Raw genomic sequence first — 72,089 nt, forward strand, 5'->3', positions numbered from 1 at the left:
GTTGCGGTGATGGTAGCGGCTGCTGCGGCTGCTGTTGTGGTGATGGTAGCGGCTGCTGCGGCTGCTGTTGCGGTGATGGTAGCGGCTGCTGCGGCTGCTGTTGTGGTGATGGTAGCGGCTGCTGCGGCTGCTGTTGTGGTGATGGTAGCGGCTGCTGCGGCTGCTGTTGCGGTGATGGTAGCGGCTGCTGCGGCTGCTGTTGTGGTGATGGTAGCGGCTGCTGCGGCTGCTGTTGTGGTGATGGTAGCGGCTGCTGCGGCTGCTGTTGCGGTGATGGTAGCGGCTGCTGCGGCTGCTGTTGCGGTGATGGTAGCGGCTGCTGCGGCTGCTGTTGTGGTGATGGTAGCGGCTGCTGCGGCTGCTGTTGTGGTGATGGTAGCGGCTGCTGCGGCTGCTGTTGCGGTGATGGTAGCGGCTGCTGCGGCTGCTGTTGCGGTGATGGTAGCGGCTGCTGCGGCTGCTGTTGTGGTGATGGTAGCGGCTGCTGCTGATGCTGCTGCTGTTGCCGTTGAGGCTGTTGCTGCTGTGGCGGCGGCGGTGGCGACGGCTGCTGTTGCGGTGATGGTGGCTGCTGCTGATGCTGCTGCTGTTGCCGTTGCGGCTGCGATGGCTGCTGCTACTGCTACTGCTGTTGCCGCCGTTGCGGCTGTTGCTGCTGTGGCGGCGGCTGCGATGGCTGCTGCTTCGGTGACGGTGGCTGCTGCTGCGGCTGCTGCTGCCGTTGCGGCTGTTGCTGCTGTGGCGGTGGCGGTGGCGATGGCGGCTGCTGCGGCTGCTGCTGCCGTTGCGGCTGCTGCGGCTGCTGCTGCCGTTGCGGCTGTTGCTGCTGTGGCGGCGGCGGTGGCGACGGCTGCTGTTGCGGTGATGGTAGCGGCTGCTGCGGCTGCTGCTGATGCTGCTGCTGTTGCCGTTGCGGCTGCGGCTGCTGCGGCTGCGGCTGCTGCGGCGGCGGCGGCGGCAGCGACGGCTGCTGCTGCTGGCAGCACCGCTACGGCTGCTGGCTGCGGGCGGCGGCGGCGGCAGCAGCTGGTGCTGCTGTCTGCTGCTGGCAGCACCGCTGCGGCTGCTGGCTGCGATATTAACATATCGGTCGGCCTCACATAATCTCCGGACCTGCTGGCTGCTGGCGCTGCTGCTGGCTGCTGCTGGCGCTTGCTGTTACAGGAACTCTAAATATAGGTCGTGTAGATTTTTCAACTGGACCTTTTTCGGTCCAGCTGGCTCCTGGCTTGCACTGGGGACACTTGCACTGGGGAGGGGGGGGGGGGGGGTCATACTTACAGAGTTTGGGTTTGACCCGGGACAACACTTTGACCATACGCTCTTTGATCAGAAGCTGGAGGGTCTGCCGGGTGTAGCAAAGAGCGCTGTGGCCACGCCCATGACTCTTAAGGGGGAGGCGTCTTGTAGCTGTAGTACGGCAAATCCCTGATTTTCCTAGTGGTTAGGATTGGGGGGGGGGCGGATTCCAGGTATGACATCAGCTTGAGACAAGCAACATAATGACAACAAAACAGCTCCAGCTTCAACAACAGCTCAATTTAATTTGCATTTTATTTCACACTGCTGCTAATGAAAAGTGGTACAATTTGGGAATCTACATAGCCGTAAATGTGCTGATTCCAGCCTGGTTAAAAAAACGTACTCAAAAACATACTTACAGGCCTTGGGGGTGCAGGCTGAGTTGCTTTCTTGAAGCGGACGACCTTTTTTGCACTGGAGACAATCTATTTGGAACAGATGTTTGTTTGACTACCATACGTGTTTTATCGAGTAAGCTATGACTTTTACTTCGATAGATATAGGCTATTGGTGTATAAAAGGTTTAATAGTGTTAAAGATATTGATATAAATCAAACATCAGCATTTACCTCCTGTGGGGTTGTGCGTTTCATGTTGCATGCAAAGTAAAACCAACCTGCAGACTGAAATTCAATCAAGACTGATTAGACTGATCATCTGCAGTCTCTGCACGCACACGTGTGACGTCACGCACGCACACTCCTGTGCATCTCGCCGGGGCGAAACGTGGAGAGCACTCGCTGCGAATACGAGACCGGTGCTGGTCCCAGCTACAGTGCTGGTCCCGGTGCGGTCCTGTTTTGCAAAAAATGACACAAATCACCAACGGAATGTCCAATCCACCCCAAATTTCATTCACATGTCGAGGGTGGTTTAATCAACGGAGAGCAATTCCATTTATCCATAGGGGGTGCCACAATGTGCTGTTGCAGTTACTGGAGTGGTTTGTTCAGACTCTACATGTACAGGTCGTGTAGATTTTTTGAACTGGACCTTTTTGGGTCCAGCTGGCTCCTGGCTTGCACTGGGGAGGGGGAGGGGGGGGGGGGGGGGTACAGGTCATACTTACAGGCCTTGGGGGTACAGGTCGTGTAGATTTTTCAACTGGACCTTTTTGGGTCCAGCTTGCACTGGGGACGCTTGCACTGGGGAGGGCGGGGGGGGGGGGGGGTACAGGTCATACTTACAGAGTTTGGGTTTGACCCGGGACAACACTTTGACCATACGCTCTTTGATCAGACGCCGGAGGGTCTGCCGGGTGTAGCAAAGAGCTCTGTGGCCACGCCCATGACTCTTAAGGGGGAGGCGTCTTGTAGCTGCAGTACGGCTTGTAGCTGCAGTACGACCACTAGGAAAATCCCTGATTTTCCTAGTGGTTAGAATTGGGGGGGGGGGGGGGGGATTCCAGGTATGACATCAGCTTGAGACAAGCAACATAATGACAACAAAACAGCTCCAGCTTCAACAACAGCTCAATTTAATTTAATTTTATTTCACTTTTCATTAGCAGCAGCGGCTGCTAATGAAAAGTGGTACAATTTGGGAATCTACATAGCCGTAAATGTGCTGATTCCAGCCTGGTTAAAAAAAACGTACTCAAAAACATACTTACAGGCCTTGGGGGTGCAGGCTGAGTTGCTTTCTTGAAGCGGACGACCTTTTTTGCACTGGAGACAATCTATTTGGAACAGATGACTACCAGTTTGACTACCATATGTGTTTTATCGAGTAAGCTATGACTTTTACTTCGATAGATATAGGCTATTGGTGTATAAAAGGTTTAATAGTGTTAAAGATATTGATATAAAATAAATCAAACATCAGCATTTACCTCCTGTGGGGTTGTGCGTTTCATGTTGCATGCAAAGTAAAACCAACCTGCAGACTGAAATTCAATCAAGACTGATTAGACTGATCATCTGCAGTCTCTGCACGCACACGTGTGACGTCACGCACGCACACTCCTGTGCATCAATGACGCACACTCCTGTGCATCAATGACCACCGTGCCGTCAGTCAAATTAAATTATAAATACATACAGATGCAATGACAGTTACTGACAGATATCCATCTATCTATGACTATCTATCTTATATAATATTAATTGTTGTGCCCAAGTTCAACCCAACTTCCCAAAATCATCCGTTAACAATTCCCTCCCAATCAATGTGATCTATTATCGCATTACCCACACTGTACATAATTTCCAGTTAATATATTGGAACAGGTCTAGTCTATATAATACTACAATAATATATTGTGTAATACTTGTGGTATAATCTATATAATACTACAATAATATATTGTGTAATACTTGTGGTATAATCTATATAATACTACAATAATATATTGTATAATAGTGGTATAATCTATATAATTTTCAATGAGATCTATATTATCTACATCGTCAGCCAGCTCACTCCACAGTGACACTCCGCAAGAGGAAACACATGAATTTGAGGGTAGTTTGGACCAGCGGCTGCCCGAAGTCCAATGAGTTTCTTAGGTTATAGTAGCTCTCTTTATCTGGAAATCTCTTTTGTACATTGGATGGAAGTTATATTTTGCTCTGTTCATGATTTGGGCTGTTTTGAATTTGACTAGATCTGGGAACATTAGGATGCGGGAATTATAGAAGAGAATGTTCGCATGTTCACGGTACCCAGTATTGTGTCTGACTCGTACGGCTCTTTTTTTTGTAGGATGGAAAGTGAGTGAATTTCTGTCTTGTATACATTTCCCCATACTAATACACCAGGGGTGCCCAAAAGGTAGATCATGATCTACCAGTAGATCACATGATGCCCCTAAAAATATATAATTTAACTAGAATTGCAGTGCAAGTAGGCAACTGTAGTGCCTACTTGCTTGTTGCACACACTAGTGCGCAAGCAGAGCGTGCAACTACTGTAGACCGCTACAAACTTTCAAATCTCAGCCTCTCTGTGAAGGAACGTTTGCAATATTGAATTACTAGGTTTAGCTATTTGCTACGTACCTTGCTTTTGGAGGAGAAAAAGTAGTATTTTGAAGTATGGTAATGATTACTTATGCCTGTTATGGCAGTGGTGTCAGATTACATACATGTATACATAGGGGCATTACCTTTAGTCCACCCGACACTGAAACATGTCATCGTTACGTCACCATCGATAACCAATTATACCCTGGCATTGGTACATATATTCATCACGTCATATGCTATGTATATGTCATTTCTGAGTTGATTAGTGGTATAATGTGGTTACTCGGGTGGTTTGATGCATATGTCCCTTTTTTTTTTTAAATCCACCCGACACTGAAACATATCATTACGTCACCATCGTAAACCAATTATACCCTGGCATTGGTACATATCTTCATCACGTCATGGGACATACGCGGAAAACATACCTGCACGGTCTGCTTCCGTATGTCCCGTGCCAGCATTTGACGTCATATTTTGCTGCTAAGGGACATTGGTACATATCTTCATCACATCATGGGACATACGCTTCGTAGCATGACGTAAAACATACCGGCACGGTCTTCTTTGTGCCAGCATATGACGTCATATCATATGCTGCTAAGGGACATACGCATCGTAGCACCTGACTGATAACATTACTTGCACGCTCTGCTTGCGCAAGTAATTATAAAAAGGCATCTGCCACTTGAATTAAGGCGATTTGACTTGATTGATTGACATAAAAAAGTACTGTTTTGGTTGAATTTTTCCTTATGATCCCATTTAATATATTCTATAGTCCTTTGGTGTTCTTTTTTTCTAGGATGATGTTAGTTATTTTTACTGGCTCATAATAGTTATTAACTTTTTGTATCATTTATAAAAAATGTCAGTATTTATAGTCCTATTGTTTTTGAGTATTTGAGTATTTAAGAATGTGTTGTGTGCTTTTTTACGACCCTTTCATTCAGTACACTGCTCCAATTCTGCCTAGCGAGATCCCTTCTGAGGGCTTTGATGGAGTTTTCAGTGATTAAGCGTTTGAATGTGCATGTTTTTGTGTCTGTCCTCTCTCAATGTTGCCTTAAATATTATTTGTAATATTAAATGCCAATTAAGGTCACTGTTCCTTGTTATTCTACTAGGTTTGGATATTAAACGGAATAAATTCATACTATACATTCTATTTATGAAGTCATCTGTTTATTTGAGTTTGTGTGGATTCAAAAGATCTTGGTTGAAGTCGCCACAAATGCATATCATCATCATATACTACTTATAAATATAGTTTCCCTGGTAGCGGAGTACAAATCCAGCTTGCAGCATGCTACAGCTACATACTTTAAAGGAGAATTCCATACTAAAAGGCTTTCTTACCTTTCTTTGTAGTTGTTACATCCCCACCAAAGAGGTCCAGGTGTTATTTTGTGCAAAAGCTCCTTGCCTATTTCCCCTACCATAAGCACTAAATGAATTGCATTGAATTGAATGGGGCTATGGGGTGTTGTGCTAATTTGCTTATTTCGTAAGCTCAAAATTATTTTTTTGTATATATCCTCTCTTCATAATGTAAATAATATCTCAAGCGGCACACTTTACTACTTATTTCGATGGAAATAAGCGAATTAGCACAACGCCCCATTCAATACAATTCATTGAGGGCTTATGTTAGGAGAAATGGCCAATAAGGAGTTTTTGCACAAAACACCTGGACCTCTTTGGTGGGGACGTAAAGACTACAAAGAAAGCTAAGAAAGGTAAGAAAGCCTTCTAGCATGGAATTCTCCTTTAATCTCTCACACTCTCATAATGGCAAATTGATTAGCAGGTGAAAAGAAGAGTCACCTTCACGACAAACTGTACATTTTTGTCGACTAAGTTTTTTGATATTTTGTCGACTAGACTATAAGACAATCATTTCAGAAGACTAAAGACTAAATGTGTGTTCAAAAGACTTGAGTTTTTTGAGTATTGTTGGTTGAATTACTTGAACATAAGTACAGTTCATTGAAACTAGGGGTGCACGATTATGAAATTATGACCGATATCGAAAAGCGTAGCTACGTTATCCAGGGGTTTATATTCTTTAATCCATGTTTTGATCCGATCTCATCTTTAGCCACAGTTAATTAGCAAAACAGTCAAAGTGGGACAGTGGCCATGGCCATTTTGAAAATGCGCGCGCATCATTAGTCTAGATGGAACGGGGGGTTCATGCACATAGGGTGGATTTTAACAAGAAACAATATTGTCCCAAGGGGTTAATTTTTAACCCTTTCGTACACATACCCTACCTAAATGAAGAGACAAGAGAAAACGGCATAACTATTGACAAACAACCTACAGGGACAAATGAACACATGTTTCCATACAATTAGGACCCAAGGAATGGGAAAATGGTTATTATGAAGATTCACACATCTTGACTATTTCAGGGCAAAAACTGCACAAACATAGCTGAAAATGTTAGGATCACATCTATATTTCTGTTTACTAAATTCTTAGGTGGATTTTTATGTTCCAACAGTTATTTTCTCAATCCTTGAAGGGTGTATTTTAAGATTCTGAAAAAAACAGAAAACAGTAACTTTTGAAGGAAACAACCTACTGAGACAAATTAACCAACTTTTCTATACAGTTTGGACCAAAGGAATCCATTAAACTGCAAAAATATTGCTGAAAACGTTCAGATCAGATCTACACTTCTCTTTTCACTAACTTTTTGGAGTGGACTTTTTTGACATAACCTGTTTTTTCTTAATACTTGAAGGGTGTATTTTAAGATTCTGCCAGGTAACGGGCTAAAAAAAGGTCCCATGGGGTTCATTTTTAACCCTTTGTTACACAATCCTACCCAAATCCGAAAATGGAGAAAACAGCATCTATTGAAATGAACAACCTACAGGGACAAATTAACACATGTGTCGATACAATTAGGATCCAAGGAATACATATAAATGGTTATTATTAAGATTCAAGCACATCTTGCCTCTATTACAGGACAAAAACTGCCAAAAGATTAGCTGAAAACGTTCAGATCACATCTATACTGTTTTTCCTTATTCTGCCGTGAACCCCTTTTGGTGTTTTACCCCTTCAGGCCGGGAACCCATTTTGGGGTTCTGTACGGTATGTACAGTATATTTTTCAGAAAACTTAGATTTAGAGGCGATTTTAGAATCGGCCTCAGGCCTAAATGGGTTAAGTGTGTATTTTAAAATTCTGCCAGGTACCAATCTGAAATAATGTCCCATGGGGTTCCTTTTTAACCATTTCTTACATTGTTACCCAGTCTCTGGAACAGTGGAGGTAGTCACTGTGAAGGCTTTCGGTCACCTCAGTTTTTTAGGCTGGTCATTGGCACAACCAGCAGCAACTGATTGGCTATAGCCTGGAATTCACCTATGCTTTTTATGGCATAGGCAGCTCCCGGCAGGATCCGCCGGGAGAAACTATGCGCAGCTGCGTGACATGAGACTAATTACTTAGAGCGACAGAGAGGTGTGTGTGTGTGTGTGTGTGTGTGTGTGTGTGTGTGTGTGTGTGTGTGTGTGTGTGTGTGTGTGTGTGTGTGTGTGTGTGTGTGTGTGTGTGTGTGTGTGTGTGTGTGTGTGTGTGTGTGTGTGTGTGTGTGTGTGTGTGTGTGTGTGTGTGTGTGTGTGTGTGTGTGTGTGTGTGTGTGTGTGTGTGTGTGTGTGTGTGTGTGTGTGTGTGTGTGTGTGTGTGTGTGTGTGTGTGTGTGTGTGTGTGTCAATTTAACAAAGGTGCAGACGATCAGAAATCAGCAGAGAGTGAGCGATGTTTACGCTACTCTATGCCGAATTGAAGTGGACTCGGACCCAGACTTTTTTTTCCTCCCTGGAAATAAAAACGTCTGGGTTTCCGAGGCTACTGATCGGCTGACCTCAGGGCTCTGCATGGAATGTGGATATATACAAGTTTTGAAAGGGACAGGGGGCCGGTGTACTGCATCTATAGACTACTGTCTGTATTACATCTATAGACTACTGTCTGTACTACATCTAAAGACCACTGTACTGTATCTAGCTCTGTACGAGACCACTGTACTACATCTAAAGACCACTGTACTGTATCTAGCTCTGTACGAGACCACTGTACTACATCTAAAGACCACTGTACTGTATCTAGCTCTGTACGAGACCACTGTACTACATCTAAAGACCACTGTACTGTATCTATACAGACCACTGCACTGTGTCTATAGACCACTGTAAATGGTGCATTTATATAGCGCCTTTATCCAAGGTGCTATACATAGATTGTGCATTACATTCACACATTCACACACACACATTCACACACATTCACACACCGATGGCGGAGGAAACCATGCAAGGCAGCAACCAGCACATCAGGAGCAATTAGGGGTTCAGAGTCTTGCTGAAGGACACTTTGACACTAACTCTGGGGGAGCCCGGGTTCGAACTGGCAACCATGGTTACCATCCGGCCACTCTACCCCTGAGCCACCACCGCCCCACTGTAGAGCATCTGTGTGCATGGACCCCTTGGATGAACTTTGTTCATTGTCACGCTAATGCCAGGCTCTGGTGCCACATGTGCCGGGCCGGTGATTCACTGCACTTATTGGTAGACATTGCCTCACCCAACTCTTTTGTTTCTGATGGTATAAACCGATGTGACACCCAGTCCCATTCAGGTATGTGGTTAGGCGCAAGCTTGGCTCAGGGAGGAGGACGCCCCTGCCATGCAGAGTCCAAGGCACTTTGGATAATAACATCATATCCTCTGTTTGTAAAACAGAGTTAAAGATTTATCTGGGGACCATCTGGAACCCCCTCAAGGACCACTGTTGTAACCACTGTTGTACTGGTACTAATGCAATTTTTCCTATTTGTCTCCACCAGGCCGAAGGCATGGGGAGAGAGTAGTGACCACTGACCACTACGTGACACTGAAGACCATTTCCATTACTTTTTTGCTGGACTTTGAAACTAACCATGACTCTATGACACTGAACTTTTTTTTTCTTCTAGTATTGAAGTAGCGTTTTATATATATTTTATTATTTTTTGTTCAACTTCTTTTTTTTAAAGTGGCGTCTGTATATATTAACTTGAAATAAATTGTTACATTCCTACAGTTGATCTGTTGTAGTAACGACCCAGCACAATCAAATAAAAGGGGCTGATGACCCCCCCTTGGGCCCCCTCCACTCACTATAGCTAGACTCTTTACCTTCTCTCTGTCTAGCCCCCAAAAGTACAGGTAAAAATCTCTCTCTCTCTCTGTTTAAAAGTAGGCTACAGGTAAAAATCTCTCGCTCTCTCTCTGTTTAAAAGTACAGGAAAAATGTTACCTCGAATACAACGGTTTTACGGGCCGACTTGTCTGGACTTTTGGGGGCGACTTCGCCGGAGATTTTTAGCGTGGTCGGGGTGACCGTTCTTCGCGGTTTGGGGCAAGCAGTTTTGTATTCGTATGTAAAACTGGGAGAATGCAAAACAAATCTTCAAAACATCACGTGTGGACTGGAGTACCGCAGGGATCAATTCTGGGACCGAAACTATTGATCATGTACAGTATATCAATGACCTGTGTACAGTATCAAATATAACGATGTACTTTTTGCAGATGACAAACACCTTCTGTACAGCAGCATGTGCAAACCATGACAACAGAATTAATTAAATATAAACACTGCTTCGACAACAATAAACTATCTTTAAACTTAACAAAAACAAAGTGCATGGTCTTTGGCAACCTTGCAATCACCACATAACTCAAGCTTAACATTGACATGGAGCGTGTTTACGAAGGGAAAAAAGTAGGTGTTGTCTTGGACCACAAAATCTGCTGGAGACCTCGCATGTTGCAACATATATGGCTTCTTGGTTTACTGTATGTGCTTCGGACAGTTGGCCAACTTGCCCTACTACTCTTCAACCAGTAGGTGTCCTACCCGGCCGTCACCACAATGTCTCAGTGGATGATCAAGGGAGAGTAGTCAGCTCCGTGATCACCACCACCATGGCATGATGCCAGCGGCAGCCACTACTTTTACTTTACCATGACTGCCGATGCGCTGCTAGACTAGTTATATTATTATATTAACATATAAGTACGCTACAAAGCTTTAATGGACAGGATTTGTATAAGCCCCAATATGTTCCCTCAGTCCCTACGCTCATTATGTAGATGATCGAGCGTAGGAACTAGGAACATATTGGGGCTAGATTTGTATGAACAGAACGGCATGAACATTGAACAGTCAGTGGAGACTACTGGTCACTGCGTGGAGAGTACTAGACCTGCAGGCATGTTGCCACAATGCCACACCTGGACAGGTCCGTACGAAGAACTAAACATGCCTGGCTGGATGGATTTGCATCAACTCCACCCACCCACTGTCTGCGCCTCCTCCGTTCGTTCGTTCGTTCGTTGTTGACTGAGAAACTCCTGAGATTCCCCACGGATCGGATTCGGTCTGCTGCCCGTTCCTCCGCTTCCTTCCACGCAGATCGGAACGAAAGAGCGTCTTTTGTTAGTTTTGTAAGTATATTCAAGGAAATCTACATCGGCTGTTATGTATTATATCGTTTTGTTGTTATTTGCAACATTTCGGCAACGTTGATTTATGGATACGCGCTATTACGCATGGAATATAGCCTATTGTAAAAGCCAGTAAGCCTATGATTATCTCTAGCACAGCATTTGCTAGTGGCTGAAAAAGCTGTTTGATTGTTTGTTCGTACTTCGTAAGTTCGTAGGCCTAATATATGTTTGTTTGTTTGTATCTTATCATGTGTGAATCTTGTGTGAATGAAAGTGAGTCAACCACTGTTTTCTTTACTAAAAAATGTTTAAAAGCTATTGGGGGAGCGGAGCCCGCTGGCCAAGTGGTTGTGGTCCATGCGTCATGCTCTGGCCAGACAGCGCGTCCCGTGTTCGAGTCCCGTTCATGCTCCGTCCGTCCTTTATGTCTCTCCCCTTCTCTCTCTCCCACTTTCCTGTCTGTCAACTATCAATAAAGGCCAAATGACAAAAACAAATCTTTAAAAAAAAGCTAATTGCATGTTTAATAATTTTATACTAATTTCTTAGTTTTTTGAGGAGATATGTAACATAACTGCAATGCATGTATCCAGTCCTATCTAACATTACTTACCCATTTATTTCTTGTCTTAGCTTTATTAAACACAAGAGGTTTGACTGTCAGGTTAATAAATTGTTACTGTATTCCATCTGTCTTCCAGAAGAGGGAAGGCAGTCTAGTCTGTGAGTCCAGCTCACCACCATGAACTGGGCATTCCTCCAGGGCCTCCTCAGTGGGGTGAACAAGTACTCCACGGCCTTCGGACGCGTGTGGCTCTCCATAGTGTTCCTCTTCAGGGTGATGGTGTTCGTGGTGGCCGCGGAGAAGGTCTGGGGTGACGAGCAGAAGGACTTCAAGTGCAACACGGCTCAGCCGGGCTGCCACAACGTCTGCTACGACCACTTCTTCCCCGTGTCTCACGTGCGGCTGTGGGCCCTGCAGCTCATCTTCGTCACCTGTCCCTCGTTCCTGGTGGTGATGCACGTGGCCTACCGGGAGGACCGCGAGCGCAAGAACCGCCTCAAGCACGGCGAGAACTGTCGCCGCCTCTACAAGAACACGGGGAAGAAGCGCGGTGGCCTATGGTGGACCTACGTTCTCACCCTGGTCTTCAAAATCGTAGTGGACGTCACCTTCGTCTACCTGCTGTACCGCATCTACGAGGGCTACGACTTCCCCTCGCTCATCAAGTGCAGTGAGAAGCCGTGTCCCAACCAGGTGGACTGCTTCATCGCCCGGCCCACCGAGAAGAGGATCTTCACCATCTTCATGGTGGTCACCAGCCTGGTGTGCGTCCTGCTCTCCTGCATCGAGATCATCTACCTTGTCGGCAAGCGCTGCCACGAGTGCTTCACCAACATCCACCACTCGCGACACGTCATGGCGACGGCCAGCGGGCAGACTGGAAGCCTCGTGGAGGCCAACACACTCAGGCTGACGGGGAAAGGTACCCCCGAAACACCGGCCCCTTCGTACAGCGTGGCCATCGCTTAATACCACCCCCCGACGGTGGGCAAAGACTTTACGAAACTTCATGAGGAGCGAAAGGGAAGGCCGTGTTGATCGGCCTATGGAGATGACAGACATCATCTTTCTCCAACCTCACGGGCACTTCTCTTTGAGACTTGTCAGACATACTGTACAGTATAGTGTGTCTGTTCAAAGACTAATGAATAGATTTGCTATAATCACTATTGCTTTATAATAGTGTTTATTGCCACATGGTTTAACCAAATGAACCCTACCGTCCCTATTCTGGGGCAACCATTTGGCAAAAATAGCAGATCTACAAGCTCACGTTGCGTTGTGAGCTTGTAGATCAGCTTGTTTTTGCCCAATAGATATGGTAGAGGCTGGGATATTGTGGGGACTACCGGATCAAGTATAGAGCCCTGTGGAACCTCGTTTATAGGGTTTAAGTTCTCAGTTCAGCCCATTAAAAAAGAAAAGCAAGTAGATGTGATGCATTGAGTGTGAGAACACCTCAAACTGTGTCACTGTGTTTTGTAAATTATTTGTTCAACTTTGACCATGGCTTGAAACTCGCAGGACTTTGGACTTGTTGCTATTTTTGAACATTTTGGAAAAATCTTGAAAGTTTGAATAATTTTGAAATAATTTAGAAGGCGTTTGTAGAATTAGCCTCAGGTCTTAATGGGTTAAAGGTTAACATCATACATTGTCCATCAGATGTCCACAATTGAACCATTATTAGGCCTATTCATAGTCATGTTGTCAGTGAAGAGGTGACCACCAAAACGGTGGTTAGTAAAAACAGACGTGTTGTGTGAGCGGTGACCACCGCAGCATGACGTCATGTTGTAGTTTTCGGTGGTCACCTCTTCACAGAAAAATGGAATATGAATAGGCCTTAAGACCTGAGGACCTGTTTCTACAAATGTCTAACAGTTTTCTGAAAAACCTATGTCAGTGGTTCTCAAACGTTTTCATGTTAAGGACCCGCAGAATTATGTGAATTTGGCCGCGGTCCGCATCTGAAAATGTTGTTCCAGGGACCCCCAGAAGCAAAGATTTGACATAAAAATGTTTGCTGTGAAAGAATATGATTTGTGACACATCTTCACAATCTTTCACAAACAGAAGATCTACATGCTCATATCAGCTTGTATATCTGCTATTTTTCAACAGCTTAAGTTTAAAATAATGGTTAAAGAGGCTTTATATGATATGAGAATGATCTCATGTGACTGTGTGTGCCTCATGTCTCAGGTCTGAGGAGCTGGTGAGACTCCTGTAAACACCTGTGTTTATGTATATCAGGATGTGTATGTTTTATGAATGTAAACCGTAAGGAGCAGCGTTGCTGCACATGTTTTTTTAACAGCAAGTTTTCATTAAAATATAATATTTAAAATTGTTTTGTAAAGCTGTTTCTATTTGACAAGACAGGCGAACAGGCAAAATCTGGGGCCATAATTGTATTTATTCGCCTGATGGACTCCAATCTGTCCATGGACAAAGGTTTACAGTATAATCCAGTGTTATTTGTACACTGTACTAGACCTTTTTAAATATAAGTACATAACCAGTCCATTGAGACAAACTTTAACTTTTTCATGATTTATCAATTCACAAACAACAATTCCAGATGCTCATGATGCTGCTGTAAGATCAATCACACACACTGTAATTGGTTTAGTTTGGTTTTTATTTTATTTTTTTAAGAGCCGAGGTGGGGTCACCAACCACCGTGATACATTGATTTGTCATTGCTGACGGTGAGACCCACCCAGTGGAGGCATTTGACCTGTGTCACTACTGTAGTGTTAGTGATTCTTCTGTTTTCATGGAGATATGCACTACGATAAGAGACATTAGTGTGAAGTAAAGGGTGAACGCGATGGTGTTCGAGGCTTTAGATATAAAGGTTTGTGTTGAATCAGTGTGTATAAAACGAGATGAGTTCTTGTTCCACTTCAGGGTTGGCCTTTCTTTTTTCAATCTCAGAGTTAAGTTAACACTGCGGTTTTGGGACAAGTGGATCAGACCTTGGTATACAATGAATAGCAAAAATAGCTAATCTACAAGCAGCAGATAGGCAATTTTATTTCTATTTTATATTTCTTTATTTAAGAATAGGACCAGCACACTATCAGGACTTGGCCAAAACAGTGACGCCAGGTTGAATGTGGTTAATGCCCAGGGCTCCATCAGAGAATGTTAAGCAGTGCTCACCATTCCACTCTTACAAAAATGTCACTTTTTTACTTCAGACTGGCTGGTTTGATCTGTGAATGTCGACTAATAAGACCTGCCTGGGGTATCTTCAGTACATGATTTCCAGTCTACTTGAGTCATGTGCAGACAGCAAAAAACATTGTCTCTTTCCTGTGCTGTGCTTGGATCTGCGTGCTGAAACACGCCGCTCAGCGGGGCTGAGTCATGGGGTGCATTCCTTCAGGTGCGCTCCGGCAAACTGCCTGGACCAGTTCTTCATTTTGGAGCTATAAGGAGGAACTTTCCACCCTTTCACTGTGTTTTTCTAAGCGAGTTTAAACTCCAGTTTGTGTTGCCAAGGAAGGAATATATTGTTTACATGTGCATGACGAGCCTCATAGAACCTTTCCTGAAAACCAAAAGTGCAGTTGGTAGGCTAATCCCAGACAATGTATGTGGGGAAACCGTAAAGTTGGTAACAACATATTGGAAATGTTACATTCATATGGGTTTACTGATCTGGCTCCCACAGCACTAGAAGGGTGTAGTAGACAACAGAAAACATCCCAAGGGTCAGAACTTGGGCTTCTAACATGCTGAGATAATGTGAAAATGTTCAACATAAGGTGGTGTCCTTATTTTTCGCAAAAAAATAAATCAATCAATCAACTAAATTAAGTTTCCTCAAATCTGTATGCAAATGACATCCTGCACATTATATTAATTCAAACTCTGAACTCTGACTGGGGAGGGAGTCTGGGAGATAGATGTGTTATTGCTCTTGGGTCTAATGATCATTACATCCTGATGTGAAAGAACATAATTATTTCAGAAGGAGAAAATCAGTTGGAAATATAACATTTTGATGTGGTTCATAATTAAACTTCATGTTGACCATCACACGGACTATCAAGAAAATAGAAACATGGCACTTCATGTCAAAAAGGTTGCCGACCCCTGGCCTATACTATAGTAAAATATATAGGGTTTAAGTGGTTCACAGTCTGAGGACTGAGTTTCAACAGATCACACCCCTGTACTTAGTAGTTATTTCAAAGAGTGCCATTATACGCCATATTATGTACTCTTTTCATCCCTGTTACATAAGGTCCTTGGTGCTTTGTTTGTGTGTGAATAGAAAAGACAACTGTACTGAGCTGGCATGTTCTGGCATGGAATTATAAACGAGCAGATGTTTTAATGTTCCCTCCACTGAAGAATGTTATGGTTGTAGCAAACACAGGTCACCACAAAAAGAAGTTACTGCTGCTCTAGGCCTACATGTGCAGAGCTGAAGCGCAGATACTGCAAACACAGTTTTATTGTGAAAACCTCGTGGGAAAAAACTTATCTTCCACGTGTGAAAGAAAGTTTGGTTGTAAAAGTGGGTGGGATCGATGGATGCTGGATAATTGAGATTGTATAGGTGCAGATAACTGTTATACACTGGGGTAAAACACTGTTGTTTACTGCTTTAAAGTGAGTCATTTGCAAAAGACACATTCAATGATACTTCTATATGTTGTTTCCCGCAGCCGTCTTGTCAGTCAGTATAGCCTCAGCTATACACCAAAATGTCAAAAAAGAATCGACAAAAGCACAAACATATAAAAGATGAGCGTATTATAAACAATTGAATAGCTTCTACTACTGGTCTGGAAGAACAGGTAACAGGATAAGGAGTTTAGCCTCGATGAAAGGCTCTGTTAAATGATCCTCTCCACCCATCATGGCACTTGGCACCCTTGGGCCTCCCCCCCCCCCCCCCCCCCCCCCCTCTCCATAACAACACAGATGTTATCTATACTCAGAGAGAGATACACTCACTCTGGAGCTCATCTCCACACAGTCAGCAAGAGTGACGAAATGAACAAATGCAAAATGTTTGCCCACGTCCAGGGTGTGTCTGCCCGCCTCTCTGTCTGACGTGCATGAACGTTTTCCAGATCAGAAGAAAGACACGTTGAAACAAGTAAAGTAAAGAAAGAAGAGAGCTTTTGTAGTGGAGCCATGAGGGGGAGGGGGGATTAGGAATGTACACAAAAAACAGGCCCAAGCTTTCCCACAAAATGTTTGAGCTTTATTTTACCTTCTATGAACTCAAGTTCTATAGCCCAGTGGTTCCAAAAGTGGGGGTCTGGGGACCCCCAGGGGTCCTTGAGGGAGTTCCAGGGGGTCCCCAGCTAAATTATAGTTTGGAACCAAATGGACCCTTATGGGTCTGTAACTCTGAGAGTGTACAGTAACATTGATTTTACTATATAAATTGGGGGTCCCAGAGATAGAAATGCCATTAAATTGGGGGTCCGTAGACTAATGCATGTCAAACTGGGGGGTCCTTGAAATTAAATGGGTTGAGAATCACTGCTAGAGCTGTAAAGATCTTCTCTTATGGGGGTCCCTGGCATATATCTTCAAATGGGGGTCTGTGGAGCTAATTCGTGTCAATTTGGGGGTCCTTGACAGGAAAAAGTTTGGGCACCAGTGCTATAGCCTATTTGTACTTTTGCAGGGATCATCACAAAAGCCAAATGCACAGGATCAGTGTTCAATGAATGCATGTAACTTTGACATTGCACAAATAGGCTATGCAAACATTTTTGGTGAACTCTGAATTAGGTGGATTATATACTGTCATTGCGCACACATGTCCAGGGTCCTTGGTCGCAATGTTCTCAATTTGACTGATTGATTGAATAGTTTATTGAACATAAATGTAAAAAAACAGCAACAGAGTGGGCCTACAGTCAAACACTCGGTTCAAAAGGGATAGCACAAAAAAAGTCCTTGCGGACTTGTTTCCACTTAGGCGTTAGGCCCTAAGCAATCAATTCATAGACAGTTATTAAAAAGTCAGTTAACTTATTTCCATAATGTATTATTGAGCGAGAGAGAGAGAGAGAGAGAGAGAGAGAGAGAGATGGGGAGGGTATAACATCTGGGCGTTTTAAAACACCATTCTTCTTTAAACCACACCCATAGGCGAACCTCACGGCGCGTCTATCTCGGGCAGTGTTCTACCTGTAGACTGGAGGTGGACATGTTCGCAAAAGGAAGGAACTAAACTCGATTGTTATTAACGAGTCATTAAAACAACCCTTTCCGTGTCCGCGAACTGACGATGGAATGATACTACTTTGGTAAGTGGGAAGATCAACTTGTTTTGAACTGCATGGGCAATGGAAATGGGAGTTGAAATGCGCAAAGTTGTGTGTGAGTTTGAGAGAGGAATGGAAAAACTCGCCAGAAATGAGTTACTATCTTTCATCATACAGCAACCTCATCCAAACCAAAACGAGTTTTGTTCTCGTCATCTATTAGCCGCAGTCAACAGAACAGGACGAGGCAATGGGCCATAGGCTATCTGTAAAACACCTCATATCCTGTGCGTAAAGTTTATTTTACTTTCTTGTAATGCCGATTTATTCTCTTTAAAGATGCCTCGGATGTTTTACAAATTGTATTGTTACAAATAGTATGCCAAGATATCTACCTTGTAATATCTATCTTGTAATTCAATAGACCGTCGAAGTAGGCTATAACGTATAGGATTGATTGATTGATTGATTGAATACTTTATTAACAGTTTGCAGGAAAGAAAAGTAGTTCAACGTAAGCTTGTTTCCATTGGGATCCATATTCAATTCGTGAAAATGAAAGGAATCAATAATTAACAGTAGAATTTAACTTTTTAACGTCTGTCATGGAACAGTTAATTTAATCTGAGGCCTACTCATATACCACCACTGTGCTGATAAATGTGTGTAATCTCATGGTCTGTTGGCATCTCTGGGGGGACTGATGCTGTCACATCAGCTTGGCTCCATGTAGTCTCTCAAGACAGACAGTTTTTCCTTTATTTGTGATCCTGTGGTTCTTCTCAAAGTGGGGTCCAGGGACTCTCAGCTATGGGTTCCTTGAGGGGAGTCTAAATTGACCCTTGCAAGTCTAACTCTGACAGCATTCAAATGGAACCAAATGACCGGGACCCCCTAACTCTGACAGTATATAAATGGAACCAAATGGACCCCCCTTTGCTCTGACAGTATATAAATGGACCCCCCTTAGCTCTGACAGTATATAAATGGACCCCCCTTAACTCTGACACTGAGTTAAGGGGGGGTCCTTGAGATGTAAAAGTCTGAGAATCAACTCATGACCACACTTTGTTTCTCTTCCCTTTTGCAGGTTTTCGGTTAAACTACAGCCCAGCGACAAGAAGTTGAGACAGCGGACACCTCCCCCCCAGCCCATACTATGGACTGGAAGACCTTCCAAGCCCTCCTCAGCGGAGTCAACAAGTACTCCACAGCGTTCGGCCGGATATGGCTGTCCGTGGTGTTCGTGTTCAGGGTGATGGTGTACGTGGTGGCGGCGGAGCGCGTGTGGGGAGACGAGCAGAAGGACTTCGACTGCAACACCAAGCAGCCCGGCTGCGCCAACGTCTGCTACGACCACTACTTTCCCATCTCCCACATCCGACTGTGGGCGCTGCAGCTCATCTTTGTCAGCTGCCCCTCCTTCATGGTGGTCATGCACGTGGCGTACCGGGACGAGCGCGAGCGTAAGTACCAGGTCAAGCACGGCGAGAGCGCCAGGCTCTACAAGAACACGGGCAAGAAGCACGGCGGCCTGTGGTGGACGTACCTGCTGAGCCTCTTCGTCAAGACGGGCTTCGAGCTGGCGTTCCTCTACATCCTCCACCGGATCTACGACAGCTTCTACCTGCCCCGGGTGGTCAAGTGCGAGGTGAAGCCCTGCCCCAACGTGGTGGACTGCTACGTCGGCCACCCCACCGAGAAGAAAGTGTTCACCTACTTCATGGTGGGAGCCTCGGCCCTCTGCATTGTGCTCAACGTCTGCGAGGTCATCTACCTCATCTCCAAGCGCGTCGTCCGCTGTGCGAATAAGCTGAAGCGGCGCAATCGCCACATGGCCGTGCATCACGGTGAATACAAGGACGACACTTCGGACAACAATTACAACAATTCGCATGTCAACATTCGCATGTCGAGACTGGACCTGAAGGAAAGACCTCCCACCCTGAAGTCTGCATACAGGCCATCGGCCCTAAAACTATCGCAGGGGTTGCGGGCCTCTGCCCCGAACCTAACCTTGCGTGATGAGAAGAGCTAGTTTTGGGAAAAGTGTGAGAGCTTCATGGTTTAGAAGTTCATTAAAGACTACAGAAGCGGATCAGAGCTCTATTATGAGGCTCTGGAGCACCTTAGAAGCTGCCATGCTCTGGTGAAGCTCATAGCTGGATTTATCCTGAGTGGCGCCATATTAACTTATTCTCAGAGCTGTTTTACAAGTCAGTATCCACAATTTATACAAGGAGTCAAATCTGATTTGTCAATATTACGCCACATTGTGCTCTGAAACAATAAAGGACTTGTGACTTTTTAATGCTCTGAAAAATTCAGCCCAGCCTTTATTTGAACATTCCAGTGAAGATGTCTGGCCAGGTCTAGGAGTTGTGGCATGGGAGGGGAGGCCATAGTGAGATGGAAAGACTCAGTCATGGACACGGAGGCAGGTATTCCGGACACACCTGTGAGAGGTATTCACCCACACAGCCAATCCTGCAGCGGGTCCGGGCACTCTATTGTCTCTAATAGTATTACAACAAACACGCATTTCAGTCAGCACTTAATAGAAGACACTTCCTAATCTATTCACAAGCTGACGATGATGACGTGTTTCGTCCCATCAAGACACAACTTGCCTCAGAATGTCAAATAACACTTTACATGGACTATGATTGTTTGGAGCCGACAGAGATTTGTGGATGTTATGCCTGATTTATGCAGATGCAAGCTTGTTGATCTGCTATTTTCAACACTGCCGTGCGATGGAGCGTAATTCAAGCATAACATTATTTATAACATTATCCTGGAATTAACTTTTTATTTTTTTTACTTTGTTCAATGAAATAATTACAGTACAAAACAACAATACACATATCTTACTTGTATTTTATCTCAAGCATCCTCAGGCATGTGCTCTCTGGGTCTCAGGTTTACACTGCACAGCCACTCTTATGTATGACCGCCTGTGTTTTGACATGCTTGTACACAACCTTTCCCGGTCTCTAAGTCCACTGTTGATTTAAACGAGGCAAAAGGAATGCTGCCGTTTAATTCTGCCATATTGGATAAGCTAGAGCGCTACAGTGGAAGAGAGGAGACACACAGATGGCTCATTGAACTGTGATGTCATCTGATGGACGCACATATCGCCCAAAGTCAGCTGGAAAACGTCATCCTCGGTGGCGCACTCAATGTTTATATCTGACCCTTTTTTAATAAATAAAGCGTTAAAAAAAAAAAAATTATCACCAGGAGTTGTGCTTTTTGTATCATGTCAGTCATATATGTTCTAGGATATGTTTTGCAAATTGTATTTGTCGCTGTAACTGCAGTGCAGTTCCATCTCAAACCAAACCTTAAAGGACCACTTCACCACTTCATATTAATTGGTCCTCATGATAAATTACCACAATTTATTTCTACTCTGTCTGTGTCTCATAGGAGGGCTGTGGGCAGTTCAGAAACGCGTCCACCAGTGACATCATCGATGGGCAGATTTCTTTTCAACAATATTTTAAAAATATATATATTTAGATTTTTATTATCGTGAGAACGAAGGCTCTGAGACACAGACCGAGTAGAAAAACAATTGTGGTATTTTATCATGAACATTAGTGAGGACCAATTATATGAAGATAGGCTGAAAAGTGGTGATGTGGTCCTTTAAAATCTACCAATCAAATGATTCCCGAGCGCGGCACGGCAAGAGATGGGACAAATGCGGAGAACAAATTTAACTGCGGTAACGTGTGTGACAAATCGTACAAGTTTTACCTTCACCGTCCTCAGGCTTCAATGACATCTTGAATGATTCACCTGCTAACATTCTCATGTCAATGCATATCTTCAAGTTGCTGTGAAATACTGTGAAAGGATTTGTTTTGTTAGCGACAATTAAATTTTTTAGCTCATACGTAGATGTTTTAGTGACCTGACGATGGGTGTTGTAAGCAATAAGAATCTCAGTCCACCAGTTGGGCTTGTTGAGCAGGTTTCAACAAGGTGTGGGGAAGCAAACACGTTAGCAAGATTGTTTGCTCGTAATCAATCCTTCCACAGTAATACAGATCGTTGTAGCATTTTACGATGATTTGTGCAAAACAACTAAAGGCTGTACAGTTCCTGCTCTATTTATTTTTCTTGTAATCTACAACAATGGCTTAATACTTTTCATATAATTCAGGGGTTTTCAACTGATTGTGAACCAGGGACCCAGAGTAATCTAGTAAGAGAGTGGTGACACGCTTTGACCTCGCCGCAAAGCAGGTGCCTGTGGGCGATAGTTCCAAACATTGCTCCTATGGCTGGAACTATTCCATTGAGATAGAATGAGCACTTCCGCATTCCATGGTTACAATGAGAGTCAACGGGAGTGTCATTACTCTCTTATTAGATTACTCTGCAGGGACCACCACCCTGACTAAGATTCAACCTGGGGACCACCACCCTGACTAAGAATCAACCTGGGGACCACCACCCTGACTAAGAATCAACCAGGGAACCACCACCCTGACTAAGAATCAACCTGGGGACCACCACCCTGACTAAGAATCAACCTGGGGACCACCACGGTTACCGTTATTCCATTATCTTACTTTATCCAACCTTCCATTAAACTCAGGTTAAGTGATCTACAGTACTGAGAGTATAGACACACAACATGATTATATGGGAACATTAATTTCCAAAGAATCTTAAGGCAAGCTTTCTTGAGATTCTAACTCCCTTTTCTGTGGAATTTCTTAACCTTGATCAGACTTCTCAGTAACTGACAACATTGACGCGCTTCCACGGAACAAAATGCACATGCTTTAGTGTGGAAGAAAATACAAAATCTTCACTTTGCTTAGTTTGCTACATTACTATAAATGCATGCTCAGGGAGCACATGCAATACCTTCACCTTCACGGACCACCTGTTGAAAACCCCTGATATATTTGCAATATAGCCATTTATAATGTATCAGAACTTTTGTATGAATGATAAAAAATAAAATAAAAACTACCTCTTTAAAATTGTTTATTTTATTAACATTTGCCATCCATACAATGGATACAAATAATACGAGAACTAATATTTTAAAACAAATATTTACTCATTCACAAAACCACAACAAGAATGAAATGAGAAAAACAAAAACTAATATATTATATCAGTGGAATATCAGCCACATATTTCATATGAATTGTGCTCCAGAATCAAAGATAATACATCTTTTATAATTATAAATAATGATTACTTAATACAGAGGGTTATGAGTAAAGAACTAAAATGATTCCTCCATTCTGTGATTTTTACAGCCCAAGTGTTTTTAACCATCCATTGGCCATTGCTACTGCACAGTAAAATCCTGGTTGTCAATTTAACTCCGAGAGTGGACAAATGAAACCAAACAGAGCCATTAGGCCACGTTTGGCTCAACTTGTCTACTCTCCAGAGTTAAATTAGCACTATGGACTTTACAGTGTGTCTGATGATACAGGGGTGTGATAAATCTCCAGGCTCAGTTCAAACAGTGCAGAACTGAGCATCCAAGACTCTTAATACCACGATGCGACAAATGGCACCCGAGGAGTCCAGCACTCGCCTGGTTCACAGCTCAGAGCGTTTGGCAGCCAAACGTGGTGGTCTTTGACTCACTGCAGACCCTCTATTTTAACCCCATGAAATCACAGACAAATCAACAGAACCAGCACCAAGCCTGACTTCATCATGTTATGCCCTATAGAAGTTTAAAATATAGGCTAACTGTACAGATTTGTAAAATCCCCCAGGTAGAGATGGCATGTTGCTCAGACATGATAAAGAGGGTTGTCAACAAAAAAAAAAGTACACTGGCCAAGACATAAGGTTTGACAGGCATGATCGGTATGACTTAATACTGTACATAAGGCACCGTTTCAGCACGGCTTTCATAGCCCGTCACCAAATAGAATGTTCATCACTTCATGGTTAGTGCATGTACCTAAGCCTAAAGGCGTTCTACTAGTAGAGGTTAAATCAATTCAAATCCATGATGAACTGGATAGCTTAAATTAAATGAAAAGCCCAGGAGCTGGATGTGGTTTTGTCTGAGGGATGGCTGGAAAAACACACGGAGAGAAAGCCGGCGTTGCCCGTTTAGAGTTTGCACAAGGCCTGGGCCACCTTGGAGCTGGTCCTCCTGTTGATCGAACGACAAATGAAGGCTCCCGCATCCATTAGCTTGGGCAGGTCCACTCCCTGAGACGCATAAAGACGCAGAGAAACACACAAAGCAAACGGAGGCATTGTCAGAATTTCTCAGAACATTGTAAAACAAACTATAACAGGGTTTATGTGGTTTTGAACGAGGAATTCCTGTTACAGAGTAAACACAGGTAACAATGATGATGATGGAACGACACAAGTAAAACTGTGACATATGACGCTGTGAAAGAGCAGGTGTAGCCGGTAGGTGTTGGGAGGACCCCTCACCGTGTGAATGCCCAGTCCGTGCAGCATGTAGACCACATCCTCCGTGGCTACGTTGCCGGAAGCCCCCTGAGCGTACGGGCACCCGCCCAGTCCAGCCACCGACGAGTCCACCACACTGACACCCATCTGTCGGGTGAAAATATCAATACGTTATATGACGTGCATGCGCACACATGAAAGTATTTTTTAACTTACGCCCAAATTAAACATTTACAACGATTGTCGTCTATAATGCCCAAAAAGTAGTTAGTTGACACAAAACACTCTTTGGAATTATAACTGGTTGAAATGTTGCTAATAATCAAGGGAGGTTGAGCTCCTGTGTATGGATATAATCTATCTTTTTACACACACATTATTTTATCCAGCATCTGGCCTACTTACACTTTGGATGGGCAACTTGCCATTCCTCGTGTTCAAACAACTCTCATCAGAGGTACTAACCTGTAAGGCTATGAGGATGTTGGCCAAGGCCTGCCCGTAGGTGTCATGGCAGTGGACCGCCAGGGCACTGACTGGCACCTCCTTGGTGACCGCCTCCAGCATCTCCCTCATGCCCCCCGGGGTGCCCACTCCTATCGTGTCGCCTAAAGAGATTTCATAGCAGCCCATGGCGTAGAGGCTCTTTGCCACCTGGTGATCAGGGTACGAGTGAAACCATTAAAAGGAAGGGCGAGTTATATTTGTTTGGTTAAAAAAAAAAGCCGAAAATTAAGTATATTCTGATAGTAATCATTTCTATGGTGTTTAATCTCCCTGTCTCTCCAAATAAAGAGCTAAAAATAAAGAGCTGGAGAGACATGGAGAGACATGTTACTGAACAAACACCATAGCAATGATTACTATCAGAATATAGAGCTATTTTACGAATTTCAACCCAACTTTTTCTTTAAGCAGTCAATAAGTCGAGTATAGTCAGGTAAATATATATGTGAATGCTTGTCCCGGTTACATATTATCATTATTATCATCTGTCAGATAAACATAGAGCAATTTCAAAGTCTAGAATCGCAACGATTAATCAAAAAGTTGAAGAAACAATACAATAGACAGATCAATCGTGATTATTGTGAAATAAAGCCAACCTAAAAAAAGCCTCACGGCACCACTTTACCCAAGAAGGAAGTGAAGAGATAATGTATCACACACTCACATGTGCTACTTTTTCAGGTGCCACCTTGCCTTCATATGGACATCCCAGCACGCATGACACATAGCTGTAGGAATAAGAAACATGGGTCATTATTACTAGAACCTAATGACAAAAAAACAATAATCAGCTGAAAAATAATTAAAAACCAAAAAAGGTCAAATGGCACATATGAATCTTACCCTCTTACTGGAACATTGGCCCCTTTAGCAGCCTTCATCACCTCCTCAAAGCGCTGCAGGCTCTCATCCACAGAGCAGTTGATGTTCTTTTTGCTGAAAAGCTCTGACGCTGCACCAAATATGGCGACCTCCGACGCTCCTGCCTTGACCTGCAGGAATTGAAAGATGGAAGAGGCTTGATTTGAGTTTGACGTTTTAGTTATTTATTCGCTTTTAGCGTGTGCTTTATTTAGCGTGTGCTTTATTTTGTAAACGTCACAAAAGCCTCACATTGTAGATAATAGTGTAACCTGATAAACCATCCCGGTGGCATAAATTCACATTATCATGCGTCTTCTGCGGACCGTTATCGCCCCAAGCGCTTGGTGGGCGTTTTGCACGCTCATTGCTCTCGTCTCCCACTTTTTGGTTTCTGCAAAACGTCCACCCCAGCGCTTGGGGCCAGACGGGTCTGCAGAACAGAAGACACATGATAATGTGAATTCACGGGACCGACCAGGATGCTTTATCAGGCCAATAATGGTGAAGATTATAAACCATCAATCATTAAGCGGGGGACCACCCCCGTAATGGACCTGTGGGGGTTCAGAACCACGGCTCTAGTGTTGATCAAAATAACAATTCTTCTACATTCTCTAATTGTGTAGACTTCTTGTAAATTAAGTAATGCAGAAGTTTAACAATAATGTAACTCTTGAGAGCGTAGAATGAAACCAAATGGACCTGTACGGGTCCATTTACGGGGACCACCTGGAACCCCCTCAAGGACCACTGGTGGTCCCCGGACCACTGGTTGAAAACCACTGCACTAAGCCAAAGGGATATCCCTATGACTCAGGGGAGATATTAGAGCTTAGTTAAAAGGAAAAAAATACATTTTATTTAACAAGAATGTAGCTTTAATGATTAGCATGTGCGCTGGAGACTCACAGCTGCTTGGAATCCCTTGAGGTTGGGAGTGAGGACCGGGTAGGAGACCCCTGGTTTCCTACTGATGCCCTTCATCACCTCCACCTGGTCTGCCATCTGAAGTTCCACAACGAAAAACAGAACATGGAATAATTAGCACTGCAGGTGACATGACACGTACATGGATTAAAGCAAAAAAAATACCAAGTGAAGAAAATGAGGAATTCACAGATCGAGGCTTTAATTACCAGACCATTCGTTTTATGGAAGATGCTTCTGAACACGTTGCTAGTTTGACCACATCAAATGCTTAAAGAAAATTCACAGCTAATGTAGCTCTCAATGCGTCACAGACAGACGCATTGAGAGGTTGTAGATCTGCTACTTTAGCCCCATAATAGGCCTACAGCAGCCGTTTAGAATCAGTTGAACCTCGTCAAATGAAACCCACCTGTGGAACCCACTTGGGAGAGACGAAACTGGTGGCCTCGATAACCGACAGCCCGCATTCTGACAGCATGTCAATCAAATTAATTTTGGTCTCAGCCGGTACAATGGTCTGGGGGGGTGAAGAAAAAAAGAGAACATTTGAACATTAGCAAATATTTTAATAGTGTGTTTTCTGTATGTATGTATTGCACTGGAGCTGTTGAACAAAACAAATTTCCTTCAGGATTAATAAAGTATCTATCTATCTATCTATCTATCTATCTATCCACTACTGCAGGGGTTTTCAACGGATTGTGAACCAGGGACCACCACCCTGACTTAGAATCAACCTGGGGACCACTGTTGCGTTGGGTGGGGATATGGGATAAGATTAATGCTTTTGTAACTCTTACTATGCATCCCATATATCCCACCGTTTCTCAACCAATTAATTGTCCACTGACTACTAATAATGTCCTAATAATAATGACTCAAACAGACGATCCGCTCTTGAGATTCTAACTCCATTTTTCTGTTGAATTTCTTGACCTCCAATTTGTCAGTAAAATGGCTACATGGACCGTCATCATAGGTCACCAGGTCATTCAGTTCACTGTTTCTCAACTAGTGGAATGACATTTTTAAGTCAACAAGAATCCTACATTACTAAATGAATGGTCAGGGGCCACATGCAATACTTCCAGGGACCACCAGTGGTCCACGGACCACCTGTTGAAAACCCCTGCACTACTGGGCTGGTATCCCTCAGAGTCGGACTACCAGTGATGATGGAGGGAAATACTGTTCAGTTCAGGAGAGAGGAGAAATTATGTTTAAATGCCATTTTAAAAACAAAAATCCAGGTCGTCCTGGCAGGCACTCCATGTGGATTTTGTACTGTAGATAAAAGGCCCATTATATTTGGGCTATAGCCTACTCGCTACAGACATTACAAAACACCAATGTGTCTTCAGGTTGCCAGCAAATATTTGTCCAAGAAGAGAGAGCATTGCATAACAGGTCATGACCCAAGCAGGATGTTCTCTATCCATTCATGTGTAACTCTGAGGGTTACGTACGTAGTTTAGTTACGTACGTACAAATTGTTACGCACCTGTAACCTCTCAGAGTTAAATTAATAACACATTTGTAACCCACCGTCTCATTCTGAAGACCGTCTCTGGGTCCAACCTCCACGATCTTCACCCTCTCCGGGAGAGACTTGTTTTTGATACCTGCAGCCACGGCGACCTGCAGTGAGTCGTTCCACACACACACATTCGTTTCAATAATTATTCATGTAAAATATTGGGGAATGTATCCCAAAATGATAATTATTATGCGCACACGACACGCACACGACTCAACTTACCGACTTGGCGAACGCCGAAGAGCAGCTGCTGAATGCCAGACACTGGTGGTGACCCATGATGAGCCTGGTGGAGTTCCATGAAGTGTTTACAACCATCCTCCTGAGCGCCGCCATGTTGCTTCCAGCCTTCATGTGACGAAAGCACAGGGGGAAGGGACGAAAGAAGGACCTCTACACAAGGTACATTTTTGCCTCCATTGTTTAAATTTCAAAACAGGTTCACAGGGCACATTTTAATAATAATAATAATAATAATAATAATAATAATAATAATAATGACTACTACTCAAAGGCAGTGGTGGTAAGTAAAAGTACTACTCACACATCTTTTTCTTTTTTGACTTTTAAAGTATTGCTATCAAAAGTAGAACTCATTATGCAGAATGTCCCAGTTCACAAGTTTTCAAACTATTAAATTGTATAAACTACATTTTGAAAATAGCAGATCTACAAGCTCACAATGGGTCGCATAGCACCCACCTAGCCTCGGAAACCCAGACGTTTTACATACTAGCACCTAACCTCATGTCACCTGTCGCTTTCCACACATGGCACGCACCACAACACATTGTGAGCTTGTAGATCTGCTATTTTCAAATGGCCAAAATGTATTACTCTATGGGTTGAAGTGGTTAATGTATCTAAATCTTCAAAGTAACTACTAACTAAAGTTTTCAAATAATTATAGTGAAGTAAAAAGTACAGTAGGGCTAGTTGCCTCTGTCTGAGGAGCAGTGGAGTAGACAGCAGATGAGCAGAAGTATTGAAAATTGGAAATATAAAAAATACAGTGGTTCCCAAAGTGGGGTCTGGGGACCGACCCCCAGGGGTCCTTGAGGGAGTTCCAGGGGGTCCCCAGCTAAATGATAGTTTGGAACCAAATGGACCCTTATGGGTCTGTAACTCTGAGAGTGTACAAATGGAATGGTACAAAACGGGTCTATTTGGTTCCATTTGTACACTCTCAAAGTTACATTGACATTGATTTTACAATATAAATTGGGGGTCCCAGAGATAGAAATGCCATTAAATGGGGGTCTGTAGACTAATAGGCATGTCAAACTGGCGGTCCTTGAAATTAAAATGGTTGAGAGTCACTGCTAGAGCCGTACAAATCTTCTCTTATGGGGGTCCCTGGCATATCTCTTCAAATGGGGATCCGCGGGCTAATAAATGTCGATTTAGGGGTCCTTGTTGGCATGAAAAAGGTTGGGAACCACTGCTTTTGTATTTAGGTTGTATATATATCCGGACTCTTACAGAATAAGGTGCTGGATTGGAGTCTCTCCTGGTGGTGAGAGCTGGTCAGGGAACTTGATGGTTTGGAGAGTCGTGGCTTGGAGATGCAGGCGAAGTGGATTAGATATGTTCTGCATCTTAACTCGGGGTGATGGCATTGGCCAGCAGGAAACCCTTTATATATAGGTATATCCCCTGAATGCGCGTGTCATCTCACCGATGATGTCATCACGATGATGAGTCAGCTATATATCCATATATGGATATATGGAGCATGACGTCAGCACCTATAGGTTAGTTATAGATATGTTGGATAGCTCCATAGATTATATGGATGGAGTACCAATATTCAGTGGGCTACAATGGCAACCTATGACCTCTCATCAAATAGACGTAATAATAATAAAAAGTGAGTGAGAGCCTTCGTTACAATAATAATAATATTAACAACAACAATATATACTACCCTATTGTTTTTGTTACTACCCTTAGAAACGTTCAAATTGTCCACAAACTCATTAAATTCTTAACATAATATATTCGAAAATGCGATATGTGAGTCTACTCTAAATCATTATTTCAGTTTGTGTGACTGATATTGTTTTTTTTTTTAGAATATTAATCACCTTCCAATGTAGGTAGGGCTACCTCAGTCTACTGTTGCTCGACATTATTAGATAATGGCTTTTCAATCATCAATTCCATGGCAAAAAAAGTACCTCACGCGACCATTCACTTGTATTGGCCTGCTGCGCGGCTGTGCTGTGGGATGTATACATGTTGCCATCTAGTGGCAGAAAACGGACACGGCACTGTTATTACAAAGTCACGTTTCCCATCCCTAGACAGTTCCTTTCAGTTAAAACCCTTGATGTTTTATAGTTCAGGAACATCAGATGGAGATGTCACTGAACCAACCATCAAACAAAAACAAACTTAACTTAATAATACAAATGTGGTAGATAGGGGCTGCTAGAGGGGCTTTTTCTTGGTGAACTGGTTTGAGTTACCACATGTTGTTGGTTTTGACTCGGTCGAGACTCTAAGGCCAATTCAAAACGCACAGATGTCTCATACAGGAAATGTCTCATATATTATATTATATAAAAACTTTGTAAAAGCCTGGCTTTTATGCAGTACAGTAGATGGTCAGGTCCAGTGAGGGAAGTACCTCAATCTAAGAAGTAAACATTTGATACAAAAAATGTACATGAGGTACAAAAGTATCAATATGTACTTACAGTACCAATAGTAAAAGCAGGCTACTCATTATGCATAAATGTCGCATTTCAAGTTTCCAAAACACCAGCTTGTAGATTGGCTATTTTAAAATTGCCAAAATATATAGGGCCGAAGAGGTTAACGCACTGTATGTTTTGTAATAATAATAAAAATCTGCAAAGTAGTAGTAACTAAAGTATTCAAATAATTATAGTGGCGCAAAAGTACAATATTTTCCTCTGAGATGTGGCAGAGTAGAAGTAAAAGTATTGAAAAATGGAAATACTCCAGTAAGGTAAAAGTACGTAGGTGGTACAGTACTTTAGTTAGTACATTTACTTAGTTACGTTACACCACAGGTCAGGTCTATGAAGTACATTTGGTGGGTGGTCTCTGGGGTCTTTAATGTGCATTTTTAACTAGAGAGATCATAATCATGTCATAAAATGCCTATTGCGACCCTCACCCAGTGTAATTTCTTGGTTAATCGTATCACTCCCAAACTCACTTAAGCCCTATTTTGTTTTGTGTAACTTAATCGTACGATGGTGTCTTGTGGTGAAAGTTCTGCAATTTTAGATTCGTTTTTTTCCCTGTATGACTTGCCAAGAATGGGGACACCGGGTTTAGTGGTTACTACAGTACAGTGGCCTACAGTCAGATGTGTGATGAAATCCAGGACATCTGATATAAATACTGCTACTAATATATGCTATGTAACACAGTGCCCCCTTAGTTTTGAGAAAGGCATAGCTGCTGTTGTGATTCTTAAAACATATTTTATATCCACCAGCTGGACAGCCACTGAGAGCCCCAGTCCGCTGTGGGAGACCCTATGAATGTACTCTCTCTGCTTATGATGGAATGGCAGTCTTACATCATTGTACTTATCTACAGCTCTCCCTGTTTCAACTTTGCCGCTGTCAATGCTATGATGACACACAAACTTCCATCGGCAGATCAATAAACATTTATCTCAGCTAATCTCATCTCACTTTTATTATAGGTCCAACATTGTCAAACTAAGATGGCTTTACAATAAATCTCTGTATTAAAGAGAATACCAGCCAACTTATACTTGAATTGTCCTTTCAAGTATAAGTTGGCATGGCACACTGCAGAGCAGACAGCAAGATACACATTTTGGCGTCAAGCCTTCTTCAGCGTTGTGTCAGAGATGAGATGGCAACATTTCTGTTTACTCACTCTGTGTCTCACTGATGGCATATTGACATTTCAGAAACCTGCTTACCAATTACATCATCGATGGGGATTCAAGCTAATAGAAACTACAGACTTTCTCTTCCTGGAAAGTGGAAAGTTAGCATGCTGAAATAGAAGCCATTGTTTTTACATTCATAAAAAAAAAAGTATGAAATCTTGTTTGAAATGAACTGATTGTCAGGCCCCCCTCTCTCTCTCTCTCTTTCTCTCCACTTGACATTAAAGATGAATCACATTATTGCTATAAATATAGTAATAATATAACAACAAAGTTACCATTGGAGACAAACAGGTTTTTGTCCATTAGGTTCAAAGCTGTGTCAGATCCTGTGTCTCGTGAGACATGATCTAAATATCGCAATAGAATAGCAGGAAGACAAAATACGACCACTCCAATTGTATAAGTCATATTTTATGAACATACTCTACCATACAGATTGGACAAAGTAAAAAAAGTGCTGCTTCAATACCTGAGCTCATTGGAGAAGTACATTAAACATTCAGGCTGGTGGTAGGTACTGGCACAGTGGTTTGTGTGTGTGTGTGGGGGGGGGGGGGGGGGGGGGGGGTGTTATCTTTGTATAAAAAGGGAGAAAGCCTTGTTATACAAAGGTAATATACAGTAAGAGTCAGAGAGGAACAAATGGTCAGAACATACAGTATGTAAAAGAACAGAAGAAAAGAAAATAACATAACACAATACCACTACCATAAATATATCCATGTTGCCTACAATAATGCATATTAATTTAGTAGTGATTACACGAATACATCATGCAAGTTGACATTTAATACGTATTGTTGCACAGGTCAAATTTGTGCATATTTCGTTGTGGAGAGAATGAGAGATGGTTGCTTCGTAGGGTCACGTTGATTCTCAGACGAGTACAAGCAGACCTCCCACAGCTCCTCCAATGCTGGCTAAGGTTGCAGTGGCTGTTCCTGACAGGCCAGCCGCACCTTTAAAAAAAACATGACATGTGCCTGTTAGTTCTAAACAGATGAGTAGAGCAGTGGTTCTCAAGGTGGGGTCCGGGGACCCCCAGGGGTCCTTGAGGGAGTCCCAGGGGGTCCCCAGCTAAATGATAGTTTGGAAATGGCCCCTTATGGGTCTTTAACTCTGAGAGTGTACAAATGGAACCAAAATTAAATGAAATGATTACTATATTTACCCAGGGTATCTGGGCTAAGCTCAAGAACTTGTTTCCAGCCAGGCCCTGCTCATAGAACACATTTCATCTTAGTGGTTCAATGCCTTGTTCAAGGGCACTTCAGCGGTGGTAATTTTAACGTGTCGGACAGCTGATTCGAACTGGCGACCTTCCGGTATCAAGACCGCTCCGCTATCCGTTCGGCCACCGCTGCCACTATGGGTCCGTTTGGTTCCATTTGTACACTCGCAGAGTTAAATTAGCATTGATTTTACAATATAAATTGGGGGTCCCAGAGATTTAAAAAAAAAAAGCCATTAAATGGGCGGTCCATGCATGTCAAACTGGGGGTCCTTGAAATTAAATGGGTTGAGAATCACTGCTAGAGCCGTGAAAACCTTCTCTTATGGGGGTCCCTGCATGGCATATCTTTTCAAATGGGGGTCTGCGGGATAATTAGTGTCAATTTGGGGGTCCTTGACCTGAAAAGGTTCGGGAACCACTGGAGTAGAGTATCAATGAGTATGAACAAGTAAGACGCGCGAACGCGGGAAGCGAACGCAGCTCGTAAATTGCAATAACAACAATTAGAATAAATTACGTACTTTTTCAAGGTTTGTTTTTAAGTTCTTTGTTTTTTTAAAGATTTTTTTAAGTTAAGTTTTTTTAAGTTAAGTTTTTTTTAAGTTAAGGTTTTTTAAGTTAAGTTGTGTGTGTGTGTGTGTGTGTGTGTGTGTGTGTGTGTGTGTGTGTGTGTGTGTGTGTGTGTGTGTGTGTGTGTGTGTGTGTGTGTGTGTGTGTGTGTGTGTGTGTGTGTGTGTGCATGTGTGTGTGTGTTTTTGTGTGTGATACAGCTGCGCCCTCTGGTGGTGGGCGGGTGGTGTTACAGCGTGACACACACAGACAGACAGACAGACAGACATGGGTCTCATAGTAAATGCTCACTGCGTTCGCAATAAACACACTAGACTAGAGCATAGTTGGATTAGGAGGTGTGTTGGCATCAGGCCTGCACTGTCATAAAGCCCTTGGCTGAGTTCCAGGGGGTCCCCAGCCCATGCAGCCTGCAAGGAGAAGTCGGTGTAACCTCAGCTGTTAATTCAATTCAAATTCAATTTAAAAAATGTGCCTTTGTAATGGGTTACAAAATCGTGGGATAAAAATTATGAAAAAAAACAAAAAATGTGCCTCTACAACCCAAAACAAATGTTTGCCTATGAGGGGACTATTATAACACAATGTTTCAATAGATAGAGCTGGTATGTGATTTTAAATATGAATCTATTTAGGCTACTGCATAATAGTGTGGATAGCCTACAACACGGACCACAGTATATCATGAGTTACTTTGCTTGGATGTCAATTTGGGTTGTCTTTAACGTGAGGACATTAAGAAAATAGTAAATACTCTCTGTCATCGCGACAGTCATTTGGATTCCATAGAAGTCAGCATATGGAAGCATGTATGCCGTGCATTGAAAATAGCAGATCTACAAGCTCACAACACGTCGCGCTGCGACATGTTGTGAGTATTTGAACTGAAGTGGTCAGACTAGCAGCAGTAGAATACAACATGTTCAGATTGAAGCATATCTTCCATGAAACATGACTCATGGTCTATAGAATATTTCATAAAAGCAAAAGGTTTTTTAAAAGCCTCAATCTGTGATGTCTTCGACTGCATTATGTAGAACATTAGAATAAAAAATTTGAATCATAATGGGCTACATAAACATCCTCATCTTACATATACTATGTTAATTATTATTATTATTTTTGGAAACAGAGTACTATAGTCACAAATCACCATACGGCCTCTATGACCTGCCCTGGTTGGCATCATTCCCATTAATCTGCAATTTCTTAGCTTGATTTGTGGTAACATAAACAAGGTTAAATAAGATGTTTAAAATGTACTGAATGACTGGAAAAGTGCAACTGTGTTCATTGCAAATTGTAGGCATTGCATCATTTACCTGCCGACTGTAAAACTGCGACTATAGTCCCTGACACCACTGCTCCTCCATTTGCAATGGCAGCTGTTGACATCAAATACGCAGCCAAGGAATTAGCAGCTATTCCGGCTGAAGTGAAACCTATGGCCCCCAGGGCAACAGGGGCCAATGCCACGGTGCCACCTGGAAATGGAACAGAAATAAAATAGTTTTTTCAAATAAAATAGTTTTTCCACATTCCCACCAGGTTGTACTTGGAAACATAACTGAAAACAAATATTTCCTAAAGTGGTCCTCGATGGAAACAAAAAACACATATCGATGTCTATGGAAACAAACAATACATATTCAACTACTTAAAAGATACACAGGAGTACCCCTTGCAACCCCACTCCCACAGTTCAAACTCACACGCTTACAAGTGATCTACGTATGTATTAAAAACGACCTTTGTTTAATAATGGTCATTCCATGAGCAGAAAGGGGAGCGATTTACCCTTTAACAGGAGTTAATGTCAGTTCATATATTCTGGGGTGGTTTTGTGATTTATATCAAACATATTAAGTGGTAATAATCCAACTTCCTTTATTTCTACCAATATTGAGTAAGAGTATGTACAGAATCTGATTACATTATTCTGCATTAAGCTTTTGGGAAAGTTGCATGCATAGTAAAAAATCACACCCGTGTGAACTGAGTGGTGCAAGGTCTTATATAGCCTGATCAGCTGTGGTCTGACGTAATGTTAGTGACCATAGTAACAATGCTCATTTTGTTGGGTACACACATACATATACACATAGATACAGACAAAGCTGGTTGTTGGAGTGGTTTGCACCACTCAAAAAATGGCACTGAACTAAAAGTTTCTTAACCTTTAATAACATAATTTATTGTATATTGTAAAAAACAAATGTGAGCAATTGAAAATAGTCTCTGGAATAAGCCAGCTACAAGATGCATTATTAGGTCATCCTCAAATATCCGTTTAAGGTATTTTTTGTCTTCAATGTTTAATGTTTTATACAAAGCCATTCGAATTGGTAAAGTGTGCATTCATTGCCTTGCTGTTAAAATGTAACTTGACTCCGAGGGGGGAACCCAGTGTACTCTCTGCTGCCCCATCTGGCGGAGTCAGGTTAGTTAAAATGTGCTATCAAATAAACTTGCCTGGATTCAAATATTTAGTGAACTAAAACAGTTTATGAAAACTCCCTACAACAATCTTACCTCCACAAACTACAACTGCAACTGCTGCTGTTACTGTAAATTAAGAGAAACAAGATATTGTCAAAAATGTTAAAGGAGGCATTAGATGTAATATGAATAAATGCAGCCTGTATGTATACTCACTCAGACCCATGTTGGTTGGAGGCTGCTCTGAGCAGCTGATGATTAGCTGGGTTTTTATAGCATCAACAGCATTGTTTCATGGGAAAAGAAACTCAAATCCATATTGGATGCAAAACAAACAAAACAATACCTACCTGAGAAGAAAGGTTTCATAGCAAGAAGAGGGCAGTTTTATGGGGAAACGAAACTAAGCTTACCTCCTTGTGTTTCAACTTTGTCCCTGTCAATGCTATGCCACCTGAATTTCCGTCCGGAGATCAATAAAAGTGATCTTATCTTATCTCATTTTTATTGACCACTTTACCCATTTTCAATAATGCTCTTTATAAGATGAAAGGGAGTCTACTTCCGTGCCTCAGCCAAACGAAGGCAACCATTTCCATGTAATTTCATTGGTGGGCTATCAGAAACCTGCTAACCAATGACATCCTCGATGTTGATTAGAAGCTAATAGAAACTACAGACTTTCTCTGCCTGGAAGGTTAGCATAGATCTTGCTTTAATAAAACATTTTCTAAAGTTGTAAAACCTGCCTACTGATGATTTCATTGTTAGGCAGTGTATAAGTACTGGACCCTCGTCTGGTTTGACAGACAGGTAGTGTGTGCAGGCTGGGTGGTGTGTGACAATCCTGTTGAAGTATTCCTTTGGTACGGCGACTGCGGCGGCGGGTACCCGGGAGAACAAATTAACGAGACACGAGACAGTATCACGCTAAGGTTCACAAAGTTTATTACACAAACAGGAAACATGTATAGTGCTGGATCATAATGACGTGACAATAAGATATGAGACAGAAGAACGTGCCTACTGCAGCAAGGCTGACCTTGCTGCCGCTGAGATGTCTCTCGTAGCCTATCTATAGTAAGTATGCTACAGTACAGGCAGTACACAATACATATCAAGTACACTGTATCTCAAGTTCAAGTACATAGACTAAGATGTACTGTGCATGGGCTAATATCATAACAGGCAGGATTCTGAACTGTTCATATCCCACCTTCGAGACACAGAATCAGTAGACAGTAATGTTGCCATCTTATAATGAGCATTAGTGAGCATAATTACTGTATATAAAGATACCGGTAGGTTGAAAACAATAATGTTGAAAGAATACCATTTAGACCCAAGGACGATTATACAAATGCCTTGTCGTTCTCAAACATTTTCATGTCAAGGACCCCCAGTATTATATGTATTTGGCCGCCGACCCCCCCATCTGAAAGGGGGGTCTTCTGGGGCCCCCCAGAAGCAAAGTTTTGAGTTAAAAATGTTCGCTCTGAAAGAATATATATTCCAAATTTGCGACACATTTTCACGATTTCTCAAAAATAGCAGATCTACAAGCTCGGCACTCGGTGCTGCGTTTAAGTGTAACCTGACTCTGCCAGATGGTGACAGTAGAGTACACAGGTTCCCTGTTCCCTCCCTATGCTGCACCATCTGGCAGAGTCAGGTTAACCTAAGTGGACCAGAGAGAGAGAGAGAGAGAGAGAGAGAGAGAGAGAGAGAGAGAGAGAGAGAGAGAGAGAGAGAGATGTGACCTACGTACTGCAAGAACATGCAGTGTAGTTTCATGGTAAACAAAACTTTCATTTAGTGGGTGGGTATGTTTGTTTAACTCAGTGCCTTCTCGTTGCATCCATGTCCCTAGGTGGGACTTTTATAGGCGCAACTGTTGAAATTATGCTGTGACATCTGAGTGTTTTAAAACACTATTCTTACAACAAACGTATTAAGATTTGTCATACAAGGAATGGCAGAATATCACTTGTGCTTGTTTGGCTGTTTTTAACTAGTCTAAAGACTGACAGAACAATATCAACTACAAACACATCAGTCAACTACAGTGAAGTTGTAATTGTCTCCACCACAAGGCCGAAGGCATGGGGAGAGAGTATGTTTTGCACTCCGTCCGTGTGTGTGTCCGTGTGTGTGTGTGTGTCCGTCCTTCCGTCCGTCTGTTACCAGCTAATCTCCGGCACCGTTAACCTGGTCGATGCCAAACTTTGCACACACACTCCCTGGATGCCAACGATGAACCTCTGCCCTGCATTTTCCAGAACGGCCTGTTATAGCGCCACCATGAGGCAGCTTTTCACTTTTTTGACCTAAAACTGCACCGATCTGTGAAACGTTGCATGCACACTCCCTAGAGGCCAAGGACAAACCTTTGACCTGCATTTTCCGCATCTGCCTTTTATAGCGCCGCCAGGAGGCCGGCTTTTGTAAAACACATTTTTTGATATTACTCCTCCAGATTCTGTCCAAAAATCTCACAAATCGTTACACAGTATCTCTATGGTCATGTGCTCAAGTCGGATCTGTCCCATATTTCATATTCCATCCTAATTGGCTATAATTGGCTTTCACAGTTTGCAAGATTGCCCCGTTTTGCACAAAAGCCTCAAATCATGAACGCAGCATGCAATTTACGTGAAATCTTTCACACATTTTCTTACTAGGCTGATGAATATATCCCACCCTTTTCACATTGGCCTGTTATAGTGCCACCAACAGGTTGATTTTTGCAAAACACATTTTTGGAACAAAATGCCTCAAGTCATCCAATTACCATCAAAGGCAAACATGTTTATATTACTCCTAAACATTTTGCCAAACATCTCACACAGTCCTATCCTCCTGGTGGAGACTTGTGCCCAGAAGGGCACTTTTTCTAGTTATCTCTGCAGGACAGCCAAAGGCTGCAGATAGTTTTCACCCCACTTGTCTGTGAGTCTGTGAACAGCTAATCTCTGGCACCTATGGACCTATGGGCTGGAAACTTAGCAGTAAGCCAAGGAAGAACCTCTACCCCAAATGTTTCAAATTGGACTCATGGTGGTGCTATAACTGGCCTATAGCTATGCCTATATACAATCACAAATCTTGATTGGACCCAGATGTTCTGTTGGTTAATATCAAAATAACTTTCTTTTGTAAATATTGCCTGTTGTATCCATTCTTGTGAATTTTATTAAAAGACCTTGGAAAGAAAGAATTGCAGTAACCTCAAACCTTGCAGGATAATACATATATTGATGAGCCAAGAAACAGCTTTTGAAAAGCATTTAATTTGCTTTGCTTATGACCAATATAATGGCAATTACAATAAGTATATATTCATATCCCAACAACAATATTTAGAAAAACAGTCTTGTGTAATTAATTACAATCATTTCTAGATTGGAATTTAAAGCAAAATGCTTGACACACATGATGTAAACATCAATTTTACATTTACAGTTATTCTTTTTGTAAATGTATTAAGGTGAGCTAAATCATATGGAATAACGGCAGATTTCTTTGTGGAGAGATCATTACTTCTCGGTTCTGCTCATCTTTCCCGCAAGATACGCAGCCACTCCGCCCACAGATCCTCCGATGCTGGCTAGAGCTGCAGTGACTGCCCCTGACAGACCGACCATACCTTGAAAAACATGACATGTATGAGCTGTGTCAAGTATAAAAAATAATTCTCTCCCTGGAAATAAAAACGTCTGGGTTTCCGAGGCTAAGTATAAATAGACTAAAACAGGAATTTCAAAGTGTGCTAGCTAGCTCGTGAGATGCCAGGAAGGAAATCCTTCTCTTGATTGTTAATGCCAACCGGATACAAAGCGTTGTAGCTATTTGTGAATACATGCATGTAGATCGTGGATGCGTGTTGTACATGTACACATCAGATCACTGTCCACATAATATGTGTTAGATATTGGAGCTTTGAGGTTAATTACAAACTGTAGAATTGTCACTCATCACTGTATATCGTATTCTAAAGTCAGTAGTAGTTAGTTGTAGTTCGTTATTATCAACAGATGATCGTCATAATCATTGATTATGTGCAGTTAGTATGGGATCAGGCGTGGTTGTGGAGCCTGATGTCTGAGTTATACTTGGATGCTGTGAGTTTGTCGATCGGCTATGTTTGGTGCGTGAAAATGGTACGTAACAGAGTATAAAGTGGGCTTGATGGCTACTGGCACCAAGGACTGTCCAAGTCACTTTGGGGGAGGGACGGGGGATGATGTGCCTCAATACGACTAATCTGGTACAGTAAAAACCAAATAAAACATGGCAACAAACAACATCTAGGCATTGCATAATAATTTACCTGCCGACTGTAAAACTGCGACTGTAGTCCCTGCCGCCACTCCACCGCCATTTGCGATGGCAGCTGCTGACATCATAGACGCAGCGTAAGATCCCACCGCTATTCCGGCTGAAGTGAAACCTATGGCCCCCAGTACAACAGGGGCCAAGACCATGGCACCACCTTAACATAATGACATTCAACACAATTACATGTTGTCATTGGAATAAGCCATATATTCTACATGTATACAGACTTTCAATATTGTGTGAGTTTCATATTTTACGACATCCGAGTCTGATCAACTTTACTGTCCATTCCTTGTCTGAAATCTCATCTCTTCAGACTCCACCTCATGCCCTACTCGCACCCCTTATTTATTTGTATCTATCAGTACTTACTCTATATATTATACATCTATAAAATCCACAGATCATCTAGTTAATAAAGTGGAATTGCAGTTACTATTACTACTTCAACAGAACAAATTGATTTAATTTTAATTCATTATATATTATTTCAAGAAGGGCCGCAATAGGCCTATCTCACAGCCCGCTTTCCACGCCCACTTCCGGTAAATAGTGGTGTCTTTAACATTAGCATTTACACGTTTTTTTCTCTGGAGAATCTAAGTACATTTTCTAATGTAAAAATGTGACAGACCAATATTATTATGAAGCAAACAAGATGGTAAATCAGCTCGAACAGATAGAACAAACCTTACCTTGAGAAAACAAAAGTTGTAGACTTCTTAAATTACCTCTGTTAACATGTAGCGTCTATGGAGTGACGTCACGCTATCACCACTAACCCCGAAAGGGGGCGTATTAAGGGGGGGCGGGGAAATTCTGTGAGATAGGCTTATAACCTGGGCACCCCTGCAGGCCAGGGCACTGATGTAGACATGCACAGTATCCATGTCATAAATGGTAAGTGGTGCATTTATATAGCGTCTTTATCCAAGGCGCTTTACAGAGATTGTACATTACATTCACCCATTCACACACACATTCACACACCGAATGGAGGCACACACATCGCAGGCCTTGCGAGGAAACCATGCACATCGAGAGTAATTAGGGGTTCAGAGTCTTGCTCAAGGACACTTCGACACTAACTCTGGGGGAGCCCGGGTTCGAACTGGGAACCTTGCGGTTTCCAATCCGGTCACTCTACCCCTGAGCCACTGCAAAATGCCAATGCCACACCGCATCTCCACTAGCTAAAGAGTGCTTGGTTGCTCCCCGAAAATAGCTGATCTACAAGCTCTCAACGCGTCGCAGCGCGACTCGTTGTGAGCTTGTAGATCAGCTATTTTCGCTATTTTTGTTCAAAAGTGCCCTCTTACGAGATTTCAGCCCCTGCCTCTCTAACAATCTCTGAACGTAGGGTAGCCTACTCAGTAGTGTGCTACCGTGGCATCACAGCAATGATGCCAATGTAGTACTACAGTATGTTATCTGAACAGATACTACCTGCTATTTATTCTTCTACAGTACCTGCATCTTAGAGTATATATGAATAGAGACGGCACCCGGAGGAAACCCTGAGGCGCAATGGACATAGTGGCCGAATGTGGTATTGCAGTGTGGGCCAAACACATGAACGCGCTGGTCCGTTGACTATCATTGCGCACGTTCATGATGATGTGAACGCGGTTTCAGTGCAATGGCAGCGCGTTCATGTGTTTGGCCCAATCAATCCCAGAATGCACTCTGTTCCTACAAGGAAGGAGGAGTGAAATCGCCTCATGCGCTTTTGAGCAACTTAATGCAAGTGGATGGGAGGAGAAGTCTCTATTCATATATACTCTAAGACCTGCATACACTTGTTTAGTTCTGTAATCTATTTACCTGACCGTTTGTTGGTTGACTAGGTAAGTAAGTTGCTTGGGGTACTATTGTAATAGTATCCACATAGGGTATCATTTGTAATTGTAAAATGTAATATCTTACCTGCGCCTGCTGCAATTGCTACGGCTGTCACTAAGAAAAAAGAGAAAGAATATTAGAATGGCCTGTTAAAAACATCCTTACAGGGTATCTACATTCTACAAGTATCCGTACACTCAATTAAATACATTTTAAGACCTTTTTTTTTAGGACCCTTTCAATATTTTAAGACCTTGACACCACATTGAGTTCTAACTGTAAAACGCCTTTATTTCACACGATTCAGTCCAAAGAAATTGTCAAATGTTTCCAAAGGTCATCGTGATATACCGAGAAGAGATCATTCAACATTTGTGTAGCTACAGCTGTAGGTCGTAATGAGATGGGATGTAGACTCTCTGTCTCTCTCATCCCTCTCTTCTCTCCACCATGATGGAGATATGAATGGTGGTATAAAGCACTGGTGGAAAGTAGGGGTGCACAATTATGAAATTATGACCGATATGATATCCGATCTCCGATTATTTGCAGGGTCAGGTTTTTCTTTCTTTGCTGCTGAAAACCGATTAAATAATCAGGATTATTTTGAGACTGATCCGATACCAATATGGCATTTTTATGGCCGATATGGGCCATTATGCTACTGATTATATCGTGCATCCCTAGTGGAAAGTAACGAATTACATTCACTTAAGTACTGTATTAAGTACAATGTTGAGGTACTTAAACTTCACTGCAGTATTTCAAAATTGCAGTACTTTTACTTCTCCTCAACTACATTTCAGAGGCAAATATTGTACTTTTACTCCACTACTTTTATTTGAAAACATTGGTTACTATAGTTACTTTGTAGATTTTGATTATTATTACAAAACATACATTAACCACTTCAGACTATACATTTCGGCCATTTGAAAATAGCCTATTTACAAGCTCACAATGTGTCGCGCTTGTAGATCTGCTAAAGTACATTATGAATTCGGGACTGTTACCGTTACTACTGTACTAACAGAGTATGTCTATATTGCAGCCTTGATACTTTTACTTAAAGTAAAACATTCGAGTACTTTTTCCCACTGACAGCTTCATTGTTGCATTTTTGTAAATAATACCATACCCTTATCTGCATTAAGTCACTCAGTCAGACAGACAGACAGAGAGAGACACACACACACACACACACACACACACGCACACACACATTTTGTTGTTGATCTTGTAGTGCAGAGAAGGAATCTAGACAGATTCTGCCGAAAACATAACTAAACCTTGTTTGTTTACAAAAAGTCTGATCGGACAATAAGGAGCCTATAGCCCTGGAACATACATGAATATCATGAGCGTCATGTGAACAATGGCTAATGACAGCCTGTGTGTATAGGCCTACTTACTCTTACTCGGTATCATGCTGAATGGTTGGTTTTGTTCTTCTGAAGTCATGATAATAATCACGCGTAGGTTTTTCGCGTAGACCTACGCCCATTGACGTAATTGCGTATTGTATAATTGTGTCTCACTGTCTCTTCGTCGTCGTCGTCATGTCGTCGTCATGCCAACATGTCAAGGACAACACAAGAGACGGTCACGGCCACACAGCCAACTCAAGGTACGGCCACGGAGCCGACTTGGGGACCCAACATAAGAGACGGTCACGGCCACACAGCCAACTCAAGGTACGGCCACGGAGCCGACTTGGGGACCCAACGCAGCTCCTCCAAGGAAAACAAACAAATTAACGGAGCTGAACGTGAATCCCCCCCACCGCCCACCCCTTTTTTCCCCTCACTGTATATGTTTCCTTTCCCTTTTTACCTCCTTTATGATGAATTCCTGTTCTGTCTATATAGAAATGTCTATTTGTACGTCTCTAAATGTTTTTGATGATTTGAACATGGTGGACCCTATTGGAAACAAGTGTAATGCTTAATTGGGTCGTCCACTCACAGTTAACAGCCTTTGTATTGAGTTTGTGCTTGAAATGTACTGTAATTCTGCAAACTGTTAATAAATTCTTCAATCAATCAATCAATCAATGCACAGGCTACGTTTTCATTTCTTGGAAAATGAAAGCAAAATAAAGTATAACATCTGAACACTAGAGTGCGCCAGTGGGTGCTCTTTTTTTTTTTTTTATCAGAATCCATTCCCAATGAATGAAACGAGAGTGAATGGACATGGAGTCTATGGAGTTCTATTAATGCAAAAAAAAGGAACATTCACATGTCTTGATTTCCCTTTTATTGTGAGGATGGTTTACCCAGGCACAACCTTTTTTCTAAACCGTGAGCCTAGTTTAGAAGAAAAGGAGCACACTTTTCTAGGTGAACTTACTGTTTGATGTTGAAGTTGTGCAACCCTTCAGTTCAGAAATGCTTGCACATGCATTGATGCATGGTTGATATTGTCAAATGTCAATATCATTTTTAAATCCATCCTGAAGTGTAAAATAATATCACCTTTTTATTTTGAGGAGGCTATTTGCTCTACATTTTCTAAATAGGTCAAGTCAAGTTATCCAATCATACCTAGCTTTCACAATACAAATTAACCTGCCAACTATGTTAGATTCCACACCTTCAGCTCAGCTCAACCTGTTAAACCTGTTATACTAGCCAACTGTATGATAGATAGAAATCTCAACAGATGAGCTGCAGAATGCACAGCACAGTCAACAAGGATAAACAAACTCATATATGTCCTGGTTGAGATGGTGTTTTAATGCATCACTGGATTCTCTTCACTCCTTGGATTTCACGTTTTCATATTTTACAACCAATTCAACACTTAATAAAAATAAAAATAAACTAAATGCATTGTAATGCTTTGTCATGCAGTGATAGACAGTTACAAAGTAGTTATAGTTGTTTTTCAACTGGTAAATGGTGCATTTATATAGCGCTTTATCCAAGGCGCTTTACATAAGATAATAATAATAATAATAATAAAACTTTATTTGTATAGCACCTTTCATGACATGAAATGCAGCTCAAAGTGCTTTACAGAGCAATGGAGAAAAAAAAGAAAAGCAAGGCATAAACATTAAAAAAACAAGAGCAGTAATGCAATACAGTGAGGACATGAATAACAAAAAAATCACACCCGTGTGAACTGAGTGGTGTAAGGTCTTATATAGCCTGTCTGACGTAATGAAATCATGTCTGACGTAATGAAATCACACCCGGGTGAACTGTGTGAACATAGCAACCATGCTCATTTTTTGAGCACAGACAGACTAACAAAGCCAGTTGTAGGAGTGGTTTACACCACTCAAAAATTAAAAGATCAATTCAAAGCAAGAGTGTAGAAGTGGGTCTTGAGCTGCGCTTTAAAAATGTCTACAGAGGCTGCCTGTCGAAGGTACAGTGGGAGTTTGTTCCACGCCGTCGGCCCGTAGAAGCAAAACGCTGCTTCCCCATATTTTTTAGTTGCCATTTTCTTAGGCAAAGCGAGCAGGCCAGCAGTGGAAGACCTTAGGGGGCGGTTTGGGACATATTTAGGCAGGCAGTCATGTAGGTAGGAAGGTGCGAGACCATTGAGAGCTTTATAAACAAGTAAAATAATTTTAAAATCAATCCTAAAAACCACCGGAAGCCAGTGCAGATGAGAGTGAATTAGCACATGTAGGCCTACCAGCTGTCAAAGAGATAAATGTTTAGTCTAAGATATATCATAACAATAACATACTGATATGAGGGAAAGATGATATGATCCCTAAACTATAATCATAATGAATTTTGTGTCCCAGAAGCTATCAATGGTTTGTTTAATTAACATTAACCCCACTACACCCAATCTAAGGAATAGGCTAGATATTTATGTCTGACTTTTGGGTGCGTGCATGGGCGCTCTTAGTTGTGACCCCCACTTGGCCCCTTGCACCATGACTCAGCAAATGTTTTTGGCACACCGAGAAGAATGACTCTAGACGCTTGGGCTGGCGCAAATGATAACAACCTGGGCATGTCCGAGGGGCACTAAAAAGTTAAACATGTCACTGTCAGGACAGCAGGGGCCGAGGTCACTTACACCATTTCATACAGAAATTGAGGATTACATTACATTTAATAAAAGCGATATTTTAAGTCCATATTAAACACTTAATTGTACAATGAATGGTGAAAAAAGCTCACAACACGCTGCGATGCAATTGTTGTGAACTTCAGTATCTTTTGAAAATATTGCCTACACGCCCAAAGTATGAAATTGTGAATATGAAATAATCCTGAGTTAGACATAGGCCTACAAAAATACAAATGGTCTGTCAAAAAAGTTAAAGCACCAAATTCAGAGTCTGTGAGACAGACACAGGCCTGTCTGTATACTCATTCATTCCCAGGCAGATTCTTGTTCTTGAGTCTGAGTTTGAGCAGCTGATGGTCAGCTCAGCTGGGGTTTTTAATAGCAGCAACAGCATTGTTTCATGGGAAACGAAACTAAGTTAAACATCTGAACACAATGCATATGGATCCAAACAGAGAGTTCCTTTAAACAAAAACAAAAACCCTACTTGAGAAGAAAGTATTTCTAGCAACAAGAGTTGCTAGATTATTGTGACAGTGGATGTCGGTGGTGCCCTCCTTCCTACCTCTGTAAGACATCTGATGTCTCCCCCGGACGCCCAAACTAGTGGAAATAGACCATCTACAAGCTCACAGCGTGTTAAACCTGAAAGGTTGTGAGCTTGTAGATCGGCTATTTTCACAATACTTTTAAATTAAAATACTCTCAAAGTAGAACTTCATGTTATCTTTGTGTGTGGCAATTTAAATCAAACCTGCATAAGGCAAAGCTCGAACCGGGGACCTTGTGAAGCATACGGAGGGATTCTAGGTATTGTAGCAGCGTGCCCGTCCATCATAATAATAATAATAATAATAATGATGATGATTATTAAGCTTTAATGCTCAGGGAGAAATTGAAGTATAGTCATCCAATAATTACTAATAATGAACTAAGAGTAAAACAGTATAGTAACAACTAACAAGACTATACTGAGCTACTTTATGTGAGCTAATTTATTTTGTGACACAGTGACACATAGTTGTTTTCTCCAGCCACAATGTTGGCATAGCTTGGAGCAGCAGGTGTATGTGTCAAGGGTCTGAATGTAAAACTTATTTTTCCCCCTTTTCATTATGACTGAGTTACTGACAGTCTCCACCACCTTTCTCATATGTACAGTAGAAGCCATACATCTGTTAGTTTCTTTGTCGTAGCAATCGTCATGAAGCATGACAATAGAGTGTCACAGTCTCGCCCCCGACGAGCAGACCCGAAGAGAATTTCCCGTTCATTTTTCCCATAGAAGTTTCATAAAGTATTTATTTAAAGACCTTTTAAGCCTCGGACAAAGCCAACTCGGCTCCTGACAAATCATGACAATAAACAAAAGATTTTCAGCCGAACAAATAATTAGAAAGAAGTTTGTTTTTTTCTAATTATTTGTTCTGCTCAAAAAATTGTGTTTATTGTCATGATTTGTCAGGAGCCGAGTTTCATGAGCCTCTTTCATGACGACGCCGCAGGCCCAGGAAATGAATCCCAATGCATTTTTCCCATAGACATTTCAAAAAGTATTTATTTAAAGACCTTTTAAGCGTCGTACGAAGCCAACTCGAGTCGTGACAAATCATGACAACAAACACAATATTTTGGACCAAACAAATAATTACAAAGAAGAAAAAAAGTGTTGTAATCTGCCGTTTTTTTCTACTTTCTAATTCTTTGTTTGGCCCAAAAATTGTGTTTATTGTCATGATTTGTCACGACAAGAGTTGACTTTGTCCGCGGCGTAAAAAAATACATTTTGAAAAGTCTGAGGAAAATTAACAGGGATTTCTTTTCCGGGTCTCTCGAGGGGGCGGGACTGCGACGCTCTATATGGACCCCCAAAATACATGGGCCCGCATGATCACACAATATTTTGTTCCAGGGACCTCCAGAAGCAAAGCTATTCATATCTTTGCTTCTGGAGGTCCAGTTAACAGGAGTTAACTCATATAAGCCCATTCACCTTACACATAAAAATCAATGTGATTCTCAGTATACAAACTCATGTGTAATGATCTGTTTTCGATATTTTTGGATGATGTATGATTGATTTGCTCCATAAAACACGTCAGTCTGATGTAGCGTAATAAACATGGCTTTCTTGGAGCCACTATTTGCACTCTTATGGCTACAACTTAAAGATTAGATGACTCTCTGACTCTCACTAGAAATGTTGCTCTGGGAGGAGAGATGATATAGTTGAAGAAATAGGTACAATAACGAACATACAGACACAGTATACTGTATATATAAAAATATACCATATGTGTATGTGTGTGTGCGTGTGTGTGTGTGTGTGTGTGTGTGTGTACAATGTAGATTCGTAACAATAATGCATAGAATCAATATACTGTGCATAGTCAACCTATTGGATGAACACTCGTCATGCAAGTTGACTTTTAATACTGAAAACCAAATAGTAAATGAGCAATATGAAATAACATTCAGATTCCAGATTCAAAGATTTGTTTTATTGTTAACTTGCATCCCATATATTAAGCATACGAGAGTACTATTCTTGAATGTTCCTTTGTGGAGAGATCGTTGCTTCATGGCCAGGTTCATCTTGTTGCCTCTCAGATGACGACTGCTCCAGTGCCTGCCGCACCGTTGACCCATACCACCCGTTCAGGGGTTCAGCGGTTCTGACTCCTGGTTGTGATTCAGTCGATGAAATGACATTCACATTCAAGATATTTTGACAATAAAACGTTTGATTTTGTGTCAAAACATATTTGAATATTTAATTAGGCCTATATACAATATTTAATAAATACCCTTTTTTGCGGTTTTCAAATATGTTTTTGACACATAATTAAATGTTTTGTGGTATGGTTAAATTAAATTAAAAAACAATAATCACCTGTGTCTGAACTGGGACTCTAGACCCTGCACCCACTGCTTTTGCGATGGCAGCCGCAACTCCAACTGCACCTATACCAATAGCCGTTGCTGTTGCTGCCGTTGCTGTTGCTGCAGCTGCAGCAGGCACTGCAGCAGGCACTGCTGTTGCTGCAAACAACCCAGCCAAAGTTCCTCCAGCACTGGCTGCAGCTGCAATCAACCCAGCCACAGTTGCTCCAGCGCTGGCTGCAGCTCCAGTGCCTGCCGCACCGTTGACCCATACCACCCGTTCAGAACAGATGAACATCGGGATGAACATCGGTTCTGACTCCTGGTTGTGATTCAGTCAATGAAATGACATTCACATTCAAGATATTTTGACAATAAAATGTTTGATTCTGTGTCAAAACATATTTGAATATTGAATTAGGCCTATATACAATATTTAATAAAAAAATATATATTTTTTGACACATAATTAAATGTTTTGTTGTAAGGTGGTATGGTTAAATTAAATTAAAAAACAATAATCACCTGTGTCTGAACTGGGACTGTAGACCCTGCACCCACTGCTTTTGCGATGGCAGCCGCAACTCCAGCTGCACCTATACCAATAGCTGTTGCTGTTGCTGCCGTTGCTGTTGCTGCAGCAGGCACTGCAGCAGGCACTGCTGTTGCTGTAAACAACCCAGCCAAAGTTCCTCCAGCGCCGGCTGCAGCTGCAGTGCCTGCTGCAAACAACCCAGCCAAAGTTCCTCCAGCGCCGGCTGCAGCAGGCACTGCAGCTGCAATCAACCCAGCCACAGTTGCTCCAGCGCTGGCTGCAGCTGCAATGCCTGCTGCACCCAAACCAGCCATACCTAGAAAAACATGACATACAGCTTTGTTAGTATTAGGGATGGGCAATTAATCGGCCATCATATCGCTATCGGACGATATTGGCCTTATAATGCCTTATAATGCAACATCGGTATCGGATCGATATAAAGATAATATGTCGGTTTTAGGAGATATTTTATTTGATAATAATCATGTTATGTAAAAATACAGTATAATTATATAATAAAGCCTGAAAAGGCCTTTTTCGGTGGGAGAATGAGATGATGTACTGTATGATGATAAGAGCGCCCCTCACTTAAAAGTGTGATTTTAAATGTACCACTAATCAAGCTAATCGATGAAATAACATTCAGATTCAAGATTTGTTTTGACAATAAAACGTTTGATTCTGTGTCAAAACATATTTGAATAAAGGCAATTATATACTATATTTAATACATATTTTCAAATATTTTTTGCACACAATAAAATGTTTTATTGTCATGATTCATAAGGAGCCTAGATAGCTCGGTTCCAGGCTTAAAACAATTTTGATAAATATTTCCAGAAATCTCTATATAAATCAGAAGGTCACTGGACTTGGTGTCCTGACTTGAACTCATAATGAATTTAAACGTATAATAAAGTCTACAGTATGTATGTACTTAACAGTATATAACTGCAATCATTTTAATACATAGTATGTTGGTGTCCTTCTCTTTCATCTGTTTGAACTTTTCAGCCTGATTTGTTGTAATGTGATGTATCAGCAATGTGATGTAGACAGCACTAGAATTGCATTGTATGTAGTCATAGCACTATAGTATAGTATAGTATAGTATATGTATAGTTTATAGTTTCATTATATAGAGATTCCACTGTTACGAATTTCTTAGCTTACGCAGTTTGCATACTTAGTTTAGACTAGTCATTTAGACATAAGGTTGGTGAGGGGTGCTTTAAGACGACCGGATAAAGGTTGGTGAGGGGTGCATTAAGGGTTGGGAGAGGGTTAAGGTTAGGTTTAGGTGTGCTGCCCCATGGGAGGTTAGGTTTCTGGTTTAAGGACTTCAGTGTTTTGTACCATACTATTGTATGAGTACCGAACAAAGAATGTTTGCTTTCGCCATCTTTGTTGAAGAAGAGTCTGGGCAATTAAGGTGTGAGGGTGAGGGTTTGAGATAGGTTGTAGGACTAATGACTGGTCTAACCAATGACAAACTACTTTTTATGTATGTGATGTATTGACATGCTTTTTTGTTCTTGCTTAATGAAAATCGCTCTGGATTAAGAGCGTCTGCTAAATGCCTAAATTGTAAGGCAAGGATAAATTAAATAACATTAAACCTGTTGATGTTAGAACTGCGACTGTAGACCCTGCAGCCACTGCTCCTCCATTTGCGATGGCAGCTGCTGACATCATAGACGCAGCGTAGGATCCCAACGCTACTCCGGCTGAAGTGAAACCTATGGCCCCCAGTACAACGGGGGCCACGGCAACGCCAGCTTAACATGAATAGAAAAGACATTTTGTAATGAGTTTTTGGATAATAATAAGAATAAGCCAACATACAGAAATTGAGGATTACATAATTCAATAAATTAAAAATGTGATAAACAAAAAATTAAACATCTTACATATCGCACCAGCCGCGATGGCTAATCCAGTCACTGGAGAGTAAGAGAAAAAAAAATACTTTAGTCATGTGCAGTGATCTTCGTTCCTACTCTCACCTATGGTCATGAAGTGTGGGTCATGACCGAAAGAATAAGGTCGCGAATACAAGCGGCCAAAATGAGTTTTCTTCGACGTGTGGCTGGCATCTCCCTTAGAGATAGGGTGAGAAGTTCAGTCACACGAGAGAGACTCGGAGTAGAACCGCTGCTCCTTCGCCTGGAAAGGAGTCAGCTGAGGTGGTTCGGGCATCTGGTTAGGATCCCTCTCGGGCGCCTCCCTAGGGAGGTCCTCGACGCACGTCCCACTGGGAGGAGACCCCGGGGCAGACCAAGGCGCAGTTGGAGGAAACACATTGACTCACTGGCCTTGGAACGTCTCGGAATCCCCCAGGAGGAAGTCACTAATGTTGCTCTGGAGATCTCTATTACTATCAATCATTTAGCTGGGGGACTCCCTGCACCATCAGGAACCCTGCCCTCCACCCTGCCCTCCATCATTTAGCTGGGGGACTCCCTGCACCATCAGGAACCCTGCCCTCCACTTTGACAACCACTGGTGTAGAGAATGACCATTGACTACAATATAATAACATTTGGAATTGCACTGAGGTAAGGTGTAAAGTGAGTTTAATTAAGGATATAGGACCTATATCCTATATAATAACGATATGCTACAGCCTAAATTAATACAGAATATAGAATGTACAGAATATAAATACTGATAATACATTACAAAATATGTTAAAAGACATCATTTAGATCTAAATAAAGTCAGGTATATTTGCAGCCTTTGTACTCACGTGGATCCATGTTGCTCTCTCAAGCAAGTAGTAGCCTGGGTACCGAGGTTAGGTTTTTCTAGCAGCAACAGCGATGATAGACTCTTATAGAGTCAGAGTCAGAATAATTTCATGAGAAACGAAAACAAAACTTTGGAACATATTATATGAACACAAGGGGGCACTGGAAGAGCTCTTTTCTTAACCCCCCCCTGTAGCCTGTTCAGATATTCAGAAGTGTGCGTATAGTACAAGTCCTGTATTCAAACATGTTACATGAGTAAAATAAAGTATAAAAGTATACAATAAGAGAGGTGCTATAAAACGTTGCCCAGCTGGTGATAAAGCGTTGTCCCAGCCAGCCTGTAGGTGCTTCTCTCTCTCTCTCTCTCTCTCTCTCTCTCTCTCTCTCTCTCTCTCTCTCTCTCTCTCTCTATATATATATATATATATATATATATATATATATACGTAACGTCTCCTCAATAGGAACAGTGAGTTATAGCTTTATGACCTTTCATATCTGCCTTGTTTCCCAGACGCAACCTGCAGATTATGAAGCCACCTGTCGGAAACAATGATAAGAACAATAAGATGCTCAGGTATAAGGAGGATGTGCTGCTAATAAACCACCACACGCATATGTGTTTGTAGTACCCTTTGAAATGTTTTATATTCTTATTATTAGTTTTATGATTTTGCGTATCCACAAAGATAGAGTTCTGTCTATGAGAATATATTATACTGCTATATACGCTGCTCATGTGTGGGCCTGAATTCAAGACATGTGGGCAGTGCACCACGGACGTCTGCACGGGCATCGTATTTTTGAACTGGGCACCTTGGACGAGTGGGCACTAGGGATATGTGGGCACTTGGACAACATACGCACACATGCGCGTGTGCAGCACACACACACACACACACACACACACACACACACACACACACAATCATGACATGCAATTACAATACAGTACAATACAAACAAACAACACAAAGTTATTGTATTGTTATTAAAGGACCACTTCACCACTTTTCAACCTATCTTCATATAATAAGTCCTCACTAATAATCATGAAAAAATGGCGCAATTTTTTTCTACTCGGTCTGTGTCTCATAGGACGGCTGTGGGCAGTTCAGAAACCGTCTTCCAGTGACATCATCGATGGGGAATACAAGCTAATAAAAACTGCAGGCTTTCTAGTCCTGAAAAGTGCGAAAATGGAAACATCTAAACATTTTTGTAAAAAAATCTTGTTTAAAAAATAATCTGCCTAATGATGATGTCACTGGAAGACGGTTTCTAAACTGCCCACAGCCCTCCTATGAGACACAGACTGAGTAGAAAAAAATAGTGCCATTTTATCATTTTTATTAGTGAGGACCTATTATATGAAGATAGGTTGAAAAGTGGTGAAGTGGTCCTTTAATACAACAACATCAGAGCCAGGGGGGTGAACACAAGAGTGAACACAAAATGATAGTTCTTGCAGCTTTAAAGCTTTATTTTGATCAGTTATAAATTGTTTTAATGTACAGCATGGCCTCAATCTCAAATACAATGAAAGAAGGTTTGGAAGGACTACATTTAGATTTGTGTAGGCTATATGAAATGTAGCTAGAATAATGATCAAATTAATGATGTAGCTCTATTAACATGAAACTCAGTGGAATTTAGTCATTTCACAGTACCACCCACATTTCCCACTATACACAGACAGACAGGTCAAACGGATAGAAAAGTATCAATTATAAACCACAAAATCACATGTTCAACAGATACAATTCAAACATGCATTATATGATCAAATCCTGCTGTATCACTATAAGATTATACTTGCTTGTGTCCTACTGTATGTTTACATACAGTGTCAAAGATATAGGTAATACATGTAATTCACCCATTTTAAGAGTGTTACATATATAGGCCTATTATTACATATACAAATGTAATTTCTCTTAGAGTTAAATGAACACTGAAATGTTTACTGTGTACTTTGACTGTCCCCATTCATGCTATGGAAAATCTGCACAAGTCAATCACGCCATATTGGTGGCATACATGACTCTGCTTCACGAATCGGGGCCAGCTTGGAAGCCTTTTGTGAGCGTTGGGCTCCTCTTCCCAAGGTGTGGTGTCACATGCAAGAGGTTCCTCTGTCCTCAGCATCATCTTGACTTTCCACTAATCAAATGGGTGGTGAGTGGTGACGTTATTAAATGTACAACTAAAGAGCCAGGCTCCTTGGTGGGGGGTCTTCAAAGTGTTGCTGGTCCCCACAGCGATGATTCTTCGGTTTCCTGTGGCCGGGCCATATTTTTCTCTTCTTCTCTCTCATCTGGCCTATCAGTAAAAGCCTAACATAACACGGGGACTTGAACAACACAGAGGACTGCACTTGATCGCCATCTCTCTGGGTCTACCACCCCTGTACATCGCTCACTGTCTCCAGCCAAATAAATCAAAATCTACAATTGCTCCAAAACTGGTATATTTCTATGTACAAAATAAATTGAGAAAGAAAAGAACTCTTCAAATGATGTGGTTCATCCACTGAATATACAAAGAAGAAATACATTAATGTTAATTTTCTCATTTTGATACAGGTAGTGAATAGTACCTGTCTTTGTGTGTGGCAATTTAAATCAAACCTGCATAAGGCAAAGCTCGAACCGGGGGCCTTGTGAAGCATACTGACTACTGAGGGATTCTGTATTGTAGCAGCGTGCCCGTCCATAATAATAATAATAATAATAATAATAATAATAATAATAATGATGATGATTAATGATTAAGCTTTAATGCTCAGGGAGAAATTGAAGTATAGTCATCCAATAATTACTAATAATGAACTAAGAGTAAAACAGTATAGTAACAACTAACAAGACTATACTGAGCTACTTTATGTGAGCTAATTTATTTTGTGACACAGTGACACATAGTTGTTTTCCTGCATCTCCAGCCACAATGTTGGCATAGCTTGGAGCAGCAGGTGTATGTGTCAAGGGTCTGAATGTAAAACTTATTTTTCCCCCTTTTCATTATGACTGAGTTACTGACAGTCTCCACCACCTTTCTCATATGTACAGTAGAAGCCATACATCTGTTAGTTTCTTTGTCGTAGCAATCGTCATGGAGCATGACAATAGAGTGTCACAGTCTCGCCCCCGACGAGCAGACCCGAAGAGAATTTCCTGTTCATTTTTCCCATAGAAGTTTCAGAAAGTATTTATTTAAAGACCTTTTAAGCCTCGGACAAAGCCAACTCGGCTCCTGACAAATCATCAAACCCCAGTCAGTTTGCCTATAAAAAGGGTTGCGGTACAGAGGATGCGGTTGTGACACTGGTCCACTTAATTACAAAACACCTCGATAAGTCAAATAAGAATCATGCGAGAGTACTATTCTTAGACTTTTCTTCAGCTTTCAATACAATACAGTCTGATATACTAGTGTCAAAAATGGTACAGTTGGAACTGAATCCATACTTAATTCACTGGTATGCTTCTTTTCTTACTAACAGAGTACAGAGGGTGAAAGTGAACACAACCCTCTCATCAGCATTAACTACCAATGTTGGTGCCCCCCAGGGGTGTGTGAGCTCGGCTGTACTTTTCACCCTTTATACTGACAGCTGTCGTATTGAGGAATGCCTGTCTGAATGTCGCACTGACACACCAGACCAATACATTCTAAAATACTCAGATGATACAGTTTTGATTTCTCTCCTAGATAGTTCCAGTGATCCTGGACTGCACCAACACAGAGTAAATAAGGTGGTTGAATGGAGTGATAACAACGCTCTCATCATTAACACAAAAAAGACAGAAGAGATTGTTTTTGGTACACCACCAGAGATACACAGATCCCCCATTACTATTCATGGTGAACCGATCAACCAGGTATGTTCGTACAAATACCTAGGAGTAGTAATAGACCATCTATTGTCATGGCACGATCAGATTGATTCAGTGTGTAAGAAAACAAAGCAAAGAATCTACTTCCTTCGCCGTCTAAGATCCTTCGGTGCTAGTAGACGGATCCTTCTTTTGTTTTTCACTTCTGTTATTATGAGTGTTCTTCAGTACTGTAGTACCACCTGGTATGGATGTTTGTCTGCAGCCCTAAAGTCACAAATGCTGCAACAACTGAACATTTGTTCAAAGATTGTTGGACAACAACTTCAGAAACTTTATACATCCACGTATGATAACAGCATCCTAAGGTTAGCAAGGAATATCACCTCTAATACTAAGCATGTGTTGTATGGAGAATATAGGTTGCTACCTTCAGGAAGGAGATATGGTGTACCAGCATACAATAAGGTCAGACTAAAGAGGTCCTTTGTCCACCAGTCGACCTTGAGGCTTAATCAGGAGTCGTAGTAGCCACAGGATAATCTAAGCGGTGGATATTGCTCTTGTCTTCATGTCTTTATGTATGTAAATTGTCTTGTTCTTTGTGTTATGTCAAATATGTGTACGTATATGTGTTCTGCATACTTGGCTGCTGTGTCGCAAGACAAATTTCAGTGTGAACTGACAATAAAGTACTATATCATATCATATCATGACAATAAACAAAAGATTTTCAGCCGAACAAATAATTAAAAAGAAGTTTGTTTTTCTTCTTTCTAATTATTTGTTCTGCTCAAAACATTGTGTTCATTGTCATGATTTGTCAGGAGCCGAGTTGGCTTTGTCCGAGGCTTAAAGGTCTTTAAATAAATACTTTTTGAAACATCTATGGGAAAAATGAATGGGAAATTCTCTTCTCTTCTCGTCATTCTGAAAGGGTCATTCTGCGGCGCTCTATAGAATCCAAACCGTAATTCATCAAATACCAATGGAAAGAAACACCTTCTTGCTGTAAATGGTAATTTCACTTTAACCTTTAAGATCTCAGTCCGATTCTACAAAACGCATGAGTTATCAGGAAAACGTATGGTTACTCAAACCTTTATGTCACTTAAGGACCCCCAAAATATTTATATATTTCATAGTAAGCTTTTGCTCAGACACGCCCTCATATAAGCCCATTCACCTTACACATAAAAATCAATGTGATTGTCAGTATACAAACTCATGTGTAATGATCTGTTTTCGCTATTTTTGGATGATGTATGATTGATTTGCTCCATAAAACACGTCAGTCTGATGTAGCGTAATAAACATGGCTTTCTTGGAGACACTATTTGCACTCTTATGGCTACAACTTAAAGATTAGATGACTCTCTGACTCTCACTAGAAATGTTTGCTAATGAAGTAAAGAAATGTTGCTCTGGGAGGAGAGATGATATAGTTGAAGAAATAGGTACAATAACGAACATACAGTAGGCTATACTGTATATATAAAAATATACCATATGTGTGTGTGCGTGTGTGTACAATGTAGATTCGTAACAATAATGCATAGAATCAATATACTGTGCATAGTCAACCTATTGGATGAACACTCCTTGTCATGCAAGTTGACTTTTAATACTGAAAACCAAATAGTAAATGAGCAATATGAAATAACATTCAGATTCCAGATTCAAACAAAATTTGTTTTATTGTTAACTTTCATCCCATATATTAAGTATACGAGAGTACTATTCTTGAATGTTCCTTTGTGGAGAGATCGTTGCTTCATGGCCAGGTTCATCTTGTTGCCTCTCAGATGATTGCTGCAATCACCCCAACCACAGTTGCTCCAGCGCTGGCTGCAGCTGCAGTGCCTGCTGCACCCAAACCCGCCATACCTAGAAAAACATGACATACAGCTTTGTTAGTATTAGGGATGGGCAATTAATCGGCCATCATATCGCTATCGGACGATATTGGCCTTAAAATGCAACATCGGTATCGGATCAATATAAAGATAATATATCGGTTTTAGGAGATATTTTATTTGATAATAATCATGTTTAAAAATTCAGTATAATAAAGCCTGAAAAATCCTTTTTGGGTGGGAGATGTACTGTATGATGATAAGAGCGCCCCCCACTTAAAAGTGTGATTTTAAATGTACCACTAATCAAGCTAATCCATGAAATAAAAATCAGATTCAAGATTTCTTTTACAATAAAATGTTTGATCTGTGTCAAAACATATTTGAATTGGCAATTATTTAATAAATATTTTCAATTTTCAAATATTTTTTGCACACAGAATAAAATGTTTTATGGTCATGATTGAGGAGCCTAGATAGCTCGGTTCCAGGCTTAAAACAATTTTGATAAATATTTTCAGAAATTTCTATAGGGGAAACTTTGACAGAAAAAGACTCGCTCACTGTATAGAAAATAGAACTTAAAACTCCTTTATTTTATCATGCTCATAAAGTGCTCTGTGCTCAAAGTGCAATTAAAAAGCAACCGTTTCGGTCCAAGGACCTTCGTCAGTGCTATATATGATATAGCACTGACGAAGGTCCTAGCACCGCTACCGTAGTCAAGTCTGGAAAGAAAAAAAGGACGAAAAAAGGCGCAACAGTTTTCTCAGTGCTTCAGAAATCTCTATATAAATCAGAAGGTCACTGGACTTGGTGTCCTGACTTGAACTCTTCATGAATTTAAACTCTTTTATTACATGGCTTGGTTGAATGCTTGATTCTGATTGGTCAAACGCTTAATTCAGCGGTGAGTTATGTGATGATAATGACCGCTCCGCTGTATAACAGACCGCTGCCTAATCAAACCCTCTGAGCACTGGCTGCGCCCCGCTTGATTTACTGCTGTTTCCAACATGACAGCCATGTAAACACACACACACTAGTGACACACAATGTCATTTACAGCTAAACATTGCTCTCAAAAATGTTTTTGAAAACATTTGAGCGAGAAATAGACGAAGCAGGACCCGAAAATGGATTCTATTTGATCAACTCACTTCCTCGTTTCCAACAGTGCTGCAGCCCGCTGGGCAGACGCAGCCAGTGCGAACTGGTAGGTAGCCATGTTAGGTAGCCACCTTCAGGGAGTTTAACCACCTCGGCTTCGCCTCGGTGGTTAAACTCCCTGTCGGTGAATTATCTCCCGACAATGACCACCTAGCCAGATATTATCCCTTACATATATAGGCCTACGCCACGTGCTGAAATGTAAAGTGTACACCACCACCCCAAATGTTTGGATTGTTAGTTTAACCGCAGAAACCTTGCATCTTTATTGGCGGCATGTCTTAAAAATAGGGGAACATTCGGCAAAAAACAACATTCATCTACCTATTTTCACTATTATGCATGGTTTAAGTGGTTAATGGAAGCCAGTCATCCAAAATGGAAGAACAAGAAACCGGCATTGAAGGAAATGAAGGACACATGAAGTGCAACTATGCAAATATTAATATTCCATTACATGGGTGTTGTGTTGTCTGCACCATTCAGAATAACACAGCATTCCAGTCTTGCAAACCGTACGTTATTCAAATCTTTATTCAAAGTGAGTGGCATATTCAAAGAGGGTGCATAATGCAAATAATGCATGCATGCACACACTCACGCACACACACTATAACTGATCTAACCTAAGCCCTAATGGATAGATGTCTAATGTTAAACCTAACCCTAAGCATAAAAACTTGGGGACACCAATTTTTTGTGTTCATATTTGACATGCACTCGGGCCTGTCTAAGGCACGCACGCATGCACGCACGCACGCACGCACGCACGCACGCACGCACGCACGCACGCACGCACGCACGCACGCACTCTCACACACTACAAAGCCCCCACAGGTCGATTTTTGAGTGGTGCAACCACTCCAAGGAACAGCAATGTCCGTGTTAACCTATGTTTGTGTGTGACTACATGTCCGTGTTAACCTATGTTTGTGTGTGACTCATGTGTGACTCATGAGTACCAGTAGGGGCACTGTCGTGCCAGAAACAGAGAGAGAGAGATAGTGCTGCACTGTTGCCTGCTAATGAGAGAGAGAGAGAGAGAGAGAGAGAGAGCGAGAGAGAGAGAGAGAGGGGTGGGGGGGGGGGGGGGGGGGGAGGTGGAAGGTGGAAGTTGCACCACTCAGTTCACACGGGTGTGATTTTTAAACTATATTTTCAGCAATGGGATAATATATTTTTTGGTGGGTAGATCTTGTTCTGCTGGTCATTTAGCAAGTAGCTCTCAAGTGAAAAAAGTGTGGGCACCCCTGCTCTACAGTATGTAATGTACGTAACGGTATATATTGATGATAACTGCAATCATTTAAATAAATAGTATGTTGGTATCCTTCTCTTTCATCTGTTTGACCTTTCCAGACAGATTTGTTGTAAGGCAAGGATAAATTAAATAACATTAAACCTGTTGATGTTAGAACTGCGACTGTAGACCCTGCAGCCACTGCTCCTCCATTAGCGATGGCAGCTGCTGACATCATAGACGCAGCGTAGGATCCCGCCGCTACTCCAATTGTACCGAAACCAATAGCCCCCAGTGCAACGGGGGCCAAGAGAACGCCACCTTAACATGAATAGAAAAGATAATTACATTTTGTAATGAGTTTTTGGAAAATAAAGGAATAAGCCAACATAATCTTACCTGCCGCACCGGTGACCCACAATGGCTAATCCAGTCACTGGAGAGTAAGAGAAACAAAAATACTTTAGTCATGTGCAGTGATCTGACCAGACTGAGCTAACAACTAGATAAAGTGCCCCTCTGGGCACAGGTCTCCACCAGGCCAGGTCAAGTTGTGGCCTCCTGGTGGCGCTATAATAATCCAATGTGAAAAGGGTGCCATTTCTTCTTACGCTTTGAATGGCAATTGGATGATTTGAGTAATTTTGTTCCAAAAATGTGTTTTGCAAAAATCCACCTGTTGGTGGCGCTATAAGAGGCCAATGTGAAAAGGGTGGGATATATTCCTCAACCTAGTCCTAGTAGGAAAGTCGTGAAAGATTTCACGTAAATTGCACGGCACGCTGCGTTCATGATTTGAGGCTTTTTGTTCAAAACGGGCCAATCCTGCAAACTTTGAGAGCCAATGTACAATGCACGCACACACACACTCACACACACACACACACACACACACATACACACACACACACACACACACACACACATACACACACACGGACGGAGTGCAAAACATACTCTCTCCCCTTGCCTTCGGCCTGGTGGAGACAATTATGTCCAATAATACAAGCGGGGGGGGGGGATCATTAGGTTTAGACTAGTGACTAGTGACTTCTCACTCACTACTTGTACACTGTCAGTTACAGACCCGTAAAGGGGGTCCATTTGGTTCCTATTACAACCATCCTTTAAGTGGAACCCTCGGGTACCCTGGCCTCCACTTTGAGAACCACTGGTGTAGAGAATGACCATTGACTACAATATAATGCAATTTGGAATTGCACTGAGGTAAGGTGGTAAGGAGGTAAGGTGGTAAGGAGGTAAGGTGTAAAGGTAAGGTAAGGTAAGGTAAGGTGTAAAGGTAAGGTCACTGAGGTAAGGTGTAAAGGGAGTTTAAGAAAGGATATATATCCTATAATAACGATATGCTACAGCCTGAGGTAAGGTGTAAAGTGAGTTTAAGAAAGGATATATATCCTATAATAACACTGAGGTAAGGTGTAAAGTGAGTTTAAGAAAGGATATATATCCTATAATAACGATATGCTACAGCCTGAGGTAAGGTGTAAAGTGAGTTTAAGAAAGGATATATATCCTATAATAACACTGAGGTAAGGTGTAAAGTGAGTTTAAGAAAGGATATATATCCTATAATAACGATATGCTACAGCCTAAATGCACTGAGGTAAGGTGTAAAGGTAAGGTAAGGTAAGGTAAGGTGTAAAGGGAGTTTAAGAAAGGATATATATCCTATAATAACGATATGCTACAGCCTAAATTAATACATACAGAATATAGAATGTACAGAATATAAATGAATAGGCCTACAGATAATACAAATGCAGGCTGCATTTGTATTATCTGTATTCATTTATTCTGTTAATGCAGCAGAAGGATGACCAAGTGCAAATAGCAGTAGAACTAAATATGATGTGGTGGACTATGGTAATCCTGAGCTTTACATAGCCTGCCCTTTAAACAAATAATGGTCTATCAAAAATATGCGACACTTATTAAGTTGGCATGGGAAAATGAGCTGGGGACTTCAATTTCAGACGAGCTCTGGGAAGACAGCCTTGAAGAAATTAATGCGTGCTCTATCAACTCCAGACATTGCCTTATCCAGTTTCGAGTCATACATAGACTCCATTATTCCAAATTAAAATTACATAACATATTCCCAGATATTTCTTCGCACTGTGACAAATGTAATGCAATAGATGCAAATCTTCTCCACAGCTTCGCCCTTTGCCCTCGGATACAAAGATATTGGATTAAGATATTTGAGACTCTCTGATATTTTGAGTATTCATATTGACCCCGATCCTACTAATTATTCTGGGTTTGTCAGACTCCATGCCTAGGTTAACGAGAGCACAGAAACAACTCTTCTCATATGGTCTGATTACAGCAAAGAAACTAATTTTGACGCACTGGAAAAAGGAGGAGGCTCCTGCATTTAAGCATTGGCTAAATTAAATGACTAGTACACTTCATCTTGAGAGAATAAGGTATTTCCTGAGAAACAGGGAGAAACAATTTGATAAGGTTTGGCTGCCCCTTGTCCATTACTTGAGTAGAAACAATTCATAGACAGGATACCACTGATGTGGTTGACTGTACGACATTTTCTTTCAGGTGTTTTCCATTTTTCAAATTACTATTTTATTCTATAGTATGCGGTGTCACTGAGCAGTATGGGTGGGAGGGTTGAGGGTTTTCTTTCTCTTTTTTGTCCTTGTATTTTTTCTTTCATTTTGTTTTCTATAAAAGAAAAATGTAATTCATATCACAATGTTTAATCTACAACAATTTATAATCTATTCTCAATAAAGATTTGACAAAAAACATAATATGCGACACATAATTTAGATCTAAATAAAGTCAGGTGTATTTGCAGCCTTTGTACTCACGTAGTCCCATGTTGCTCTTTACTCTGATCAGCTGATGGTCACGACTCACAAGGGCAAATAAAAGCCAGTACCGAGGCTAGGTTTTTATAGCAGCAACAGCGATGATGTCAGACAGACTTCATGAGAAACGAAAACGAAACCCACTGTCTCCCACACACAACACACACACAACACACACACACACACACACACACACACACACACACACACACACACACACACACACACACACACACACACACACACACACACACACAATACAAACACAAACAACACAGAGTTATTGTATTGTTATTAATACAACAACAATACAAATGTAATTTCTCTTAGAGTTAAATGAACACTGAATATGTTACTGTGTACTTTGACTGTCCCCCCCTCACAAATCGGGGCCAGCTTGGAAGCCTTTTGTGCCCTGGCTGTCAACGTACAGCCAGGGCACACTGGTGGCACCGCTCCTGTGAAACTCAGCATGGGGTTCAGTATCAGCTGAGTAATTTGTTAGGTGTAGCTAAATAATGACTTCAGTGTCCCAAATGTTGTCTAATAAGCCCTGCATCTTTTAGCTAGATTACATGTAGTGTACCATGTATGATGTTCAGTTAGACAACCGTGCCTGAATTGACAGGGTACCAGCACGGGAGAGCCGAGCCAATGGTAAGGGGGCTATACATGACTTATTCATGGTCTTACCAACATGGTGTACAGATCGCACAGGACTTAAATTATACTGGATGGGCTAGGTGTAGATTTTATTGTCGAACCTAGTCGTATCCCATACCTTATTGTGCATGATGGCGGTAAAAGGATAATCCCTCTTCACTGAATACAGATAATGATCATACTGTGATACCTTGATTACCATTCACCAAGATGTCTAATATGGACCCAGGACCGCCTAAATTCAAGACTGACTGGAGCAAGTGTTGTCTTTGCAAAGAGAAGAATAGTATGAGCTCTCATCACCACATGCAAGACAATCACAACAACAACTAATATTCCCCTGGTGGTGACATTGAATAAACTCTGAGGAGGAACAAGGCGCAATATCACGAAGGTTGTCGCATTATGTTCAACAACACGAAACTGGAGAGAGTGAGAACCACAAAACGAAAAGCAGAGAGTGATCACCCAGTGGAATGCCAGACCAAGTGGAGTAGAACCAGCATTAAAAGCCAAAGATGTTTCAGATGTGACGCATAATCTGAACTCACAAGAAAGCTATGACGATGAATCTCAATAAGAGAGTTAATGAATGTGCCCAAACTTTAAATGACGGAAAACTTCTTGCAAAACTCAGTGGTGGAGATGTTGTTGCACAGGAGTTCCAATACCATTCTGCATGCTTGGCAGACCTGTACAATAGAGAGAGGTCGTACCTCACAACCACAAAGAGACTGGAAGAGGAACATTCAACCGAAGAGGATGCCCAGTTGCCCATCTACAGGAATTCTCAGAGCTAGTCACATATCTAGTGGAGACCATCAGATCTGGTGAGGGTCCTTCAGTCCTCCGACTTGCAGACATAGTTCACCTGTACGCCCAGTGCCTGGAACAGCTGGGTGTTGATGCATTTTATGTTTTATGTCAATTTAATGGACAATAAAGTTTTCTTTATCTTTATCTTTGTTGGAAAAGAGACTGGCAGAGATAAGTCTCATTCATTGTTTTAGGTAATTGAAATATCCATGCTCTCATTGTAGGATGATGAAGTGATGTTGTTGAAACCCTGCTCGTCTTGCTTGGTCGGAAAGACATGCAACGCACGCGCACACGCATGCGCACACACACACACACACACACACACACACACACACACACACACACACACACACACACACACACACACACACACACACACACACACACACACACACAGCAGGTGGGTACACCGATATTGATTTATTTATTTGTATTGGCTTGTACTGCTGCATCGTGACATCCTTGTGCCATCATTATAAGCGACATTGAGTTGTTGGTATACGGAAGAAACGCAAAACTATAATGGAATGTAACAATGGTGGAGGTTTCACAATGGTGAAGTCATGGGAATCTTCACTTGGTGTATTTGTGGTATGAGGAAACATATTTTCAGTCTCTTGCCAGGAAGAATGAATGATGTTCGAGGAAGCATCAAAGTTAATTAAAGTGTATGTGTTTGTGTGGCTTAGGACGGAAAGTGGTTCTCAATGTGTCTGGGGCCGTAATTGGCAACACACTACGATTTGTATGATAATATATATATAAACAATGTTTTTAATACCATTAACCTCTTGAACCCTATAGCATCCCTATTCTGGGGGAGAACATTTGCCAAAAATATAGCCAATCTACAAGCTCTCAACGCTTCACGCTGCGACATGTTGTGAGCATGTTGCCTATTTTCGGCAAAGAGGTTTGGTGTCAAGGTGTCAAGGAAAAAAAAGAGAAGACCCAAGACTACAGAGCTGAATGTCAAGTTTTGAGGGTTTAAATGGTTAAATGTCTGAAACAATTAACATGAATCTAACATATTAATATAGAAAGGATTGTACCAATACCATGCTGCATGCTTGGCAGACCTGTACAATAGAGAGAGGTCGTACCTCACAACCACAAAGAGACTGGAAGAGGAACATTCAACCGAAGAGGATGCCCAGTTGCCCATCTACAGGAATTCTCAGAGCTAGTCACATATCTAGTGGAGACCATCAGATCTGGTGAGGGTCCTTCAGTCCTCCGACTTGCAGACATAGTTCACCTGTACGCCCAGTGCCTGGAACAGCTGGGTGTTGATGCACCTGCTGTCAACTCCACAAGACTGAATGAAAAACTGCTGTAAGAAATACCTGATTTGGAGGGACTTGTGGTCCAGCATATATGTCTTCACAAGATGTTAGCTGCTTTGCTAAGGACAATAGCTTCACTATAAGAGTCAGAGGCTTCTGACAAGCCAAGGAAAGCCAAAAGAACATCCGGCTTACCTGCTTGTGAGCCTCCAACTCAGGTATTTCTGACAGCAGTTTTTCCTTCAGTCTTGTGGAGTTGACAGCAGATGCATCAACACCCAGCTGCATTCCACTGGCTGAGTGCACTCTGCTTTTAGTTTTGTGATTCTCACTCTCCAGTTTCGTAATGCAACAACTTTTGTGATATTGTGCCTTGTTCCTCCTCAGATTTTCTTCAATGCCACCACCATCATCAAGTCTGTCTGGATACATTGTATTAATATGCATCTCATTCATTGTGTGAAAGAGGGGAATATTAGTTGCAATCATAGTGTAGCCATCATGTTGTGATTGTCTTGCATGTGGTGATGAGAGCTCTTTACTATTCTTCTATTTGCAAAGACAACACTTGCTCCAGTCAGTCTTGAATTTAGACGGTCCTGGATCTATATTTGCAATCTTGGTGAATGGTAATCAAGGTATCACAGTATGACCATTATCTGTATTCAGTGAATCAAGGCCGAGGGGCTATCCTTTTACCGCCATCATGCACAATAAGGTATGGGATATGACTAGGTTTGACAATAAAATATCTGATCTACACCTAGCCTGATTGTTCATCCAGTATCATTTAAGTCCTGTGCGATCTGTACACCATGTTGGTAAGACCATGAATAAGTCATGTATAGCCCCCTTACCATTGGCTCGGCTCTCCCGTGCTGGTACCCTGTCAATTCAGGCACGGTTGTCTAACTGAACATCATACATGGTACACTACATGTAATCTAGCTAAAAGATGCAGGGCTTATTAGACAACATTTGGGACACTGAAGTCATTATTTAGCTACACCAAACAAATTACTCAGCTGATACTGAACCCCATGCTGAGTTTCACAGGCTGTATGTTGACATCCGCTCTGTTGAGCTACTACATTGACCCCCCAACCCCCCCCCCCCCCCCCCCCCCCCCCCCCCCCTTACCACCACACACACACACACACACACACACACACACATACACACACTAAACCTCTAACAATATTAAGTTATACACTAGCCAGTGAGTAAGTCCATGGGTCCAAATGTGGATTCTACATAGTGCACAATGTATGATTTGACACCAAGATCATTGAAATAGGACAAGTCTATGGGAATTTATTGCGAAATGCAATATTACTGTATATTCAATGGCGGCCATCTTGAAAAATGGCCGCCATATTGAAATTTTATTTGGCACAATGGTTTTATCAAAAGAGCAATCCCTAAGGAGTATGTGTACCAATTTTGGTGCTTGTATCCGCAAGTGAACGATTCACCTGTAATTTGCATGTTATCTGCCCAGCTAAATGGGTGGTGACGTTATTAAATGTACAACCAAAGAGCCAGGCTCCTTGGTGGGGGGTCTTCAAGGTGTTGCTGGTCCCCACAGCGATGATTCTTCGGTTTCCTGTGGCCGGGCCATATTTTTCTCTTCTTCTCTCTCATCTGGCCTATCAGTAAAAGCCTAACATAACACGGGGACTTGAACAACACAGAGGGCTGCACTTGATCGCCATCTTTCTGGGTCTACCACCCCTGTACATCGCTCACTGTCTCCAGCCAAATAAATCAAAATCTACAATTGCTCCAAAACTGGTATATTTCTATGTACAAAAGAAATAGAGAAAGAAAATAAATCTTTAAATGACGTGGTTCATCCACTGAATACAAAGAAATAGGTATAGTGAATAGTACACCTAAGATTCCATGCGTGGACAGAAGAAGCTGTCTCTTGTGTCATTTCCGGGTTGAACTTCCGCATGGAAGTTCAAGTGTGCCCAGGCTCATACCCAGCCGATTACAGTACTTGAGCGATCTGCTTGCGCAAGTAATAACCCACCCATCTCCCAGAATCCCTCCCCAGTCATGTCATGAGTTTGAATGAATGTACAATTATGTGCAGGAAGCAGGATGTGAGTGGCCTTCATTTATTTATTTGACAGGGACAAAGCTCATTAATCAACATGTCAGTTTTCACCTCAATGTAAATGGAGTTAGCCAAAGCTAAATTTCATCTGTAGTCCCTGGGCAGGCTCTTAAAAAATGAGTGATAAAAAGAAAGACAGAGTGTATAGTGTGCCAGCACACAACACCATGCGTTGATGCCATGTGTGCATATGTGCCAGCACCCAACACTATGTCCATACAAAAACACAATACAATACAGATAAAAGAAAGACAGAGTGTGTAGTGTGCCAGCACACAGCACCATGCTTATAGAGCAAAGAGGAGATCCGGGCACACTTAATGTTAAAAAGGAGGAAAACTTTATGTTTCGACCTATACGGTCTTCATCAGGGCTAACAAAACACAGAGCAACAAACTCATTAAATAGGGCTGGAGACAGGTGGGGACCAGTCCAGCAATTGCAATTAACCACTTAGAAGCAGATCACGTGGTTTAACTCATTACATCGTTATTACATAAGAACAATCATTAAGTAGAAAAAAAGGAAAAAAGAAACCAGAAAAGGACCCATCAAATGAAAAATTACACTTAAAGCTATACAAATACATTGGAAGGCTACACCATTAAAAACAGATATAAATGCAAAATAATCTTTAGGATATAACATGTATATCGGAGGACAGTAGGACACAGACAATAGTAATAGTAGCAAAGGTTAATATAGAGCCCAAATTAACCTATAAAAAGCACATGAAGTCTATGTCCTCATTCAGGCCAGGCGGGGTAACTGCATCCAGGGTGTGAATCCAGAATGTTTCTCTCTGGTTCAGTCTCCTGATGCGATCACCCCCCCTGAGAGGTGAGAGGTTTGATATATTCAATTCCTGTGATTCTCAACAAAGTATGATTATTGTCATGACAATGACTAAAATGTCTGGCTATAGGGTAATTAGCATTATTAATTCGAATGGCATATTTATGCTCAGCCAGGCGGTCTCTTAGGCGGCGCTTGGTTCTGCCTATATAAAATACATCAGGACAAGGACATGTGAGACGATAGACCACATGTGTGGTACTACAATTAATGAAATCATTGATTTTATATATCTTCTGTGTTTTGAGGTCTGAAAAGGTTTTTGCCTGAAGTACATTAGAACAATGAGGACAATTCATACATTTATAAGTCCCTATGGGTTTGTGAAGCCAAGATGTCTTTTTGTCAGGAGGAAGGTAACTGTGAACCAATTTGTCCCTTATTGTGGGAGCTCTCCTAAAGAAAAAGATGGGAGGTTCAGGAAACACACTGCGGAGGGATGGGTCACTTTCTATAATAGACCAGTTAGATCTGATGATATTTTGTATACGTGAGGCCGCAGTGCTGTATTGGGAGACAAAAAAGGGGCGGGGTTGACTATGGTTAGTACGCTTCCTTTTTACTAGAAGCTCAGGACGGTTTATTTCGAGTGCCTTATTGCGTGCACACGAAATATTAGTGGGTTTATAGCCCCTCTCCCTAAAGCGGTTGCCCATATCTGCTGCCTTAGTATCAAAGTCGCTGTCACAAATACGGCGCAATCTTTGAAATTGGCCAAAAGGGATATTTTTAATTAGGTGTGGCGGGTGGAATGAATCCGCAGTGTGTTCCTTGAAATCTCCTTCCTATAAATGTGGTGTTGTGTGACGGTTCCCCAAGTCATCTTTGTAAATGGTCAAATCAAGGAAATTAATGGTCTGCTGCGAGTATTCAATAGTAAGTCTGATGTTTTCATTCAAATAATTTAAATAAGTATGGAATTGTAGGAGTTGTGTCTCAGACCCATTAAACACCAGCAGCAAATCATCAATGTAACAACCGTAGGCCTACCAAGTAATATATTGAAACCAAGGATTCATAGGATTTAGCACAAACATCTCCTCCCAATGGCCCAGGTAAAGACAAGCATAATTAGGAGAGAAGCAGGAACCCATCGGTACACCGATAATTTGTTTGTACACTTCATCAGTAAACAAGAAAACATTATTATGAATAATCCATTCTGTTAACATAAGGATAAACTCAGTAGGAGGTGAAGTCTCTCTGTCGGAGAGAAAATGTTTCAAAGCATGTAAACCTTCCTTGTGATCGATGTTAGTGTACAATGACTCCACATCCATGGTGACTAGAAATTGTGACTTACAATTACCCAGGCTAGTCATCAATAAATGAAGGAAGCTTCTTAACAAAAGGCTTAATATAAAAGTAAATACATTTAGAAACAGGTTCACACTCAAAGTACCGTTGCCTGATATAATCGGGCGGCCAGGAGGATTATCAAACGGTTGTTTGTGAATTTTAGGAAGTAAATAAAAAGAAGCGGTCATAGGACACTCAACCGAGAGGTATTTGAATTCTTGTTCAGAGATCCAATTAGACTCCCTGGCGTTAGTTAAGAGAGCCCGCACCATGCGTTGATCATGCCATGTGTGAATATGTGCCAGCACCCAACACTATGTCCATACAAAAACACAATACAATACAATACAATACAATACAATACAGGAACAGATCAACATGGTACAGGGGACAGAACAACTGCAAAGTGGAGTGAGAAATGACACCGGTGATAAATACTAAATAGTGCTGATAGTTACTCATGATTACAGATTTGAATTGTTTTTAGCCACCTTTTCAGGTTGAATTTGAAGGTCAGATAGTTGGAAGTCTCTCTTACTTCTGTGGGGAGACTGTTTCAGTGATGGGAGGCTCTAACAGAGAAGACTGTTTTACCAAACACACTACGTCTGATTGGCACTTCACAGTCCCCTCTGGTAGTTACCCTTGTTGCCCTGTTACCACTGTCCCTTCGACCTATGAACTGTTTCAGTGGTGGAGGTGAAGGTCCATTTAAGATCTTAAAGATGAGACAGGCATCTGCAAGATGTTTAAAGTTGTTCAAATTAAATAAGTTGTACTTATGAACTATGTAGCAATGGTGGTAACGGTTGGGCTTTTGGTCAAGTGTTTTTAATGTCTGTTTGTACAGTGATTCTATGGGTTTTAAAGTTGTCAGATTTGTCTGTGACCAGGTTGTGAAACAGTACGTTATGTGTGATGCTGCATCAGTTGTTAGATATGGTCTTATGTGTCTGAAATTAGATAAATTGAATTTGATTTTGTTGGCTAAATTTTTAACATGTTTTTTAAATGTCAAGTTTGAGTCTAGTGTAATTCCAAGATATTTAAATTCTGATACTATCTGAATACTACTACCCTCGATGAGAATGTCACTGTCAGGGTCTGTGGAGTTAGTGAAAAATACATACAGACAGTTTTTTTTGTGTTCAGATGCAAATATGAGTTCCTCAGCCAATCAGATACGTGGCCCATGGCTGCAGTTAATTTATCTGCTGCTAGTTGTTTAGCTGACTAAACTTTTTTTTTAAATATTTAATTGTAAAAGAAAAAACGTACACTTGTGTGCCAGTGATCACCCTCCCCCCTGTGCCAATGTTGGCACCCGTGCCTTAGGTTGCCTATCCCTGGCATACTGAACATAGTCTACTCATTACATGAACACTCCTCATCATGGAAGTTGACTTTTAATAGCGAAAACCAAATAGTAAATGAGTGATATGAAATGAAATTCAGATTCCAGATTCAAACATTTGTTTTATTGTTAACTTACATCCCATATATTAAGTATACGAGAGTACTATTCTTGAATGTTCCTTTGTGGAGAGATCGTTGCTTCATGGCCAGGTTCATCTTGTTGCCTCTCAGATGACGACTGCTGCTGCTGCTGCAATCAACCCAGCCAAAGTTCCTCCGGCACCGGCTGCAGCTGCAGTGCCTGCTGCACCCATA

The 72,089-nt window shown here is 41.7% G+C and overlaps 4 protein-coding genes and 3 long non-coding RNA genes across 9 annotated transcripts in view; 2 read left to right on the forward strand and 5 right to left on the reverse strand.

Annotated features, from left to right (window-relative positions):
• The first annotated feature begins 10,671 nt into the window (after positions 1-10,671).
• LOC306942325 (gap junction beta-4 protein-like) lies at positions 10,672-12,686 on the forward strand. Its single transcript, XM_079528165.1, has 2 exons — positions 10,672-10,783; positions 11,488-12,686. Exon 2 carries the CDS (start codon positions 11,529-11,531, stop codon positions 12,318-12,320), a length of 792 nt encoding a protein of 263 aa, XP_079384291.1. The 5' UTR covers positions 10,672-10,783; positions 11,488-11,528; the 3' UTR covers positions 12,321-12,686.
• A 4,834-nt stretch (positions 12,687-17,520) lies between these two features.
• Positions 17,521-20,838, forward strand: gjb3 (gap junction protein beta 3). The gene is made up of 2 exons (XM_079527777.1): positions 17,521-17,644; positions 18,693-20,838. Exon 2 carries the CDS (start codon positions 18,762-18,764, stop codon positions 19,638-19,640), a length of 879 nt encoding a protein of 292 aa, XP_079383903.1. The 5' UTR covers positions 17,521-17,644; positions 18,693-18,761; the 3' UTR covers positions 19,641-20,838.
• A 1,760-nt stretch (positions 20,839-22,598) lies between these two features.
• Positions 22,599-28,243, reverse strand: hmgcl (3-hydroxy-3-methylglutaryl-CoA lyase). The gene is made up of 9 exons (XM_079528713.1): positions 28,095-28,243; positions 27,881-27,973; positions 26,745-26,852; positions 26,315-26,410; positions 25,385-25,533; positions 25,206-25,269; positions 24,497-24,685; positions 24,053-24,178; positions 22,599-23,818 (listed from the first exon to the last, which is right to left on the reverse strand). The coding sequence occupies exons 1-9, from the start codon at positions 28,224-28,226 to the stop codon at positions 23,717-23,719; spliced, it is 1,059 nt and encodes a 352-aa protein (XP_079384839.1). The 5' UTR covers positions 28,227-28,243; the 3' UTR covers positions 22,599-23,716.
• A 4,206-nt stretch (positions 28,244-32,449) lies between these two features.
• Positions 32,450-36,701, reverse strand: LOC306941997. Of its 2 annotated transcripts, XR_013792226.1 has the most exons (4): positions 36,436-36,701; positions 36,116-36,148; positions 34,906-35,067; positions 32,450-32,738 (listed from the first exon to the last, which is right to left on the reverse strand). It is a non-coding gene; the product is annotated as an uncharacterized lncRNA (long non-coding RNA). The 2 variants fall into 2 exon arrangements; XR_013792225.1 differs by lacking the exon at positions 36,116-36,148.
• A 3,704-nt stretch (positions 36,702-40,405) lies between these two features.
• Positions 40,406-43,750, reverse strand: LOC306941995. The gene is made up of 3 exons (XR_013792224.1): positions 43,615-43,750; positions 42,287-42,316; positions 40,406-40,514 (listed from the first exon to the last, which is right to left on the reverse strand). It is a non-coding gene; the product is annotated as an uncharacterized lncRNA (long non-coding RNA).
• A 5,618-nt stretch (positions 43,751-49,368) lies between these two features.
• On the reverse strand, positions 49,369-52,521 carry LOC306942278. Of its 2 annotated transcripts, none has more exons than XR_013792262.1 (4): positions 52,414-52,521; positions 51,284-51,442; positions 49,652-49,977; positions 49,369-49,448 (listed from the first exon to the last, which is right to left on the reverse strand). It is a non-coding gene; the product is annotated as an uncharacterized lncRNA (long non-coding RNA). The 2 variants fall into 2 exon arrangements; XR_013792263.1 differs by lacking the exon at positions 52,414-52,521 and adding an exon at positions 51,575-51,608.
• Positions 52,522-71,874: 19,353 nt separating this feature from the next.
• LOC306942276 (uncharacterized protein) overlaps positions 71,875-72,089 on the reverse strand; it is a 2,082-nt gene continuing 1,867 nt past the window's right edge. Inside the window, exon 4 of the mRNA XM_079528085.1 lies at positions 71,875-72,089. This exon is cut by the window's right edge and continues 10 nt beyond it. Coding sequence (XP_079384211.1) covers positions 72,002-72,089 — 88 coding nt within the window. The 3' untranslated portion in view covers positions 71,875-72,001.

The sequence above is a fragment of the Electrona antarctica genome (assembly GCF_951216825.1).
Source record: "Electrona antarctica genome assembly, chromosome: 18".
Lineage (NCBI taxonomy): Eukaryota > Metazoa > Chordata > Actinopteri > Myctophiformes > Myctophidae > Electrona > Electrona antarctica.

Bases quoted from the DNA above. Each gene is read 5' to 3' on its own strand.
- gjb3 (XM_079527777.1), top strand. From the start codon at position 18,762: ATGGACTGGAAGACCTTCCAAGCCCTCCTCAGCGGAGTCAACAAGTAC.
- hmgcl (XM_079528713.1), bottom strand. From the start codon at position 28,226: ATGAAGGCTGGAAGCAACATGGCGGCGCTCAGGAGGATGGTTGTAAAC. The intron at 24,686-25,205 runs GTGAGTGTGTGA...CCTGATCACCAG, and splicing joins CACCTGAAAAAGTAGCACAT to GTGGCAAAGAGCCTCTACGC. The intron at 23,819-24,052 runs GTGAGGGGTCCT...TATGCGTCTCAG, and splicing joins ACGGACTGGGCATTCACACG to GGAGTGGACCTGCCCAAGCT.
- LOC306942325 (XM_079528165.1), top strand. From the start codon at position 11,529: ATGAACTGGGCATTCCTCCAGGGCCTCCTCAGTGGGGTGAACAAGTAC.